Source organism: Pituophis catenifer, unplaced genomic scaffold, assembly GCF_029215685.1.
Source record: "Pituophis catenifer annectens isolate HBS135680 unplaced genomic scaffold, rPitCat1.0.hap2 SCAF_11, whole genome shotgun sequence".
Lineage (NCBI taxonomy): Eukaryota > Metazoa > Chordata > Lepidosauria > Squamata > Colubridae > Pituophis > Pituophis catenifer.
This window is the reverse complement of record NW_027256891.1, coordinates 12,227,620-12,299,708: the sequence shown is the minus strand read 5'-3', so window position 1 is coordinate 12,299,708 and position 72,089 is coordinate 12,227,620. Positions and strand designations below refer to the sequence as shown.

General features: G+C 42.8%; 1 protein-coding gene across 1 annotated transcript; it reads right to left on the bottom strand.

The window, feature by feature from the left end:
- Positions 1-40,719: 40,719 nt before the first annotated feature.
- On the bottom strand, positions 40,720-67,273 carry TBX22 (T-box transcription factor 22). The gene is given in 9 exon segments (XM_070951951.1): positions 40,720-41,333; positions 48,757-48,842; positions 52,817-52,881; positions 52,987-53,151; positions 57,174-57,348; positions 58,321-58,334; positions 58,336-58,423; positions 63,890-64,037; positions 67,123-67,273. Coding segments are annotated over 9 exon segments (1,506 nt in total).
- Positions 67,274-72,089: the final 4,816 nt, after the last annotated feature.

Sequence of the window (72,089 nt, the reverse complement as noted above, 5' to 3'; positions counted from 1 at the left end):
TATCATATCCAAAATATTTTGTTTTTGCTAATTACAAGCTTCTCCATTACAACTAATTCTAATGTTTAGATGGTTCATAACTTATATAGCTATTCCCCAGAAGCTTATAAATTTTTGAAATTCCTTCCTTTCTTTGCAAAGAGGGAACTGATTATTGTTCCAATAGATTTGTCAATGTTCAACTAGGGGAAATAATACGTGTTTTTCTCTTTTGTTCTTTTTAATTCACTTTTTTTCTTTAAAAAAATTATTATCTAGTTTTGTGTGGCTTCCATTCTTTGTTGTTGTTTCTGTTTTGGATTTTGGATTTTAATCTTCTGTATACTATTTTTTTTTTTTAAAAAGAACGGATAGAAAGAAAAATTGAAGTTCTAAAGCCAGGAGTTTGGTGTTTGCCTTTTATTTCATTGTCACAAAAACTGTGGCAGATATTGGTCAGGTGTGTTACACAGTGTGCTCGTATATTATGGGAAGACTGGCTGGCTGACACATGGAGACAAGGGGAGGGAAATGGGATGTTTGGGTACAGCTGCTAAATATATTTAACCGTGGGGCCAGTTAGTCACACTTTGGGAGTTTTAATTGAATTACCTTTGACAGTGAACAGCAAACTTAGTGGGTGATCTCTAAAACTGATGAATGGGTTCTCCTAAATCAATTAGCATATAGGACTCTGGAGGTGGGGTGGGTGGGGGGCTTGGATACATCCTGTGGTTTGGTAGGGGCTCGAACTGGAATGGACAGCAGCAAATGGAAGATAAGGAGGAGAAAAGGACGCATCTCTTTCCACCGCTGACCTCTGCCCTGCCAGCATGAAAGGAAAACAGGAACCCTAGAAGAGCTGAAACGCTAGAATGGAAGGTCACCTGAGATCCATCCCGGCCCCCGTTCATGCAGAGCTCCTTACAAAGGAGTTGATTAATGCTGGGGCTGTATATTAAAAGAAGTGACGGGAAAGTAGAAGCCCCGTGTCCAAGTATTAAACTATAACATCTGCTCCTTTTTGTGTAAAAGGCAGGTAAGCAAGACCCTCTTCGGGGTTAGGTGAAGCTCTGGTGCTTCGAGAAAGTTTTAAGCGCCCCGAGTAACAAGGGCAATGGATTGTATGTAGTTCATGGCACTACTAGTAAGTGAGAGCTTTTGAATGGTAAACCAATAGTGGCCAAGGCAAAACTGAATATTAAAATGAAAATAAGTCTCTCAAAGGGTCGTTTTCTTCGAAAAAAGAGCCTTCTCTTTCTTCCACTCCATTTTTAGTTTCTTTTGAAGTTTTTTTTCAATGCTTTGCTTTGAGATAAATTAATTAAAGTAGAAATAGACTCTTGATATTGTCCTTCCTTCCTCCCTCTTTTCTCCCTCCATCCCTTCTTTCTCCTTCCTCTCTCCCTCATTTTCCTCCTCCCTCCCTCTCTCTCTCTTTTTTCTCCTCCCCTCCTTACCTTCCTTCCTTCCTCTCTCTTTTTCTCCCCTCCCTCCCCTCCCCTCCCTCCTTTCCTTCCTTCCTCCCTCCCCTCCCTCCCTCCCCCTCCTCCCTCCCTCCCTCTATTTCCCTGTTAAAAATGGTCCACTGGAGGAGTTTCCACATAATAAAATTCTTGTGGAATTTCTTTCATGTCCCTTTTTCTCCTTCCCTTCCTCTCTTCCTCCTTACTTACTTTCCTTCCTTCCTCCCTCCCTTTTTTCTCCCTTCCTCTTGCCGTCCTTATTTTCCTCCCTCCCTCCCCCTTTTTCTCCTCCCTCCTTACGTTCCTCCAACTTTCCCTTCCTCCATTTCCCTGTTAAAAATGTTCCACTGGAGGAGTTTCCACGTAATAAAATTCATATGGAATTGCTTTTATGTCCCTTTTTCTCTTTCCTTTCCTCTCTCTCTCCTTACTTACTTTCCTTCTTTCCTCCCTCCCTCCCTCCTTTTTCCTCTGTTCCTGTTGCTCTCCTTATTTTCCTCTCTCCCTTCCTCCCTCCCTTCCTTCCTCCCTTTCTTCTCCTCCCTCCTTACCTTCCTTCAACCCTCCCTCCTTCCCTCTATTTCCCTGTTTAAAATGGTCCATGGAGGAATTTCCACATAATAAAATTCATGAGGAATTTCTTTCATGTCTCTGAATCCTTTTGAGAATGAAGCATGCATGATAATTGGCCTGCAGAAGTGGGGACATCAAGGGATCTTCCCGAGCTTTTGTATCATTCACTAAAGTGTAACTGAGCTCAAATCATTATTAATAGTATGTGAATCAGCCAAAGCCCAATTTTAATTTGCAAAGTGCAGCTTAGATGATTCAAATCATGTATTCAATTCAAAGATTTCCTGGACACAAGTGTGCATGTGCATACTTTTCTTCTGATGCTTTAGTGCTTTCAAGTCAGTTTTTGATTCCTGGCCACTGCCTGGACTAAAGCTTGCCATCTTTTTTCCATCTCCTGTCTCCTTCCTGTCTTACCACTGGTCATAAGTCACTTTTTTTCAGTGCCCCTATAATTTTGAGCAGTCACTAAATGAATGGTTGTAAGCCAAGGACTACCTGTGTTAACTTTTTCTTCCACGGTTACTGCTGCACTTTCTTGGTGGCAAGTCCATGTTGGCAACAGTCTTCTTCTGCTGCTTGGTAGCCAAGATGAGACATGAGGCTGACCATCGGAATGCCATTGTAGATATAAGGCTCCTTTGTCATACAAACTGATATATATATATGGATTAGTTCCTTTCCATTAATAAATGCATTAGTCTTCCCAGGCAAAAGCTAAGCATGCACTTAGAATACCAGGGTTGGAAGAGCCCTTGGAGATCTTCTAGTCCAAACCCCGCTGCTTGAACAGGGGATCTTCTACCAGGGTTGGGCAACTGGGGGCCCTTTATGATCTGTGAACTTCACTTTCCAGAATTCCTGAGTCAGCATCCTGACCCATTCCTGGGTCATCACCCAGCCTTGTCTTATACCATTCTGGACAAATGATGTGGAAGCTTCTTCATCACTGGAGGCTTTCAAGAAAAGACTGGACTGCCATCTGTCAGAAATGGTGTAGCGCCGTGATGGCGAACCTGTGGCATGTGTGCCATAGGTGGCACACAGAGCCATATCTGTGGGCACGGAAGTTTTGCTCTAGCTCAGCTCCAACATGCATGCGTATGCCGGCCAGCTGATTTTCGGGCCTTCCAGGCCCACCGGAAGTCAGCAAACAGGCTGTTTCTGGCCTCCGGAGGGCTGGGGAAGGCTGTTTTTGCCCTCCCCAGGCTCAAAGAAAGGCTCTGGAGCCAGGGGAGGGCGAAAAAAATGACCTACTGGGCCCACCATGCAATCGCGTGCCAAAAGTAGGGGGAATGTAGGGAGATCGCTTGTGCATGCGTGGGGGTGGGGGCGCATTGAATTATGGGTGTGGGCACACATGCGTGCGACCCCTCCGCACGCCCCCCGCTTTTGGCATGCAACTGCAAAAAGGTTAGCCATCACTGGTGTAGGGTCTTCTGCTTGGCGGGGGGGGGGGGGGGTTGGACCAGATGACTACAAGGTCCCTTCCAACTCTGTTTAATCTGTTAAAATGACTGTTCAATCTCTTCTTGAAGTCCTCTAGTGATGGAGCAAGCAACAAGATCCCATAAAAGTCTAAGCTTTGGAATCCTTTCTTTCTTTCTTTCTTTCTTTCTTTCTTTCTTTCTTTCTTTCTTTCTTTCTTTCTTTCTTTCTTTCTTCCTTCCTTCCTTCCTTCCTTCCTTCCTTCCTTCCTTCCTTCCTTCCTTCCCTTTCTTTCTTTCTTTCTTTCTTTCTTTCTTTCTTTCTTTCTTTCTTTCTTCTCTCTCTCTCTCTCTTTCTTAAAAGGCAGTCCTTCTAATTATTTAACATTCTGACGAATCTCTTTCAAGTCAAAAAATCTACCTGGCAGGACTGTTTAAATTTTCTGAGGGATTCTGAACCTCTGAAGGAAGCACAACTGTCTCAGTTATTTCCAGAATAAGGATCGATGGTTCTGCATGTGTGTGTGAGAACATATACAGGGTCTTCAACCACCTGAAGTCTGCAAAACAGATGATTGCTGCATGGGGATATACAGCTGCTCCAGAAGAGCTGATTGACAGGCTGAGGTCAGAATGTGGAATGCATTTATAGGACGCTGTCAAATCGTAGGGAGTTGCTGACAGCTTGTTCTACAGTTCACTTCCTTTGCACACAGTGGAGATTTATGCTGCTGTTTTTGAAGGTTTAATTAAACTTGGCTTTGCAAATGACTCATCCAAAATTGCAAGGCAAATTCTTCAGTCCATCTGGAATCCACCATTTCTTTTTTACATCGCTCCATTTTTTGGAGGGTGGAGGGGGACAAGCTTTTGTGGGACTTCAGCTTCTTGATACTTCTAATTTTCCTTTTGGATTGGCCGTAGGGATTGAATCAATGGCGGAGAGAGGAAGGATGAGGAAAGACACGTCTTTGGAGAAAATTAAGAAAATTAAAAAAATTAAATTAAAAGGCATTAAAAATATTTTTTAAAAAGGCATTAAAAAATAAAAATTAAAAGGCATTAGAGTTGTTAACCTAGTCCTGCGAAGCTTCTTCTCTGGTAATATTGTACTGAAAACTAGGGCATACAAAACCTTTGCTAGACCAATTCTCGAATACAGCTCATCTTCCTGGAATCCGCACTGTATATCGGACATTAATACAATTGAGCAAAATCTGAGATAGAGGGATTTTTGTAGCCAAAACAAAATACTTTCTTCTGGGGACCAAGGACATTCTTACACCTGGATGGAAGAAGGCGGAGTGATGCCACCCGGTGGTCGGCCTATATACAATCATTGGACCATGTGACTGATTGTTTTGAGAAAGTAGAAAAACTTCTCACTTTTATTTTCTATTCCTATTTTTATTTTATTTTATTTTTAAATATATATTTTATTTTTATTTTTTCTTTAAAAACAAGAAGAAACAAAATTTCCATTTCGAAACGCTTCCATATCAGTATATGTCCACAATTTATATTTTCCTCCCCTACATATTCATATATTTATATTTGTGGTTCCCTTATTCCTTACATATTGTATATACTACTCCTTACTTATTATACATACTATTATATCAATATATTATTTAACATACATTGTATATTTAAAACTGTTTTACTAATACATATTTATATTTGTGGCTCCCTTATTCCTTACATATTGTATATACTACTCCTTACTTATTATGCCTACTACTATATCAAAAACTTTCATTTCTAATGGGGGTGAAAACTGTGGGAGTTTCAGAGTCGGTTTTCACCAGATATGTGCCACAGTGGTGAAATTCAGCCGGTTCTATCTGGATTGCGCGATCCGGTAGTGCTGGTGGCGGGAGGCTCCGCCCACCCACCTGGACGTTATCACGTCCTGTTTTTGACCCTCTTCGCATGCGCATGGGTGGAGGAGGCGCGCATGCTCACATTTGTGAATCGGTAGCGAAGGTACCGTATTTTTTTGAGTATAAGATGCACCGGACTATAAGACGCATCTACCTTTTTTGGTGAGGAAAAGAAGAAACAGAAATCTGCCTCTGCCTCCCAGCAATTTTGCCTCCTTGCAGCAAACAGCAAACAGCCTGTTTCAGTTTCATTTTCGTTTTCAGCATAGCTTGATTAGCACAAGCGGATTAGCACAAGGGGAAAAAAAAATCTTGCAGCAAGCAGCAGAGGCCCGCGCAAAACAGCTGAGAGCAAGACAGCTGAGAGTCAGGAGGCCGATCCAATCAACTTGTGCTAATTCGGCTGTGCTGAAGCTAAAAGGAGCTGTTTTTTCTTGCTGTTTGCTGTAAGGAGGTAACTGCTGGGGAGGGGGCAGAGGCCAAAGGATGAGGGCCAGTGGGTGGGCGGGGCTACATTCAGTGTATAAGATGCACCTAAATTTTAACCCCCTTTTAGGGGGGAAAAAGGTGCGTCTTATACTCCGAAAAATACGATAAGTGGATACCACCCCTGATGTGCCAATATGATATTTCCAATAAAAGTAATCTTTGAGGAACTCGAGTGCCTCGGAGTCTTGCTTGCAATGAGTTTATTACTCGGAACCCTGACATGCAGCTGGAAAAAAAAGTCCATCTCTTTCTGTCCGTAGAATCAAGCACGGAGTCTTAAATGGGATCCACATTGAAGGGGAAGGCTTATCACAGCAAGAGATGTCTCTGTAAGGTCTGTTGACAATTGACTAGCAAATTAGTGGTCCCAAAGGTTAAGTAACGGGTTGACCAACATGTGTAAGCAATGGATAGGGCACGCCAGAAAACTGCCTTCCTGACATCTAATCTAGGGAGCAGAGGAGAGGAGGCAGAGAGGAAGGGCCTGTTAAAAAGAGAGTCAGGTTGCAGGCTCAGAGTGGAGTTTGAAGTTCTCCATGTGGTCGAGTCAAAATTGCAGATCAGGACAGACGACTTACAAAAACGCTCGCATCAGACCACAGATTTCCCCCCCCCTTTCCCTTTTCCCAAAATGCAGATAGTCCTCGATTTACGACCACAACGGAGCCCAGAAGTTATGTTGCTAAGCGAGAAATTTGTTAAGTGAGCTCTGCCCCCATTTGACAAACTTTCTTGCCATAGTATCTGTTGTTGAATTAGCAACATGGTTGTTAAGTGAATCTGGCTTCTTCCCCGATTGGCTTTGCTTGTCAGAAGGTCGCAAAAGGGGATCCCGTGATTTCCCCCCCTCCCCCTCCTGGGACGGCTGCAACCGTCATAAATACAAACCAGTTGCCAAGCATCCAACTGTAAATCACGTGAGCAATGGGGATGCTGCAACGGTTATAAGTCTTAAGCCCCTTTTTTTCAATGGTTTTCAAGAACTTCGAACGGTCACTAAATGAACTCTCATAAGTAGAGGACCACCTGTACATATGCAAGCTCACCCTTCTTGCTCTCTTTCATGAGCAATCTCTTCCGCCCTGCTACTCACCAGTAAAGTCATAACAAGTGAGCACAGAACCTTCACTTTCTAACCAGAGTAAAATAGCCACTTATTTTCATTTGTTTTTTCTCCATTCCCTCCCCTTCTGGGGGAAGGATATTGCAAAATCTCCATTCCCACCCCACTCTGGGGCCAGCCAGAGGTGGTATTTGTCGGTTCTCCGAACTACTCAAAATTTCTGCTACTGGTTCTCCAGAACCTGTTAGAACATGGTGGATTTCACCCCGGTAATATATTTCCCACTCCTAATTTCTGCCTCTACTACCAGTGGTGGGTTTCAAAATTTTTTACTACCAGTTCTGTGGGTGTGGCTTGGTGGATGTGGCATGGCTTGGTGGGCGTGGCTTGGTGGGCATGGCAGGGGAAGGATACTGTAAAATCACCATTCCTGCCCCACTCCAGGGAAAGGACACTGCAAAATCCCCATTTTCTCCCAATCAGCTGGGACTCAGGAGGCAGAGAATAGATGGGGGCGGGGCCAGTCAGAATATTTACTACCGGTTCTCCGAACTACTCAAAATTTCCGCTACTGGTTCTCCAGAAATGGTCATAACCTGCTGAAACCCACTTTTGTATTCAACCATTTGTAAAACCCAATATGCTCCCACAGAGAGGGGCTCCTCAGGGTGCCGTCGGCCAAACAATGTCGACTGGCGACACCCAGGGGGAGAGCCTTCTCTGTGGGGGCACCAGCCCTCTGGAATGAGCTGCCCATAGATGTGCGTATGATCTCCGACCTGCGTACCTTTCGCAGTCTTCGTACCTGAAGACTCTCTTGTTTCAACAAGCCGGGTTGGCTTAACATGAATATGAATTAAATTTTTAATTTTAATTTTATGTTAGTTTTTTAATTTGTGGGCCAAATTTTTGTATATTTGATTTTAATGGTTTTTAAATTTTGTAAATTTTATGTGTTTTAATATAGCTGTACACCGCCCTGAGTCCTTCGGGAGAAGGGCAGTATAGAAATCTAATAAAAGTAAAGTAAAGTAAAGTTTGACAATACTCTGTATCTTCTTTTTCTTTTATTTTTAGTGTCAATCTGTCCATTTCTGCACAATCTAATTTTTTTTAAAAAAATTACATCTTCCTCTGTAGGTGTTTCCTCATTTTTTCCAGTACTGTGCAAATACCATTCTTGCTGCTATCAAAACATGTAATATTAAATATATAATCCCTTTATCATACTTTTTCTGCTATTATGCCTAACGAAAATATTTCTGGTTTATAATCTATGGGGTTATTTTCTTTTTTTATAAAAAACAAAACAAAAAGTAAACATAATAATAAAATTCCGGGTGCTATCATAATGAGAAAAGCAGGCATCTTGCTTTGCATATCCTTTTGGGAAGAAATATATATATATATATATTATGCGTATTTGTCAGTTACTGGAGCAACAGGCAGACAAATGGCTCTTCTCCCTTCTTGTTGTGTTTCTTTCTTTCTTTCCTGCAGGTCACTGACCTCCAAATGGGCAGCACTAGAAAAAGCAGAGACACAATCACACACGTTCTCTAGTTAAATATGAAGTAGGCAGGTGGGAAGCCCGTTGGCAATGCACAAAAACAAGGCTCTGGCTTTAAATGTCAATAATACCAGCTTGAAGAACAACGAACACAATCGGTTTATTGAGCATCTCGGACGACCAGCGCACGAGGAGGCAATTTTTTTTTCTTGCTGTCTTTGTATGTTTGAGTCGATCCTTGTCTTTAAAAAGTGGTGATAATGATGATGGCAATGATGATGTTTTAGCGGAAGGCTGCCAGACACACAATGCTGACACGATATTAGATTTCACTTTAAAAAGCGAAAGCGTAGAATTCTATGGAGAAGGCTTGACGTTTTAATTTTTTAAAATTTCTTTTTTTGTGTGTGTGTACACCAATCGGTGTGTTAAGCTTGCCAGAGATATAATATCCTCTTTTCCCTCTGTCTTTTCCTGCCATAAACCAGCAGGAAAGTCAGTGATGTGCTGCTAAATTTCAGCCATAGGATAAAATTTGCGAAAATTTTAGATTGAGGGTTGCATGCAGGTCTGGATATTAGAATTAGAAGAGAATAGAGCTGGAAGGGACCTTGGAAGTCCTCTAGTCCAGCCCCAGTGGTGGGTTGCCCCCGGTTCGGACCGGTTTGCAAGAACTGGTAGTAAAACCGGCAGAAGGTCCCGCCCACCGCCCCGGATGTCATCATAGGCAATCTGTGCGATCCCGTTGCGAACTGGTAGTAAAGGTAAGTAGAACCCACCCCTGTCCAGCCCTCTGCTCAAACAAGAGAACCTATGCAATCTTAGAAAGTGACTGTCCAGTCTCTTCTTAAAACCAGCGATGGAGTACCCATGACTTCTGGTGGCAAGCTGTTCCACTGGTTAATTGTCCTCACCATTAGGAAGTTTCTGCTTAATTCCAGGTTGCTTCTCTCCTTGATCAGTTTCCAACCATTGTTTCTTGTCCTGCCCTCTGGTGCTTTGGAGAATAATGTGATCCCCTCTTCAAATACTGAAATACTGCGATCATGTCATCCCTAATTCTTCTTTTCTTTAGACTAGCCAGACCCAAAATCTGCAGCCGTTCTTCATATGGTTTAGTCTCCAGGCCTTTGATCATCTTAGTTGTTCTTCTCTGAACTTTTTCCAAAGTCTCGACATCTTTTTTGTAATATGGTGACCAAAATTGGTTGCAGTATTCCAGGTGTGGCCTTACTAGGGTTTTGTAACGTGGTACTAGTATTTCATGTGATCTTGATTCTATGCCTCTGTTTATGCAACCTACGATTAGCTTGCTTACCGTTTTCTCTTGGGGTTTTATCCTGGATTAGCCCCTTGTCCTTTAGTTCAATAAATTGACAATGTTTAGAAGTAGTATATAAGCCTTGGAATCTGGAACAGCCAATAAAACCCAAGATGGCCTGGCATTTGTATGCACACAGCTTTCTAATTCTCTCAATCTCTCTCCCTCCTTCCCTCTCATCTCTAATCTATCTCTATCTCCCTCGTTCTCTCTCTCTAATCTCTCTCTCTAATCTCTCTGTGTCTCTAGTCTCTAGTCTCTCTCTAATCTCTTTCTCTCTCATCTCTAATCATTCTCTCTAATTTCTCTCTCTCTCCTCTCTAATCATTATCTCTAATTTCTCTGTCTCTAATCTCTCTCTCTTTAACTCTCTCTTCTGTCTCTAATCTCCCCCTGTCTTTCTCTATCATCTATCTATCTATCTATCTATCTATCTATCTATCTATCTATCTATCTATCTATCTATCTTTGTTGTATACTAGTGTATCGGTCTTCTCTGTGCAAACAGTTTTTACTAGGAGAATCATTTGTGGTCAGAACTAGGGTACCAGATAAAGCTACACCAGTGGTGGGATTAAAATAATTTAACAACCAGTTCTCTGCCCTAATGACTGGCTGGGTGGGCGTGGCCAGGGAGTGTGACAGGCAGCACTCGGCCTCCTGCACCCCCCTGGGAGCAAAAATGGCTGCACCCCCCGCGGCCCATTTTGGGCCTAGTAGGCCTCCCTGCACTTACCTGGGAGCCAAAACAGGGCACGTGGGGACTCCTGGAAGGGGTGGGGGGCGGAGGGGAGGGGCCAGCCAGAAATTTAACAGTTTTTCCGAACTGGCCCGAACCGGCTGAATCCACCACTGAGCTACCATTAAACTAGTTCCAAGCAGCAGGTTATTATAGCTGTATCCACCCATTTATTTAGCTTGGTTAGTTAAATGCAGTTCCTACATTTTCTGTGTTGGTAAACACCTTGAGGTGTTTATAGGCAAGGCTGTTCACCACTTCTACTTTTCCCTTGCAAAAACACACACAAAAAACCCATCTGTCTTCCTTGGATTTCTTTCACTTGTATCTGATCCTTAGTATTTCTGGGCATTTTCTTGCAAATACCGTGTTTCCCCCCAAAATAAGACCCTGTCTTATATTTTTTTGAACCGTGAAATAAGCGCTTGGCCTTATTGCCATGCGCTCAAAAACCTGATTGGGCTTATTATCAGGGGAATGTCTTATTTTGGGGGAAACAGGGTAATCCATTTTCTTCTCAAATCAACCACAATGATGACCGATTCCCCCTGTCCCCACCCCCCAAGGAACATAAAACGTATACTGCCGTTTCTCTGCAAAAGAAACAGTGGAAATCCTTAATCAGCTCCTCTAAGAAAAAAAGAGGAAATGTATTTTACTGTGGATTACACTTCATAAAAAACGAACAGCCAGAAAAAGCGTCCTATTTTTTTTTTCCTGGCTTTTCTTTCTGCACATTCAAAAATACTTTTCATGCAGCTGTTTTCAAAGTTCTTTCTGCAACTACCACCCCTCATTTTGTAGAGGACCTTGAAGCAATTCTTTATGCCCTCAAAGTGTGGCTTTTAACTGTCCAGGTGGAATTCCCATTATTGTAGATGGGTCTTATTTTAACGTCAGATGGTACAATAATAGAAGCAGATGGCAGGACATTTAGAGTTGGTTGTTGTTTAGTCAACACCTTTTATATTGAATAAACATGAACCAGAGACGTCGCGAGATTGGTCATTTTGAGCCCTCCATATTTTTAAATGTCTCATACAAATGTTGGTGTGTGCCCAACCTTATATAAAAATATAAGGTTCTTTTTAAAAATTACTCTTAATGCAAATGCTACAGCCTTAACCATGGATGCCGAATACAAGAGATTTTAGTAGATTATACTAATTTAAGAAAAAACAAAATAAACTAACCCACCATGCCACAATGTCTAAATTAATAACTCATGCATGACTAAAAATAAAATCAGGAAAAGGAATAGATGAGTAAAAGAATAGGTTACTTTTCACTGACTATTTAGCAATGTATATTTGATGTTCTATGTCTGATGACAATGTTTCTAATACAAGCTCCATTACTTATAGTATACAGTACATTTGCTTTTAAATGTAACACACACGCACACACACACACACACACAAAACCAATATTCCTGTGTCTTGATTCTAACTGCTGATGTCAGAAATGAAATATCATAAATAAAGTGGATGGGTGGAAAGAGATTAGTGGAGAAGCCAAAGGGAAGGGGTGGGGAGGGGAGGGGAGAGGAGAGGAGAGGAGGGGAGGGGAGAGAGGAGAGGAGAGGGCAGGGGGAGGGGGAGGGGAGGGGAGGGGAGGGGAGAAAAGAAGTCTTCATTGGCCAAGTGTAATTGGACAAACAAGGAATTTGTCCCCGATGCACAAGCTCTCAGTGTACACACACATACAACAACAAAGTGATAGGTCCAGGGGTGAAATGCTACCAGTTTGGACTGGTTCGCCCGAACCGGTAGTAATAAAAGCTACTGGTTCAGGCGAACCGGTAGTAAAAAAAATGCTATCAATTCGGGCAAACCGGTATTTCCGACGATCAGCTGTGCCGCCGATTTATATTCGTGTTCTGTCCCCGTACCACGCACACACACACACAGAAGGCCCAGAGTTAATAAGCCACACGACAAAACTCTTTGATGATAAAGCTGGCAGCAACCCAGTGGCTAGCTGCCAATTCAGACTTTACTCACACAAAACAAAGATTAATCCAAATGCAGTCCGATAAAGCAGGCAAAGTCCAGTAATGCAGAAATCATGGATTAGTTCTAGTTTTTGCTCGTCACAAACTGAACTGGCCACCACACCCACATTTATACCCTGTGGGGTGTGGTCCAGTGACTCAGCTAATCTCTGGCACGCCTTCCCCTCTGCTGCGCACGCTTCTCCCTGCGCCTCTGTCGAGGGTCCAGCCAGCACTTATCTTCCTCGTCACTGTCCACCTGTGGCTGCGGGGACGTGCTTGGCTCTGAGCCTATCTTTTGGCCTTCGGTGTCCTCCGGAGGCATTGCCAGAGAGGAGGGTCCTGGAGAGGGAGGCCTTGCCAACTCCTCTTCCTCACTCTTAGACTCTGCATCTGTCGATAGCCCAGGCTCAGGCAATGGAGCCACAACAATTCGCTGGACAGCAGGAAATCCTGCTTTCTAGCGAATCTAAATCGTGCGGCACAGCTGTCCCCCCCCCCTCGCTGTTCTGCTTATCTTTGCAGACTCAGAAAAGGCTTCTTAATCCTCCTTTTTCAGTGCCTATGGCGCACATGCACGCATGAAGCACGTGTTTCGCGTACACCACGCACACAAAGCGAACCGGTAGCAAAGTGAACCGGTAGCAGACTTCAGAGCATTTTACTCCTATGATAGGTCATAGGTCATAAATCATAATCATAGATCATTCCTCATAAGGTACAAACAACAAGTGATCAATCATAAGTTACCAATAGAAGATAGTAGGATAGATGAGAAAAGAGAATATGAGGAGGATGATAATAGCAATACAGCCTACTACATGGGAAAAATTTTTAAGCCTAAAAATGCTGTGGGAATTAAGTGTTCAGCAGAGTGATGGCACAGGGCGGGGGCAGGGGAACTGAATCTTGAATCTAGTTGTTTTGGCATGCAATGCCCTATAGCAGGGTCCTGAGGGAAGCACATTCATGTCCAGGATATGAGGGATATTTTCTCAGCCCTCTTTCTGGCTCATGCAGTATACAGGTCCCCACTGGAAGGAAGGCTGGTTGCAATTATTTTTTCTGCAGTCCTAACTATCCATTGAGGTCTGACCCTGTCCTGTTTAGTTGCTGGGCCAAACCAGAGAGTTATTGAGGTACAAATGACAGTCTCGATAATTCCTCTGTAGAGCTGTATCAATAGATCAGTGGTGGGTTTCAAAATTTTTTACTACCAGTTCTGTGGGTGTGGCTTGGTGGGCGTGGCTTGGTGGGCATGGCAGGGGAAGAATACTGTAAAATCTCCATTGCCACCCCACTCCAGGGGAAGGTTATTGCAAAATCCCCATTTCCTCCCAATCAGCTGGGACTTGGGAGGCAGAGAATAGATGGGGGTGGGGCCAGTCAGCATTTTTACTACCGAACTACTCAAAATTTCCGCTACCAGTTCTCCAGAACTGGTCAGAACCTGCTGAAACCCACCTCTGCAATAGATCCTTGGGCAATATGAGTGTCAAGTTTCGTGGTCGAACTAGAGTACTAGAGTAAATGCAGATTGAAGTGCTGACACTGAGAATTACTCATTATTCTAGACAGGTGTAGTTAGTGGGCATTTACCTGCACAATCATCAAGCATCAATTGTGACCAAACAGCAACTATCTATTTCACTAAGAACAAGAACTATTTTGAAACAAAGAGTCAAATTTCCAGGAAGTCATTAAAAGGTGGCATCTCTTTGAATCAAGATCACATGAAGTTGTTAATGCTATTTTATAATCCCTTGGTAAGACCACACTTGGAATATTGCATCCAATTTTGGTCGCCACAATATAAAATAGATGTTGTGATTCTAGAAAGAGTGCATTGAAGAGGAAGAAAGATGATTAGGGGATTGGTAGATAAAACATATGAAGAACGGTTGCAGGAATTGGGTATATATCGTTTAAAGAAAAGAAGGACTAGTGGTGATATGATAGCAGTGTACCAATATGTGAGGGGCTGCTACAAAGAAAAGGGGATCAATCTATTCTCCAAAGCACGTGAGAGCAGGACAAGAAGTAATGGATGGAAACTAATCAAAGAAAGGAGCAACCTAGAATAATAATAATAATAATAATAATAATAATAATAATAATAATAATAATAATAATAATAACAACCGTGTTGCTAAGATCATACACTGGAAATTGTGCCAGAAGTTTGGATTTGAGTACAGCAAAAACCACTGGGAACATCAGGTTGAGAAAGTTTTAGAGAATGGGAAACTCAAGTTCTTGTGGGACTTTAGGATTCAGACTGACAGGCACTTGGTCCACAACACACCTGACATAACAATAGTTGAAAAGAAAAAAGTATGGTTCATTGACATTGCAATACCTGGTGATGCACGGATTGAAGATAAGCAGCAAGAAAAAATCACAAAGTACCGGGACTTACAAATTGAAGTTGAGCGACTGTGGAAAAAGAAATCGTGTGTTGTCCCGATTGTAATTGGAGCCCTTGGAGCAATACCCAAAGGGCTACCCCGCTATTTAGAAATTCTAAATTTGCCGGACTTGAACATTTTGACTCTACAAAAAACCACCTTACTCGGAACAGCTTACATCCTCCGACGATACCTTAACAGTTCCTAGGTCCTTGGTTAGGACTCGAGCTGCTGAGCTATTAACCAGCCTCAAAGGCTGTGAATCTCACTAAAGATTAAATAATAATAACAATAACAATAACAATAACAATAACAACAACAATAATAATAATAATAATAATAATAATAATAATAATAATAATAACAACTTTATTGTCATCATACATGTATACACAATATACCCATACAATGAAATTCACTTAACACCCAAAGACCAGGTCCAACACACATAACAATCCCCAATCACATTCCCTCCCACCACAATTCCCCACCCCTAAACCACCCAAACATCCACACAACAGACCAAGTAGTACTATCCAACAGCTCACTGATGGTGGCCCTTTAGTTCATTGTTGAGTGCAATTATAGCTCTGGGATAAAAACTATTCAGAAAACGTATGGTCCGAGTTTTAATTGTTCTGTATCTTCTGCCAGAAGGCAACAGTCCAAAAAGATTGTAAGCAGGATGGAGCAAGAGTCTCAGGGAATGTTACACAACTTCCTCAAACAGCGAGATGCGAAGATGTCGTCCAGGGCTGGTAGCTGGAATCCGATGATATTCTGGGCAGTTTTAATGATTCTCTGTAGAGCTTTTTTGTCTGCTACAGAGCTGCTCCCATACCATGCAAGAATGCTGTATGTCAGGACATTCTCAATGGTGCTGCGATAGTAGGACAGAAGTAGAACTAAGGAGAAGTTTCCTGACACTGACAACAATTAACCAGTGGAATGACTTGCCTCCAGAAGTTGTAGGTGCTCCAACACTGGAGGTTTTTAAGAACAGATTAGACAACTTTTGTCATAAATGGTATAAGGATTTCTGCTTGAGTGGAGATTGGACTAGAAGACCTTCAAAGTCCCTTCCAACTCTGTTATTCTACTGGATGTATAAACAGACATTAAATGGCAATCCAACAAGAGACAAGATATGCATTGCCTAAGGTGACTTGGCTTCTCTGTTCCTAATATCTAAATGTTCATCTAGTTTTTATCAATCAAACTTATAAAAATAACATAGCTCCTGTCCTCCATGCATTTATTTAAAAAAATTACTTTAGTTCAGCAACCCAAAGTTTAGGTCCATATTGTTACTGGAAAAAAAACTACAGGGCTATGTTTCTGAAGCTATGTCATCTCAGCTGGATTTGATTTGAAGGAGACTTTGCTACTAATGAAGAAGGTGGCAAAAATGGAGAAACCCACATCATGGAATGTTCTTGAGAACATCAGAGCACCAAAGTACAAGGTACAACCACCACAAATACCGGTAGTTTTAGGGCCATTCCAATATATATTTTGCATATGATTTGATATAAATGATATTGTACAGTATATATTACCTCTTTTACTCTCTCTAAGACCAGTTGCTATCCTGCAACACATTTAGGACAAGATGGAGAAAATCTTGACTTCCACAAATGAAACATGGCGAATGCTTAGTTCTTACTTTCAAATTGAATCTTTTACTACAGGGCTCAAAAGGCATGGGAGGGAAAATAATCAATTTTTAGAGAATGGAGCGCTCCCTCCTCCCTCTTCCTCCAGCTCTTCTGAGAAATATCAACCCAACTTCACCAGAAATGCTCTGGATTTTGGAGGAAAACTGCTGAAAAAACCTAAACCAAACACATCGCCAACGTTCCTCCATTTCTCCAGGCAGTGCTTCAAATCAACTGAGCAAACATGAGCTTCTGCCATTCTTCCTCGTTCCTTCTCTTTCTCTCTCTCCATCTCTCCTTTCTCCCCCCCCCCCGATTCTCCCCTGGAGGCTTTCAAACATCTTGAAGAGCAATCTGCGAGCACATGTCAGCAAGTCGTCTGTGTGCTATTGTGATTTTTCCTCACAAGGCTCTGTTGATTGGCATCTGTCTGTTGAGGAAGACGTATCTTGTTTCAAGGAAAATACATGTCAGGTGGACGTGCTGAGGGAAAAGAAGGGGCCCCCCAACCCTGGAAGAATTAACAACCTTAAATAATTTGATTTAGCTCCATTGATTGACTGGTGCAAACAAGCTAATGGAATGTTGAGTTGAGATGATTAACAAAGGTGGAGAGGGTTTTTCCTTCTCTCGATGCAGTAAAAAAAATATCAACGGCATGACCAATGAATTAATATGCTGCTTATAAACACACCCTTGGGATTTCCTCCCTCCCTTGTAGAATGGGGGTAGGATAGAAGGAGAACCAGCATTGGAAGGAAGTAGAGAAAAAGAGGAACCAAGAGGTCCTCTTCAAGGCCAGCTGGGAAGATAAAAATGGAAAAAACATCTCTTCTTCATATATATATATATATAAAAGCAAAATACCACTCACGCATCATCATGAAATCTCCAGAACCATAAAACCTACAAACTTGAAATTTGGCATGTATGTTCCTCTTGGCTTCTAGGTGCTTGCTAAGAAAGGATTTTTTGAAATGTCCATCAGATCATTAGTATTTCTTATATTATTATTAACATGCTCTGATGCTAAGGAGTAAGATGTTCTACTCCCCTTCCCCACCTGAAAAGAACTCTGTTCCAACTGCCACTTGGTATGGGTGTGGCCAGCATGTGACTCATCTGGCCTGCAGGCTGGGAATTTAGATATTCTACTCCCCCTCCCCACCTGAAAAATGCTCTGATGCTGTTAGACTGAGGGAAAGAAGGGGATAAGATAGGAGAGGCTTCTGTGGGGCAAGCCTGAGGGAGAGACGGGGAGAGGAGAGGCCGATCATAACTACTCATTAATTTTCAAGCTGTCGATTTATTTTGCCACAGAGAGAGAGGGGGGTGGGATGGAGAGAGAGAGAGAGGGAGGGAGGGGGAAGGAGTGGGTGGGAGGGAAGTAGAGAGAGGGGGGTTGGAGAGAGAGTGGGATGAAGAGAGGAACGGAGACGAAGGGAAAGGGAGGGAGGGAGGAAAGGAGAAAGAGAGGGATGGAAAGAGAGGGAGAGGGAGGGGGAAGGAGAGTGAGGTGGATGGAGAGAGAGGGATGAAGAGAGAGGGAGAGGGAGGGGTGGAGGAAAGGAGAGGGAGGGGGAGGGAAGAAGAAAGAGAGGGGATGGAGAGAGAGAGGGAGGACGAGAGGGAGGAAGAGGGACAGAGGGAAGGAGAGAGAGGGACGGAGAGAGAGAGGGAGAGGGAGAAGGAGAGACAGACAGAGAGAGAGAGACCCTGAAATACCTAACCAGAATCGCCCACCATCTTAACTACTGCACAACACACACACACACACACACACACATACACACACACACACACACACACGAGTTGTTCTTACCAACAAACAACAATTCCAGGAACTGGGAAATAATTTGAACTGGGTTATGGCAGGTCCTATTGGTTGGAGAAGACACCCTCTGTTTGGAGAAGAAAGCTTCTTTTATCTCTTGGTTATCTCTTTTAACATGCTGCCCGTCTTTTATGGCGTCAGCATTTCCATTTCATTTTGAATCCCTGTCACAGAGGAATCACAAAGACGGGGTCCTGATTGGCTGCAGCTGTGGCCTGTCCGTTTAATGTAACCTACAGAATTAGGCTGTCAAGCATCTGGAGTCAAGGAATATTGTTTTCCATTCTAATCTTGCCAAAACGTGGAATAGAACGTTCGATTCAGATGCAATTAAATCTGTTCTACCTACAGTATAAAGAAACGCTTCTAAGTTATATAAAAGGTGACTGTGACGGATGATCAAATACTTTTAGCTGTGGCATTTGGAAATTCTGGGGGCACAGAGCCAATGTATTTGGGGAACGATCAGTCTGGAAAGGAACCCATTAGGCCTGTCATACTTGATCAATACTGGTTGGCTGCCACTATACTGTTCGTTTCACTTGGTCCATGAAACTTTTCAGATTAGATTAACAGAGTTGGAAGGGACCTTGTAGGTCATCTAGTCCAATCCCCTGCCCAAGCAGGAGACCCTACACCATCCCCAACAAATGGCAGTCCAATCTCTTCTTGAAAGCCTCCAGTGATGAAGCTCCCACAACTTCTGAAGACAACTTCTGTTCCATTGGTTGATTGTTCCCACTGTCAGAAAATTTCTCCTTGTTTCCAGGTTGAAACTCTCCTTGTTCAGTTTCCTTCCATTATTCCTTGTCTGGCCTTCAGGTGCTTTGGAAAATAGCTTGACCCTCTTCCTCTCTGTGGCAGCCCCTCAAATATTGGAAGACTGCTATCATGTCTTCCCTGGTCCTTTTCTTCAATAGACTAGCCATGCCCAGTTCCTGCAACCGTTCATCATATGTTTTAGCCTCCAGTCCCCTAATCATCCTGGTTGCTCTTCTCTGAACTCTTTCTAGAGTCCCAACATCTTTTTTATAGTGTGGTGACCAAAACTGGATGCAGGATTCTAGGTGTGGTCTTACTAAGGCTTCATAGAGTGGTATTAGTACCTCACTTGATCTTGATTGTATCCCTCTTTGTACAACTTCCCAAATTGTATGTGTGTGTGTGTGAATATATATATACACATGCATACATACAGTGGTACCTCAGTATTCATTGTTAATTGGTTTTTGGAGGTGTGATGACTACCAAAAATTACGAATATCAAACAATTTTTTCCCATAACGAATAACGTAGTGAGTCACAAGGCAGCTGACACCAATAAATTCTAGCTTGTGCATTGAATACCAAACAAACAATGAGTACCGGGACAAAATTTTCACGTCAGAATGCATTGAATACTAAATTTGATAACTTGAGTACCAAGATTCCACTGTGTATGTAAATATGTATGTATGTACTGTATATTTCGGAGTATAAGATGCTCCAGACTATAAGACGCACCTACCTTTTTTGGTGAGGAAAACAAGAAAAAGAAATCTGCCTCTGCCTCCCAGCAATTTTGTCTCATTGCAGCAAACAGCCTGCTTTACTTTCATTTTCGTTTTCAGCATAGCTTGATTAGCACAAGAAAAAAAAAAATCTGCTCCAGCAATTTACCTCCTTGCAGCAAGCAGCAGAGGCCCGGGCAAAACAGCTGAGAGCAAAACAGCTGAGAGTCGGGAGGCCGATCCAATCAACTTGTGCTAATTCGGCTGTGCTGAAGCTGAAAGGAGCTGTTTCTTCTTGCTGCTTGCTGCAAGGAGGTAAACTGCTGGGAGGCAGAGGCCAAAGGGTGGGGGCCAGTGGGTGGGCGGGGCTACATTTGGTGTATAAGACGCACCTAAATTTTCACCCCCTTTTAGGGGGGGAAAGGTGCGTCTTATACTCTGAAAAATACGGTATGGTATATATGTAGACGGTAGACCATTAAATAGGTCTCTCTGCTCCTTGTTCTTTACACTGCATTGCAAATTTTTATTTTCTTTTGAGGTATGTCATTTTGTGTTAAACCAACAAAGGCCAGCTTATGATTCAATATATTATGTGAAATCTGAAACATTCAGTCACAATATTAAGTATATTGGGCGAGCATGGCCCCATCTCATTTTTACGTAAACCAGACCATTGCACTACACCAGTTAATGACTGATTGGGAGTAGGGACACAGTATGACACAGAACTTGCTATTTATTAAACTGAGCTTAAGACTGAGACACTGAGAGTTACAATTATTACAGGACTTTGAAATAAATGTCCGTATGGAAAGCTGATTTATATTGATATAGCTGATGTGCAAACTCCTTATCTAAACGTTTTGCATATATTTGTATACTACACAAAAGAGTCCGGTCGTGGTTGTCCTTGACTTTTTGAACTTTACGACACTGTAGAAAGTGATTTATGACTGTTTTTCACACTTATGACTATTGCAGCATCCCTATCATGATCAAAATTCAGACACCTGGCAACTGACTCATATTTATGACAGTTGCAGTGTGCCGGGTCATGTGATCTCCTTTTGCGACCTTCAGACAAGCAAAGTCAATGGAGAATCCCAGATTCACTTAACAACCGTGTTAACTGACTTAACTTTTGCAGGGATTCACATTATTATTATTATTATTATTATTATTATTATTATTATTATTATTATTATTATTAATTAAATTTCTATACCGCCCTTCTCCAAATAGGACTCAGGGCGGTGCACAGCCAAGGTAAAAACAGAGCATACAAAATTTAAAAACAGTATTAAAATAATTAAATATTTGGCCATAAATTAAAACAACCCAATTTAAAATCAATTTAAAATTTAACTCAAGCCAGCCCAGCTAGTTGAAATAAATAGGTTTTCAGGGCCCGACGAAAAGTCCGGAGGTCTGTTATTGTACGTAACTCTGGGGGGAGGTTGTTCCAGAGGGTGGGCGCCGTCACAGAGAAGGCTCTCCCCCTGGGGGTCGCCAGCCGACATTGTCTGGCGGACGGCACCCTGAGGAGGCCCACTCTGTGCGAGCGTACTGGCCGGTGGGAGGCTATTGGTGGCAGAAGGGGGTCTCGTAAGTACCCCGGCCCTAAGCCATGGAACTTAACAAATGCAGCAAGAAAGGTTGTAAAACAGAGCAACAACCATGGTCTCACTTAGCAACATACATTTTGGGCTCCATTACGGTTGTAAGTCAAGGACTACCTGTAAACATTTTTTTCTGAATTTGCACAATACATTAAATTATAAATTAACTGCATAGGCTGAGTCTTCATAGCTGTAAAAGCCAACCACAAAAACTTTAACCAAGGTTAAAATTTACCACGTTAACCTGTGAAAATGCAGTTGCCTTGTCTTGAACGGACCTGGTTACAGTAGTGGCCAAGATTATGGAAACCTTTTGGGAAAAGTGTATTTTTGAGGTTTGATGGCTAATAACACCACTTTTTTTGGAGTTTCAAGTTAATTCTATTCCACTACTGGAATGGCCTGGGAATAACCCAGACCTTAACTCAATTGAAAATCGATGGAGCCAACTAAAGAAACGTATGAGTCAGAAGCGACCCAGCAATAAAACCCAGTTAATAGAAGCCATCATTCAATCTTGGTTTCACATTACAACAGCTGCAGAACTCAAAGACTTGGTTCACTCTATGGGAAGACGTTATAAGGCCATAATTCATGCTAAAGGTTACCCAACGAAGTATTAACTGACATGGTGATAATTTTTGCATATCTCGTTTTTTCTAGGGTGATAATTTTTATATATCTCATTTTTTTCTATGTGTTTCACTTTTCTTCTTTCTACTGTAACTGCTATTCTAATAGCAAATCCTTCATAAAAGTTATTGCATTACATTCTTGATCAAATTATCTTTCCATTGATATATAATTTTATGGTACTACTGCAAAAAAAAAAAAAAAAGTGGTGTTATTAGCTAGTTTTAGAAAATACACTTTTCCCAAAAGGTTTCCACAATTTTGGCCACGACTGTTAAGTGTTCTGCAAATCAGAATCAAGAATTCAGTTCCACCAATTAAATGTTCTCATTAAAGGATGAAAAGGCCTTCTAAATTCAGCGGTGCATTACTCGAAGCTCCAGGGGGAATGAGTGACCCTCAAAGGCTTTGAGTGTGGCTCAAACATTATCAGAGTCCAATTTTCTTTCCCCCCCCAATTTAATTTTATTAGGCTCATTAGCGTATAAAATACAAATGAAAATAGTGGGATCATGGAAAAGGGGAAAGAGAGATGTGTAGGATGAAGGAGAAAAAAAAAAGAAAAAATCACGAAATTCCAACTTTTTTTAGTGCGGTAGAATAACCATAATAACATTACAACCTCAACTTTTTTTTTTTTTACTTTCCTTACTCAGTATATACTAGCAATTTCTGTAATAACAATACAAATCAGTAAATCCCAAAGTGAAAGTTTCACTAAATGGTTAATTCTGTGGATTTCTATAAGATTGTTGAAGGAGAATAGAATAGAATAGAATAGAATAGAATAGAATAGAATAGAATAGAATAGAATAGAATAGAATAGAATAGAATAGAGTAGGGTAGGGTAGGGTAGAGTAGTGTAGAGTAGGGTAGGGTAGAGTAGAGTAGGATAGGATAGGGTAGGATAGGATAGGGTCGAGTCAAATAGAATAGAATAGAATAGAATAGAATAGAATAGAATAGAATAGAGTAGAGTAGGGTAGGGTAGGGTAGGGTAGGGTAGGGTAGGGTAGGGTAGGGTAGGGTAGGGTAGGGTAGGATAGGGTAGGATAGGGTCGAGTCAAATAGAATAGAATAGAATAGAATAGAATAGAATAGAATAGAATAGAGTAGAGTAGAGTAGAGTAGAGTAGAGTAGAGTAGAGTAGAGTAGAGTAGAGTAGAATAGAATAGAATAGAATAGGAGTAGGGTAGGGTAGGGTAGGGTAGAGTAGGGTAGAGTAGGGTAAGATAGGGTAGGATAGGGTCGAGTCAAATAGAATAGAATAGAATAGAATAGAATAGAATAGAATAGAATAGAATAGAATAGAGTAGAGTAGGGTAGGGTAGGGTAGGGTAGGGTAGGGTAGGGTAGGGTAGGGTAGGGTAGGGTAGGGTCGAGTCAAATAGAATAGAATAGAATAGAATAGAATAGAATAGAATAGAATAGAATAGAATAGAATAGAATAGAATAGAATAGAGTAGAGTAGAATAGAATAGGAGTAGGGTAGGGTAGGGTAGGGTAGAGTAGGGTAGAGTAGGGTAAGATAGGGTAGGATAGGGTCGAGTCAAATAGAATAGAATAGAATAGAATAGAATAGAATAGAATAGAATAGAATAGAATAGAATAGAATAGAATAGAATAGGGTAGGGTAGGGTAGGGTAGGGTAGGGTAGGGTAGGGTAGGGTAGGGTAGGGTAGGGTAGGATAGGGTAGGATAGGGTCGAGTCAAATAATAGAATAGAATAGAATAGAATAGAATAGAATAGAATAGAATAGAATCTGGAAGGGACCTTGGAGGTCTTCTAGGAGAACCTATACCATTTCAGACAAGTGACTGTCTAGTCTCTTCTTAAAAACCTCCAGTGATGAAGCACCCACAACTTCTGGAGGCAAGCTGTTCCACTGGTTAATTGTCCTCACTGTTAGGAAGTTTCTCCTTAATTCCAAGTTGCTTCTCTCCTTGATGAGTTTCCAACCATTGATTCTTCTCCTGCCTACAGGGCCTTTGGAAAATAAGCTGACCCCCTCCTCTTTGTGGCAGCCCCTCAAATACTGGAATACTGCTGTCATGTCACTCCTAATTCTTCTTTTCTCTAGACTAGCCAGGCTCAAATCGTGCAACTGTTCCTCATATGTTTTAGTCTCCAGGCTTAAGTCTCTTACTTCTTCCGATGAAGGACTTAATAAACTTTATTTTACAGAGAAATCCTATGCTGGAATAAATAAAATAAATAAATACATCTCTTTAATACCCAAAGAAGGAGAGGACATCACTTCTGTGAAAAACTACAGACCAATTTCCCTTCTTAATAACGATTATAAACACTTTATATCCATTTTCACTGAAAGGCTTTAAAACATTTTACCAGACTGCATATAGGTTATCTTTGACTTACTAACTACAATTGAGCCCACAATCTCTGTTGTTAAGTGAGACAATGGTTAAGTGAGTTTTGCCCCATTTTATGACCCTTCTTGTCACAGTTGTTAAGTGAATCACTGCAATTTTTTTTTTTTTTGGAATTTGCAATCATTTATTCAACAAAAAATTAACAGATACCGTTACATTCTGTGGAAAAAGCAACTACAGTTTTGGTAGAAGCAACTCCAGTAGGCATTTCTTATAATAGATCTACTAGTCTCAGACACTGACTGGGTAGAATTTTATCAGCTGTGCAATGTTTTGAGGGGCTTCTTGCATGCATAGCTCATTTGAAATCATCCCATAGCATCTTTTTATCATTATTTTTATTAGAGCATTTTATTATAGTTGAAAAAAAAAATCAAAAATAAATGTATAATAATTTTTCTATCACAGTGTAACATCGCCAAAATATCCATATATGTATACGCCAATAATCAGAGAGTAAAAATAGAAAATATTTACAAATTCTTGTATACAAATTTACCTTTCCAATAATTATTAATTACCATAAATATACCATCATCTATAATTATAATCCAACATTATCCTTTGTCTCTCTCCCATTGTTTCTGGATCCAATCATACCACATGTTCCAACTACTATAAAAATCTGAATCTCTTTTACCCTTGATCAGTTTTGTAAGTCTGTCGGACTCTGCACATTCCATGATTTTATAAATTATTTTTGCATCCGTTGGTAGGTCCTCATTCTTCCATTCACTGAATCACTGCAATTTTTAAGTGAGTAGTGAGGTTGTTAAATGAATCTGGCTTCCCCATTGACTTCGCTTGTCAGAAGGCCGCAAGAGGGGATCACATGACCTGGGACACTGCAACCGTCATAAGTACAAGTCAGTTGCCAAGAGTCCCAAATTTGATCACATGACCACGTGGATGCTATAACGGTCGTAAGTGTGGGAAACCATCATAAGTCACTTTTTTCAGTGGCGTTGTAACTCTGAACGGTTACTAAACAAACTGTTGGAAGTTAAGGACTACCTGTACATGAAAACCATTGTGTGACTTTCTACTCAGAAAGACAACTAAAAGATAACGTGAAAATAATTTTGGATATAATTGAACATCTATTCTACAACAACGGAGCCACAAACCATTTTTTTCCATCTCAAGCACTACATTCAGAAGCGGTTTCCAGATAGAAGCAAAGTTTGATGTAATTTTCACGTGGCAAAAGGGGGAAATTATTCAACTCAAGACTGGAGATTAATGAAAAGCGATATTACTTATTTATATTTTATTTATTCATTAAATTGTTAGGCCACCCGTCTCCTCTGCAAGGAGTGACTCTGGGTAGCTTTTTATGGAAATTAATTCTAAGGCCAATGCTGACTGAGGAGGATGGGTTTTATAGTCCAACTCTACCGGACAAGATCAGATGGGGGGGATGGCAAATCAAACTCTGCAGTAGACGGAATATTTTATTCTGTTATTTTAAAAATTAAATCGCCTCCAAAACATGACCACACCTAGAATACTGCTTGTCCAGTTTGGTCAAAACACTGTAAAAAAGATGTTGAGACTCTAGAAAAAGTGCAGAGAAGAGCAACCAAGATGATTAGGGGACTGGAGACTGAAACATATGAAGAATGGTTACAGGAACTGGGCATGGCTACTCTAGAAGAGAAGGATCAGGGGAGACATGATAGCAGCCTTCCAATATTTGAGGGGCTGCCACAGAGAGGAGGGGGTCAAGCTATTTTCCAAAGCACCTGAAGGCCAGATAAGGAATAACGGATGGAAACTGATCAAGGAGAGATTCAACCTGGAAATAAGGAGAAATTTTCTGACAGTGAGAACAATCAACCCATGGAACAGAAGTTGCCTTCAGAAGTTGTTGGAGCTTCATCCCTGGAAGCTTTCAAGAAAAGACTGGACTGCCATCTGTCAGAAATGGTGTAGGGTCTCCTGCTTGGGCAGAGGGTTGGATTAGATGACCTACAAGGTCCCTTCCAACTCTATTAATCTGTTTAACAACAACACCCCAGTGTTGCACTAGTGCAACTAGCACTGAGTGAGTCCTTGAAGTTTTTTTTCCCCAGGAGTACAATAAAGATGTCTTTTGATTCATGCTAAAAGGATAAAAAAAAAGGATATATAGGCCTTGCCTATTGAGTACAATAAAACAAAGCTTTGCGTAATTGCTGCAGCTAAGAGTTTAAAGAAAGACAGAAAATGGAAGAGAATTCAAAGCAGCTAATGAAGCCCAGACTGACTCTCTCTCTTAGGAAAGTGTTTTAGAAAAATACATTCAGGTGCCTCTTGTTCAGGCAGACGCAGCAAAGTCAACCATGGGGACAGGTGTCTATTGCTGGCATATGGCTGTCCAATTAGAAACCATTAAGGTTGTTTGACCGGCTACAATTACTGGAAGTGAAGCTGGAAAGAAGGAGCTTTGCTCTCATAATGTGGAAGAGGGCCCTTACTTAAAATTATTATTATTATTTTTTGTCTCTTCACCTGCCAAACCCATCTGCACTTTCCGACTCTGTTCTAAAAAAAAAGTAGCAGGTGCCCCCAAAGGGTTTCCTGCGATTAGAGAATGAATCATGATGCTTCAAAGTCTTCTATTCACGGGGTCTGGGAGGGTGGGCAGGTGGGCGGAATATTTCCCAGTAATTTAATTTGGGAGATGAATCCCCGTAACCATGCGGGGCCAGAGTTTCCTCTCTGTTGTCTCCAGACTGACAGCTTAGGCTTTGTGGAAGAAGTTTATAAAGATCTCACTGCTTGGAATCCTAACAGAGATCTGGGACTTCCAAGATATGCTTCCAAAGAAGGGAGGGAGGGAGGGAGGGAGGAAGGAAGGAAAAGGGAGGGAGGGAAAAGGGAGAGAAAAAGGAGGGGATGGGAAGGAAGGGAGGAAGGGGGGAGGGAAAAAGGGAGAGAAAAAGGAGTGGGTGGGAAAGAAGGAAGGAAAGAAAGAAGAAAAGGACAGAGGGGGGAAAGGGAGAGAAAAGGGAGGTGGTAGAAAGGGAGGGAGGGAGGGTGGAAAAGGAAGGGAAGGAGGAAGGGAGGAAGGAAAAGGGAGAGAGGGAGGGAAAAGGGAGAGAAAAAGGAGGGGGTGGGAAGGAAGAGAGGAAGGAAGGGAGGGAGGAAAAAGGGAAGGAGGGAGAGAAAAAGGGAGAGAAAAAGGGAGAGAAAAGGGAGTGGGTGGGAAAGAAGGAAAGAAGGAAGAAAAGGATGGAGGGGGAAGGGAGAGAAAAGGGAGGGGGTAGGAATGAAGGGAGGGAGGGAGGGAGGAAAAGGGAGAGAAAAGGGAGGGGCTAGGAAGGGAGGGAGGGAGGAAGGAAGGAAGGAAAAGAGAGGGAGGGAGGGAGGGAGGAAGGAAGGAAAAGGGAGGGAGGGAAAAGGGAGAGAAAAGGGAGGGGATGGGAAGGAAGGGAGGAAGGGGGAGGGAAAAAAGGGAGAGAAAAGGGAGTGGGTGGGAAAGAAGGAAGGAAGGAAAGAAGAAAAGGACAGAGGGGGGAAAGGGAGAGAAAAGGGAGGGGGTAGGAAGGGAGGGAGGGAGGGAAGGAAGGAAGGAAAAAGGGAGAGAAAAGGGGAGGGGGAAGGAAGGAAAAGAAAGGAGGGAGAGCAGGAAGGAGGGAGGGAGGTAAGGAAGGAAGAAAAGAAGGAAGGGAAAAGAAAGAAGGATTAAAATTCTTGACTTCATAATTTTTATGTTTACAGTAAAAAATGGCAGGAATTAGCCTGAAGTGGTACAAACGTTCTACATCCTGCCGGAGTGGGAGAACGGAGGGAAAGTTCGTTTATTCCTTTGCACTGAACATGAAGAAATATTTTGGACTTTAGGTCTGTTTTCTGCACAAACGTTGACTGAAAGCAGATGGATCTGTCAAAGATCACTCATACAGGTGAATCAAATTGAACTGATTAGTTGCTAAGTGCTCACAGCTGTTGGGTTCAACAGACGAGGAAATTGTTGCGGAGATCACGGCTCACTTAAAGACGAGATTGGAATCAAAACACGGGGAAAAAAAAAACAAGAGAAACCGACTGGTAAAGCAATTCAGTCCAAGGGCCTTTGGAAAATTTACCGAAGGGACAGCAGAGGACATTTATGGCCGTTTTCTCAATGGCTATTTTTAGTCCCTCTACAAAGGACAGAAGGAAAGGTTTTCTTAGTATTTATATTTTATTAAAAGAAAAGAGGAGTGGCATGGATCCATTCGCACCTCTGCAAATCCTGAAATTCTTCCGAGGCCACTCATCACCATTTTGTGTTTCTGCATGTGTGTGCTTAGCGATGTTGTGCTAAATTGGCTATAGAAAGGAGCTATAGAAAAAAATGATTAAGGCAACATAATAGAGCCGTGATGGCGAACCTATGGCACGCGTGCCACGGGTGGCACACAGAGCCATATCTGTGGGCATGCAAGGGTTGCCCTAGCACAGCTCCAGTGCGCATGCGCGTGTCGGCCAGCTGATTTTTGGGCCTTCCGGGCCCACCGGAAGTCAGGAAACGGACCATTTCCAGCCTCTGGAGGGCCTCTGGGGGCGGGGGGGGGGAGACCGTTTTCGCCCTCCTGAGGCTCTTAGAAAACCTCTGGAGCCTGAGGAGAGCAAAAAACAGGCCTTCTGGTCCCACCGGAAGTCAGGAAATGGACCATTTCCGGCCTCTGGAGGGCCTCCGGGGGCGGGGGGGGGAGGCCATTTTCACCATTCTGAGGCTCTTAGAAAGCCTTTGGAGCCTGAGGAGAGCAAAAAACAGGCCTTCCGGTCCCACCGGAAGTCAGGAAACAGACCATTTCCGGCCTCTGGAGGGCCTCCGGGAGGTGGGGGGAGGCGTTTTCACCCTCCTGAGGCTCTTAGAAAGCCTTTGGAGGCTGAGGAGAGCAAAAAACAGGCCTTCTGGTCCCACCGGAAGTCAGGAAACGGACCATTTCCGGCCTCTGGAGGGCCTCCAGGGGCGGGGGGGGGGGGAGGCCATTTTTGCCATCCTGAGGCTCTTAGAAAGCCTCTGGAGCCTGAGGAGAGCAAAAAACAGGCCTTCTGGTCCCACTGGAAGTCAGGAAACGGGCTGTTTCTGGCCTCCGGAGGCCCTACAGAGGGTGGGGAAGGCCGTTTTCACCCTCCCCAGGCTCCTAGAAAGCCGCTCGAGTCTGGGGAGGGCAAAAAAATGGGCCTACCTGGCCCACCGTGCCATCATGTGCCAAAAGCAGGTAGAGCACGGGTGTGTGTGTTGCAGGCGCATGCGCGGGGGCAGGGCGCATTGAATTATGGGTGTGGGCACACACGCACGCGGCCCCACCGCACTCCCCCCGCTTTTGGCACACGACAGCAAAAAGGTTAGCCATCACTGTAATAGAGTTTAAGCCAGAATTATTTTTATTAGGCATTGTAACAGATGGCTATGAGAAAGGGACAATATACCTAATATTACACATCTTGACTGCAGCAAGAATTGTTCATGTGGAGCAGTGGAAGAGTGAAAACACTCCTTCGGAGGAGGAGACGATAAGGAAAATACTAGTCTGTGCGGAAATGGACAGACTAACGCTAAAAATAAAAGATAAAGGAGATACAGAATGCTATGCTACATGGAATAGATTTTATCAATGGTTAGAAACATGAGGTAGAACTTCAGTGGTGAAATTCAAATTTTTTTACTATTGGTTCTGTGGACCACCTATTGGTGGGTGTGGTGTGGCTTGGTGGGTGTGGCAGGGGAAGTTTACTGCAGAATCTCCATTCCCACCCCACTCCAGGGGAAGGATACTGCAAAATCCCCATTCCCTGCTTACTCCAGGGGAAGGATACTGCAGAATCTCCATTCCTACCCCACTCTGGGGCCAGCCAGAGGTGGTATTTACTGGTTCTCCGAACTACTCAAGATTTCCGCTATCAGTTCTCCAGAACCTGTCAGAACCTGTTGGATTTCATCCATGGGTAGAAGTTGGAATGCGAAAGAATCAGGTTAGGTGGACATGGAAAGAGATACTATGTATGTATTAGAATATAGGTATTAGAATGATAGATGAGTTAACATTCTAGAATATGATGGTCAGAAATAACTGTACAACACTAGCACTGTTTAAAATAGTATATATATTATTTGTTTTTACCTTTGTTTCATGGCAAGTGGAATGCCAGGACAATTACATGGCTCAGGGCCAGGTTATCTTCGAGACCGCCTTCTATCGCATAGCTCCCAGCGACCGGTAAGATCCCACAGAGGTGGTCTCCTCCGGGTCCCGTCAGCTAAACAATGCCGGCTGGCGGGCCCGCGGGGGAGGGCCTTCTCTGTGGCTGCCCCAGCTCTCTGGAACCAGTTACCTCCTGAGGTCCGGATCACCCCCCACCCTATTGGCCTTCCGAAAAGCGGTGAAGACCTGGCTTTTCCGGCAGGCCTGGGGCTGTTGATCTCGCTCTTGTGATCTGGTGAGATCCGGCCAGGAATGGTATGAATGGGTTTTAATGTCTTTAATGTTTTTAATTTTTAAGTGTTTTTATAGTGATTTTTTTGAGTGTATTGTGAGCCGCCCTGGGTCTTTGGAGAGGGGCGGCATATAAATTGAATAAATAAAATAAAATAAAAAATAAATAAATAAATAAATAAATAAATAAATAAATACACTGTATTCAATATATTTATATGTAAACAATAAAAATATATTTTTTTAAAAAAAACAGTCAGAGGACTGACTGACAGCCCCCCCCATAAAAGAAAGGAGCTGACAGAGTAAACTTTGAGAGATGTTCCCTAGGACTTTCAATGATACCATCAACAGAAGTCTGCATTCATTTCACATTGGGTAAAAAACCTGAACTAAATTCGGCTCAACTCTTGTTTGCGGCAAATGGGTCTTTCAAGAGTTTCAAATGGATTTTCCCAAAGGTGTTTTTTTTTTCAAGAGGCAACTAGACTTTAGCTCAGGGGTGTCAAACTCAAGGCCCGGGACTGGATCCAGCCCATGAGTTGCTTAGATCTGGCGCATGAGGCCGCCCTGGAAACAGCAAAGGACTAACCCACAGTGCCTCTGCCAGGGAAAACGGAGGTCAGGAGGGCTGCATGTGGTCCTCCTGAGCTCCGTTTTCACTGGCAGAGGGTTGCAGGAGGCCGTCGCAGCCGAAAACAGAGCTCGAGTGCCCGTTTTTGCTGGCAGAGCGCTCGGGCTTCCACTGGCGCCCCTGACATGAGTGACATCGAGCTGGCCATGCCTACCCTGGCCATGCCCCCCTGCCCGCCCCCCCAAGGTCAAACACAACCCTGATGTGGCCCTCAATGAAATCGAGTTTGACACCCCTGCTTTAGCTCTTAGCTGGACACTGGCTTTTCAAAATCTCCCCCCCCCCCCGTTTTGTGGGCCAAGAATTCAGATGGCTGCAATAGGAACGACTTCAAATAAACACAAATGGGCTTGTGCTATAAAATCACCCCTACTGTAAAACCAAGTACAATATTATTGCATTATTAGATTCTTAGATTGCTATCAGCCTAGAAACCAGGAGACTGGGAATTCTAGTCCTGCCTTAGGCATGAAAGCTAGCTGGGTGACTTTGGGCCAGTCATTCTTTCTCAGCCTACCCCACCTCACAGGATTGTTGTTTTGGGGAAAATAGAAGGAGGAAAGAGTATTAGGTGTGGTCACCACCTTGAGTTGATTATAAAAATAATTTTTAAAAATCTATTTTTTTTTTTTTAAAAAAAAAGCTAGTACCATAATATGCTCCATCGGCACCATCAATTGCAATATACAAGCCATAGACACAGCATGTGTATCTGTAAGAGTTTTTGTCTATACCTTTGTGATAACATCTGACGGCTGTAGCCAGGGGGACCTTTTGTCAGGTTCGCCTGATTCGCCAGTTGCGACCCTTTCTTGATCGGGATTCCCTGTGCACAGTCACTCATGCCCTCGTCACCTCTCGCCTGGACTACTGCAACGCTCTCTCCATGGGGCTCCCCTTGAAGAGCACCCGGAGGCTCCAACTGGTCCAGAATGCGGCCGCGCGGGTAATTACGGGAGCTGCATGGCGCTCCCACATAACACCGCTCCTGCGCGAGCTGCACTGGCTCCCAGTGGTCTTCCGGGTGCGCTTCAAGGTGTTGGTTACCACCTTTAAAGCGCTCCATGGCATAGGACCTAGTTATCTTTGAGACCGCCTGCTGCTACCGTCGGCCTCCCATCGACCTGAGCGCTCCCACAGAGAGGGCCTCCTCAGGGTGCCATCAGCCAAACAATGTAGGCTGGTGACCCCCAGGGGGAGGGCCTTCTCTGTGGGGGCACCTACCCTATGGAACCAGCTGCCCCCTGAGATAAGGAGAATCCAAGACCTTGGTGCCTTCCGCCGTGCCCTTAAAACTTTCTTTTTTCATCAAGCCGGGCTGGCTTAACATATTTTTAAATTTTAAATTGGTTTGTCATTTTAAACTGGGGCCAAATTAATATATATTCTTTTAATTGTTCTTAATGTTTGTATTGTATGTTTTTATCTGGCTGTACACCGCCCTGAGTCCCTTGGGAGAAGGTGCGGTATATAAATTTGAAATAAAATAAAAAAAATTAAAAAAAAACCAAAAGGAACAGATCAATATTGTATGCATGCACATCTGCTTCCAATGATATCTGTTTACGTATTAGTGTGCAGGACAAATTTGTAAACATGTACATTTGAAACCTGGGGAGAAAATAATACTGGCTTTCTCCTTTTATTGGAACAACATGGCATGGTGGCATATGAACCACACATGTAAATAGCCTTAATATTGGACAGGTTTCAAGGAACACATGTACCTTTTTGCCTGTTTCGTATTGCCATCCAATCCAGGTCTGTTTATATAATTCCAATGCAAATTATCATCTAATTGCAGGCCTAACTGGAAGAGAATCTACGGAGGAATACATATCAAAGTAAAACCACCACAATTACAAGCTTGCATTCAGTTTCTTTTAAATTTGTACCGTAAACACGACAGCATTTCTGGGGGCAGGCAGCTGGGAAACTGAACTTGGATACCAGCTCATGATTTAATTTGGACTCGTGGAGGATCAAAACGTAATGCATTTCAAAGAGGTCGTAAAATCACAGTACTTTAAATACTGTCAAATCCATTCACCCACTTCTGTAAATGTAAGCAGACATTCCAAGGCAGACAGGATTGGGAGGGAAAGAAAAGAAAAGAAAAGCCCTCTTAAGATTGACGTATTCTGGGCAAAAGTTAGAATATTTATTACATGGGGTTACCTTTCTAAGAAATTGCAATGGAGCATTCTGCAGATAAATGGGAGGTGATTCTGTTGTAGGTTGGAGAATTGAGTGAAGAGTCACCCTGTCTTATGATCACCCGGTGTGTATAACGATGCTATTAGGTATTCATTTTGAAACACTCGTGCAGGTACAGAAAACGGAGGGGGAGCCAGATACAGTCATTTGAAAATGTACAGGCTTCTAGTCCTCAAGTATTTGGGGGAAAAAATGGAGTGATTCAGGAAACAATTCCATTTGAGTTTCACTGGACATTCTTCAGACATGCTGGTTCCACTCTCTGCTCTGAGAACAGAGGTGTAGAAATGAAGTTTATATATATGTATGTATGTATGTATGTATGTATGTATGTATGTCTTTGGTTATTCGGGTTTTCTTCTGCGTAAAATTGGAAGTGTCTTGGCGACGTTTCGACAAAACGTCGCCAAGACACTTCCAATTTTACGTGGGAGAAAACCAAATAACCAAAGACCTACATACAAATATCTGCGAAAACCTCAGAAAACAAATATATATATATATTTAGCTGGCTTGAGCTAAATTTTAAATTGGTTTTAAATTGGGTTGTTTTAATTTACGGCCAGAATATGTAATTATTTTAATACTGTTTTTTAAATTTTGTATGCTTTGTTTTTACTTAGGCTGTGCACCGCCCTGAGTCCTATTTGGAGAAGGGCGGTATAGAAATTTAAACAAACAAACAAATAAATAAATAAATAAATAAATAAACAAACAAACAAACAAACATATATATATATATATATATATATATATATATATATATATATATATATGTATATATGTATATATGTATATATGTATATATGTATATATGTATATATGTATATATGTATATATGTATATATGTATATATGTATATATGTATATATGTATATATGTATATATGTATATATGTATATATATATAGGTCTTTGGTTATTCGGGTCTTCTCCCATGTAAAATTGGAATATATATATATATATATATATATATATATATATATATATATATATATATATATATATATATATGCATGCTCTGTTTTTCCCCTCATTTTGGGAGGCTCAAGAGAGGCTTTTTGGTAAACTGGAGGAAAATGGGGAGGGGGATTTTCCTGCTGTCATCCATTCCTCAAGCTCAGTACAGACTGAGGGAAGAATGACAGGCAGGAAAATCCCCCTCCCCATTTTCCTCCCGTTCTCCAAAAAGCCTCCATTCCGAGCGCTGAAGGTTTGAAATGTAGCCGACAGTGCGTCCATGGCACGTCCAGCTCACTGAGTCTGGCCTGCTGCACCTCAAAAAAAGTAAGACCGCCTTGAAAATAAGTGTTTTTTTCTGCCGAAGCACCTGGTCTACCCCAATATGGGAGGGAGCATACTGCTTCCCTTTCGCCTTTCAGCTCCAATCCAGGAGCCCTCAGGCAGTCGCTATCACGACAAACATAGTTTGTCCCTCCCATATTGGGGTAGACCAGGTGCTTCGACAGAAAAAAACACTGCCTGTCATCCATTCCTCAAGCTCAGTACAGACTGAGGGAAGAATGACAGGCAGGAAAATCCCCCTCCCCATTTTCCTCCCCCTGGCTCAGCTGATAAATGGAGGAGAACTGGCTACAACACCAAAGGTGTATAGAACACTGTTACTTTCCCAATGACATGGTACCTATTTATCTACTCGCATGCTTTTGAACTGCTAGGTGGGCAGGAGCTGAAGCAGGAATGGGAGCTCACCCCATTGTGTGGCGCTTGGGTCTCGAACCTGAGCTGTCAGTTTTCCAGCAGACAAGCTCTGCATCTTTAACCACTGACCCATGACGTCTACTCAGCCTATTCCTACTCAGCCACAAGCTTGCCTCTCTCTCCCCCCCCCACTTCACTAAGTTGTCATGGGACAAAACAGGAGGAGGAAGGATTATATATATATATATACACACCGTATGTATGTATATGTGTATATGAATGATTATATTAGAATATAATGATATGATTAGATTTACATCTTGCCTTTAATCAGAATCAGAATCATGTGTGTGTGTGTGTGTATACACAAACACACACACATATTTCTGTGTCTTTAGTCTGTGATCCCCAAAAGTGTCAGTGATAAAACGATGATCTGCATAAGTGTTGTAGACCAAGATAAATTCGCCGAAGATATCTTCTCAGTAGTTTCTCATCAGGATGATGGCATGGAACCTCCGGGCTGGGAAATGAAGTATAATTTGACAGCAGACAATCATGACAGGGGAAGACAATCTTATCATGCTTGGTTTGAGCTTCCTAGGCTGCTGGATTTCATTTGTGGACACCGGAAGAGAAACTCCAGCAGCCTTGGATCTCATCTCTTCTCAGGACCTGCAAAGATGTCACCTACACTGTTTTCCCCAAAATAAGACAACCCCTGATAATAAGCCCCAACTGGGCTTTTGAGCGCATGGCAATAAGGCCAAGCGCTTATTTCAGGGTTCAAAAAAATATAAGACAGGGTCTTATTTTCGGGGAAACACGGTATCTAGAAATGGACGGCATTAATTCCAATCATGTTGCTTTTCAATCAATGATCATTCAACTAGAGCAGTGGTTCTCAATCTTTTCTTCACCACGGACAACCTTTAAATACCTTTTGTGGCCACGGACCTCCAAGACTTAATTCCAGATTTAAATCATAACATTTCTTTAAGTCTTTGCGGACCCCATGATGTCATTGCAGCTCCCGAGGGGTTGCTAGTTACTAGAGGGAGTACAACTTGCATTCAACAGTACTACGAGGAAATTGAGTCAGAAAGTAAGTTTCTTCTCCTAGTTTGATGATGAAGTTGCCATAGCAACATGTACAATTTTCTTCCCATCATCTATTCCCGCCTTGGCTTCCCACGCTTCCGTTCAATCCCAAGAGAAGACATTAGAAAGGAGCTCCTTCCAAAGTGATTTTAAAATAGTGCTTTTGGTCAACACGGAGAGATACTCTAGCCCATGAGGAACTACTAAATAGCTTTTTACTCTCCAGGGGTAAATTTTAGGAAATCATCTACTGAACTTATCTGCCTATAAATTTTATGGAAAATTTCAGAAGGCCATTTGTATCGTGCTCCTAGTGATGCTCCAGGATTGAGGGTGACATAGGCAAGATGTCCAAGGTGGACTTTTCAAACACACCTGACCATTCCACTTTTCTCTGACTGCCTTTCCTCCTTTCCTTTCCTTTCCTTTCCTTTCCTTTCCTTTCCTTTCCTTTCCTTTCCTTTCCTTTCCTTTCCTTTCCTTTCCTTTCCTTTCCTTTCCTTTCCTTTCCTTTCCTTTCCCTTCCCTTCCCTCCCCTCCCCTCCCCTCTCCTCTCCTCTCCTCCCTTCTACACCCCCTTCCTTCTTTCCCTCCCTTCCTCCCTTCCCCTCCAACTTTCCTCTCCTTCATTTGCATTCTATTCAGCTGTATCTTTTTTCCCCCTGCACCTAGGCATGAACCTCTGTTCTATACTGGACTATGCTTTCTTCATTTTCTATGTCATCTTATTCTTTAATCTGATGGCAAGCAAAGCACTCATATTTTTTGGACTGCAAAATGCTCTGGACTATAAGACGCACCTATTTTTTGGGGAGGAAAACAAGGGGGAAAAATCTGCCTCTGCCTCCCAGCAATTTACTTCCTTGCAGCAAACAGCAAACAGTGTGGTCAGCTTCAGCACAGCCTGATTTAGCATGAGCAGCTGATTGGTGGTTGGATCTGCCTCCTGGAATACTGCCTATCAGCTGTTCCAGCTCTGGGGATCGCCACCACCCATCGCCGCCATCGCCACCGATCACCGCCACCACCTATCGCCGCCTCCATGCGCCCCATTTTCGGCCTCTGTGCGTCCTGTTTTCGGCCTGTTCCAGGCAGCGGGGTTCGCCACCACTGCCTATCGCTGCCTAACAGTGGCGGCGATCAGCAGCAATAGGTGGCGGCAGTGGCCATCTCCACTGCCTGGAACAGACTGAAAACAGGATGCACAGAAGCTGAAAATGGGACACACAGAGGCCAAAAATGGGGCGCGCAAAAGTGGCGATAGGCGGCAGTGGCGATGGGCAGCGATGATCCCCGCAGCATGGAACTGATGATCGCTGGTATTCCGGGAGGCCGATCCAACCACCAATCAGCTGCTCGTGCTAAATCAGGCTGTGCTGAAGCTGACCAGGCTGTTTGCTGCAAGGAGGCAAATTGCTGGGAGACAAGGGCCGAAGGGTGGGACCCGATGGGTGGGTGGGGCTTTGGCAACATTCGCTCTATAAGACGCACAGATATTTGCACCCGTTGTGAGTTTCTACTGGTTTGTCCCAATTTGGGCGAACCAGTAATGGCAGCGGTGGGAGGCTCCGCTCACTCACCCAGATGTCATCACGGATGCTCTGCACATGTGCAGAAGGTTTTGCGCATGCTCAGAAGAGCTGCATGCATGCACGCACAATTCTGAACTGAGAGCAAAGGTAAGTGGAACCCACTACTGATTTGCACCCACTTTTTAGAGGTGGGGGGGAATGCATCTTATAGTCCAAAAAGTATGGTACTTTTGACTTCTATTTTCAGTAGACTGAAACTCGGATCCGGGAACTTGCATAGCTTCTCACATTACCTTAGTCAGAAGGTATGTCTTTCATTGCACAACCTTCATCCATGACTCTGCAGCCTCCTGGGCTTCCTGCATTTCAATCAAGTTTTTTGAGAAGACATCCCCAGGCCTTGATATTCCCACCCACCACCTCCCAGGATCAGGAAGCAAGGACAGCTGCAAAGATTGCAACACTGCAAACATTCTTATTATATTACCCTTTTACTACTTTGCAATCCTCGGGTATATTCAAACATCTGTAAAATCTATTTTTTTTAAAAAAAAATCTGAGAATAATAAATGTTTAGAGGAGGTTTGAGGGAAAGGGCAGTGAAGAATAAGTTCAGGAAAGTGAAAGTTTTTAAGAAAACCTTTTCAACAACAGCAACAAAAAGCCCATAGGGGACCAAATTTAGATACATCTGGACCGGGGTGAAATGCTTCCGGTTCGGACCAAATCGCCTGATCCAGTAGCAATGGAGGCGGGTGATTCAGAGAACTGGTAGCAAAAATCCCTGCCCCCCCCATTGCCCAGCTGATCCGCACAATCATCAGAGGCTTTTTTTTATTTTTAAAAGTATTTTTTCTATAACCTCTTTGGCCGAAAAAATGCTTTTAAAAATAATTTTAAAAAAAGCCTCTGATGATCGCACGGCTCAGCTGGGATCATCAGAGGCTTTTAAAAGCATTTTTTCTACAACCTCTTCGGCTGAAGAGGTGATAGAAAAAATGTTTTTAAAAGGAAAAAAAGTCTCTGCCGATCAGGCAAGTCAACTGGGATCATCAGAGGCTTTAAAAAAAATACAGCTTCTGCCAAACAGGCAAGTCAGCTGAGATCATCAGAGGTTTTAAAAAAACAAAAGAAAGCCTCTGCCGATCAGGCAAGTCAGCTGGGATTGTCAGAGGCTTTAAAAAACAAAAGAAAGCCTCTGCCGATCAGGCAAGTCAGCTGAGATCATCAGAGGTTCTAAAAAAACAAAAGAAAGCCTCTGCCAATCAGGCAAGTCAGCTGGGATCGTCAGAGGCTTTAAAAAAATACAGCTTCTGCCAAACAGGCAAGTCAGCTGAGATCATCAGAGGTTTTAAAAAAACAAAAGAAAGCCTCTGCCAATCAGGCAAGTCAGCTGAGATCATCAGAGGTTCTAAAAAAACAAAAGAAAGCCTCTGCCGATCAGGCAAGTCAGCTGGGATCGTCAGAGGCTTTGAAAGCATTTTTTTTACAACCTCTTCAGCCAAAGAGGTTGTAGAAAAAAATGGTTTTAAAAGTACAAAAAAGAAAAAATGGCCACGCCCACCAAGCCACACCCACAGAAATGGTAGTAATAAATTTTAGATTTCACCACTGATCAGGACCATAGTTGACTACTTGTGTAGACATCAGAAAAGTTTTCTGACTTAGATTTTTTTTTCCAAATACACAATAGATTTCTTTAATTTATGTAGAAGAAGATCATGGATCATATATACACAAGGAAAGAACATTCAGAAATAGCCCTAACCATATGCAAATGACTCCTTGCAGTACATATAATAATATCAATAACAATAATTCAAAGCTGCAGAATACTTTGAAGTTGACAATAAGCAGTTAATATGGAAGGAGATAAGACAATGAAGTGCTTTTACTCAGGGAATCGTTGACGAAAAGAACGACTAGCATGAGCTCTTTAAAAGAGCCAAGAAACCAACTTCAGGATTAAGCGATATTCTCAAAACAATTCTCAGATGAAAGATAACAAAAATCTCATGAATATTTGGATCACCGTTACATTTCAATCATGACACGACATTTCAATTCTGCTGCAAAGTGCAAATATTCAAAGAACAGCTTTACTTTTAAGTCAGGCAACCAAATAAATTAGCTTTTATGACCGTCTCTTTCCTACACATATGAGAACATCTCTGACACTAATTGGTTCATAGTGCTTTTTATCTCTTTTATCAGATGTTCTCAAGAAAGTCAGTGAGGAAAGCTTGCTTAGAGTTTTGGTTAAGGTTTCTCAGAAGCGTTTTTTTCCTCCTCCCCAAAATAATTTCTTGCGAGTCTCGTTGTGTTGTGCTTCTTCCACCAACTTTTTATCGTTTGGTGAATTAAGGAGATGTCCATCTGAGCCAGTTCTGAATATTATCTACCTGTTGTGGGCCTTAAGTATGTTTCGCCCTCCATCATCCTGGCAAAGGAACTTGCAAACCTCCATCAAAGTTCATCTTCTTTATTCTCCAATTTATTACCCACCCACTGAGGTGGGCACAGAGTTTTCCCTGTCAATGAACAGGAATAAAATTCCAGGAAGCCACTTCGTCCATTTCCTTGTGTTTTGCAACGTTCCAAACATTGCAGTCCATTGGTGAAGGATGTGGTCCAGAAATCGTCTGTGGCCTGACTTTTGAAAGATTAGAAGTTTTTTTTTAGAGGCAGTGGTTAACTGTGGATGTCCAGGGAGAATGATTACACCTGTTGTCCTGGAGCAGAGGGGGCATGCCATCGCTCACTTTGAAGTGGCTCAGTGAATTCATTAACCTAGAAGGCACCGAAAAGTTATAACCGTAGAACCCATAAGGGGGATGCAAGGCACAGTTTAAAGTTTCTCGGGCAACGGGCGCTGACGGGAAAATGTTTCCAGACGCATGCAAGCCGTACAACATCTGGCCAGCAGAACTGGGCCCCTGGGACACCACTCCATCTAGATCTTCTGCTTTGCCACTTCTGACGTTGCCAATGCTCAGAGAAGACAAAGTGGGCACCTCCACCATGAAGTGGGGGAAAAAGTGAGGACCGGTGGCACTTCCCAACTTATGGTGGCTAGGGAACATCAGGGATGGCTGTCTTAAAAGATTGGTAGGGCAAATCTTGTAGCAGATGGGTAGACCAAGATGGTGCAGGTAAGAATCCGGGCAGGGCATGCCAAGATTGGTTGCAGAGAGGTGAAAAGTAGGAGGAGAACCCGCTGGAGAAAGGAGGGAGCTGAGAGGTGATGGGGTTCCCCCAGAGGGTGTTACAGGAGACGAACCGGAACTCCCACCTAGGATAAAGCGAATAAAATGACATTATGAAATGACAGCAAACCAAACAGAATTTTGTTCTGCACCTTTCATAATATTCAGAATCATTGAAATTGGAAACATTTATTGTGGGAAAACTTGAGATTTTTTTCAATTATGGTCCCCATGGAAGGTCCCCTTTCTTTGGATGGCAAAGTATTTCCAGGCATTGAAGCAGGGGTGACATGTAAAATTTGTTACTACCGGTTCTGTGGGCGTGGCTTGGTCGAGGGGGGGATAATGTGACTGGGTGGGCGTGGCCAACTTTTTTTTTTAACTTTTCAAAGTATTTTTTCTGCAAATGCAAAAAAAAATGCTTTGAAAAGCCTCTGCCCATCAGGCAACACAGCTGGGATCATCAGAGCCTTTTCAAAGCATTTTTTAAACCACCTCTTCCTCTGAAGAGGTTGCAGAAAAAAATGCTTTAAAAGTCTCTCTGACGATCCCAGCTGAGTTGCCTGATCATCAGAGAGGCTTTTCAAAGCATTTTTTAAAAAGCCTCTCTGATGATCCCAGCTGAGTTGTCTGATCGTCAGATATTTTTTTAAAAGCCTATCTGACAATCAGGCAACTCAGCTGGGATCGTCAGAGAGGCTTTTAAAAAAATGCTTTGAAAAGTTTCTCTGACATCAGGCAACTCAGCTGGGATCATCAGAGAGACTTTTAAAGCATTTTTTTCTGCAACATCTTCAGCGGAAAATGCTTTGAAAAGCTCTGACGATCCCAGCTGAGCCACGCGATCATCAGAAGCTTTTTTTTACTTTTAAAAGCATTTTTTGGTGGAAAAAGTTGTAAAAAAAATGCTTTTAAAAGTGAAAAAAAAAAGCCTCTGATATCGTGCGGCTCAGCTGGGCATGTGGGGGGTGGATGTGCAGGGATTTTTGCTACCGGTTCTCCAAACCACCCGCTGCCATCGCTACCAGATTGGGCAATCCGGTCCGAACGGGAGCATTTCACCCCTGCATTGAAGTAACTCTACTCATCCAAACTGGTCAACCAAAATGCTTATAAATATTTCCTATCCCATTCCAGAATAAGCAGGGTTGCTATCCCGATCTTCAAATGTATATTAGCTTCCAAAAATTCGTAAATTTTCCTTTTGAAACAATTGAATAGAATTGAGACAGGGAAAGGATATATTATAGACCTATTTTACTGTGTGTAGATAGTCCTCATGACTGTAATGGAATCTGGAATTTCCATCACAAGTCATGACTGTTGTAAGTCAAGTCACCCATGCAGCCGATCCAATTCTGCACCCTTTTTTTTTACAGTAGTCATTGAGCCAATGCCTCGGTTGTAAAGTGAATGCAGCCATCATGAATGAGGGCATTTTTTTTTGGTTGGAAATGGTGATTTCTGACAAAAATCATCATAAATTGTGTCAAGTGACCATGGAGCACTGCAACTGCTCAGAGTCTTCTGCTGAGATGGGTGGCTATAGAAATCAGATAGATGGATGGATGGATGGATGGATAGATAGATAGATAGATAGAAAGGATGATAGATAATTAGATAAATAGATGATAGATAGATAGATAGATAGATAGATAGATAGATAGATAATTAGATTAGATAGATATCTAGAGAGATAGATAATTAGATAGATATCTAGAAAGATAGATAATTAGATTAGATAGATATAGATAAATAGAAAGATGATAGATAATTAGATTAGATAGATAGATATAGATAAATAGAAAGATGATAGATAGATATAGATAGATAGATAATTAGATTAGATAGATAGATATCTAGATAGATAGATAATTAGATAGATATCTAGATAGATAGATAATTAGATTAGATAGATAGATATAGATAAATAGAAAGATTAGATAGATAATTAGATAGATAAATAGACAGATAGATAGAAAGATGATAGATAGATAGATGATAGATAGATAATTAGATAGATAGATAGATGATTTAGATAGATAATTAGATTAGATTAGATAGATAGATAGATAGATAGATAGATAGATAGATGAGATAGATAAATGATAGATAGATAGATAGATAGATAGATAGATAGATAGATAGATAGATAGACAACCTGATAACAATCAGAAGCAATGCCTTCCTGCTGCCAAAAATAATAATAATTTTTTTTAAAAACCCTGAGCAAATATTACACACACCGAATAGATTTTCCCATTTTTCCTTTAGACAAACTCTCCTCAAGGGGCATTTTAAGAAAAAGAAATGTATGTAAATTGTTTGCTGGCAATGTTAAATTCTATTTTTCTATTACCATGTGAAACAGCAAACTCAAATCCTACATTTGTATTATTTTTGACGGTGAATGTTTCAACAGGTTGTACAGTTGTGGATTGCCGTAGAACAAACAAGAGTCTTGTAGTATCTTTTGTGTCACATGTGTTTCGGGCTTTCTCAATTCACTTCACCAGATGTGTGGGATAACAACCTCAGAGAGAACTTTCGGTGGCCCCACAATATTCTTGCGGAAATAAGAAGGAAGCCGGAGAGAGAAACAGGAAAGGAAACAAAGCTGTGTTGAGGCTTAGGTGCCAAAATAAAACTGGCTTATTTTCAAGATTTTACAGGTCTGTCCTTTCCTTTCCTTTCCTTTCCTTTCCTTTCCTTTCCTTTCCTTTCCTTTCCTTTCCTTTCCTTTCCTTTCCTTTCCTTTCCTTTCCTTTCCTTTCCCTTCCCTTCTTATACTTTCCTTCTTCCTTTCCTTTCCTTTCCCTTCCTACAGTTTCTTCCTTTCCTTTCCTTTCCCTTCCTTTTCCTTTCCTTCTTTCCTTTCCTTTCCTTTCCTTTCCTTTCCTTTCCTACACTTTCCTTTCCTTTCCTTTCCCTTCTTATACTTTCCTTCTTCCTTTCCTTTCCTTTCCTTTCCTTTCCTTTCCTTTCCTTTCCTTTCCTTTCCTTTCCTTTCCTTTCCTTTCCTTTCCTTTCCCTTCCTATACTTTCCTTCTTCCTTTCCTTTCCTTTCCTTTCCTTTTCCTTTCCTTCTTTCCTTTCCTTTCCTTTCCTACACTTTCCTTTCCTTTCCCTTCTTATACTTTCCTTCTTCCTTTCCTTTCCTTTCCCTTCCTACACTTTCCTTCTTCCTTTCCTTTCCTTCTTCCTTTCCTTTCCTTTCCCTTTCTACAGTTTCTTCCTTTCCTTTCCTTTCCTTTCCTTTCCTTTCCTTTCCTTTCCTTTCTTTTCCTTTCCTTTCCTTTCCTTTCCTTTCCTTTCCTTTCCTACACTTTCCTTTCCTTTCCTTTCCCTTCATACACTTTCCTTCTTCCTTTCCTTTCCTTCTTCCTTTCCTTTCCCTTCATACACTTTCCTTCTTCCTTTCCTTTCCTTTCCTTTCCTTTCCTTTCCTTTCCTTTCCTTTCCTTTCCTTTCCATTTATTTATTTATTTATTTATTTATTTATTTATTTATTTATTTATTTATTTATTTATTGGTTCGATTTATATGCCGCCCTTCTCCGGAGACTCAGGGAGGCTTACAATGCGTTAAGCAATAGCCTTCATACTTTTGTATATACCTGCTTAGTAGGGCTTTCGGCCCCCCCAAGCAGTGTTCTTTTTTATACAAAGTCAGCTTATTGCCCCCACAATCCGGGTCCTCATTTTACCTACCTCGGAAGGATGGAAGGCTGAGTCAACCTTGAGCCTGGTGAGATTCGAACTTGCAGTAATTGCAGGCAGCTGGTCCTACTTAACAGCACTTTAGTCTGCTGCACCACCAAGGCTCTTCCTTCCTTCCTTCCTTCCTTCCTTCCTTCCTTCCTTCCTTCCTTCCTTCCTTCCTTCCTTCCTTCCTTCTTTCTTTCTTTCTTTCTTTCCCTCTCTCTCTCATTATAAAAGCCTAACTCTGCTTTCTTTGTGGAAAGATATAGGCATTATTACAAATGTAATAATACAGTGCAAATGAATTTGGACTGAATCTTTGCTAGGAGATTTCTGCTCATCTTTTCATGTCTGAATCTGCCCCATAGAGAATATAGTTCTTGAAAGGAAAGGCAGTTGTACACATCTGGTCTCCACAGCCCAAGTGCATTTGGAAGAAGCACCATGCTTGACTCACAAGGTTGGCATCAGCAATGCCACGCACATAAATCTTTGCCTACTTCTGGCAAAAGAGGACATCTGCTGAACATCTGGTCCACCAACAGAGAACCAAGCTACGTAGTAGAACAGTGGTTCTCAACCTTCCTAATGCCGTGACCCTTTAATACAGTTCCTCATGTTGTGGTGACCCCCAACCAGGGGTGGGTTCTAAATTTCTTTTACTACCGGTTCTGTGGGCGTGGCTTATTTTGTGGGCGTGGCTTGGAGATCATGTGACCGAGTGGGCGTGGCTAGCTGGTCATGTGACCGGGTGGCCATGGCTATGTGTATAGGGACTACTCAGAGGGCTGAAAAAAAGTCATTTCTGACAGGTCCTCGCACTTTTGACTGGTCCTCACACTTATGACCATCCTCACATTTATGCCTGTGCAGCATTCTTAACAACCATGTTACTCATTTCACAACTGCTTCTCTTCAACATGGTATAAGATAGGGCAAAAACGTAAAATGTGAGGACAGTCGTAAGTTCGAGGACTGGTCAAAAGTGCGAGGACCAGTCAAAAATAACTTTTTCAGCCCTCTGAGTAGTCCATATGCATAAAAGGATACAGCAATAGAGAGGGATGAAGGAAGGGAAGGGAAATTAGAATAGGAGTGAAGGTAAGAGAGGGAGGAAGAGAGAAGGAGAAAGAGGAAGTAGGGAGAAGAAGAAGAGGGGGGAAGAGAAAGTAAGTAAGAAAGAAAAGACAAAGGTGGTAGGTTTGAGGAGAAAGATTGCTGTACAATAAAAAAGATGAAAGGGAAGAAAGCCAACCCCAAACAAATATAAAGATATTAAGATAAAGAATGAATTGTTAAACTTTAGAATAAAAGAGAACAAATAGGAATAAATAGCAATAATTAGAAACACACATACAAACATACAACATATTTTCTTTGAACAGAGTATTTGGCCGGTCCACAAATTTAAACAGTTGTAGGAGGTTAGCAGCCACCCCTTTCCTAGAAGAATGAATAATAATATGTGTGCCTGGACAAGTATTTCTTCTACTAAGTAGAAGAAATACTTGTCCAGGCACACGTATTATTATTCCAACAATCATCCAGGGCCTGTGGTCCAAATGAAAAACATTCTTCATCTAGATGGGAATGGTGGACCGAATGGACACAAAGGCTGATCTTCTGACAAATTTGGAACCATATGGTGGCTCTTTCTTGAATTGTTTCCTGGCTGAAGTTCATGCCATCTACCCTTCTGATAGGCATCCTTCATCCCATGCCCAACCATTTTGAGAATGGCTCATTATGCACGCACCCCCTGTGCTGTCATCCTATTTTTGATACTATATTATATTATTTAATTGGCATCCAAATCATGTCGTTTCCTCCAAGAACACAAGATAGCCTATATTGTCTTACTGGCACATCACTGCACTGAAGTCACTTAAGCTAAAAAAGAAAAAAGGAAACTGGCTCAAATGGATGTATTTATTTATTTATCGGATGTATCTATTTACTTATTGGATTTATTTCTTTGTTTGTTGGATTTATTGGGTTTATTTGATCGTTTCTTTACTGGGTTTATACGGCTGCCCACTCACTCTCAGTGACTCTGGTTGGCTGACAAACGATCTTCCTTGCAAAGGACTTGAAAGTGGATCTATCCAGGTTCGATCTGAATCACACTAGACTGTATGGGATTGCTAACTACAATCCCATAGATTTCTACATTTTTATCGCAGTCATCCAGGGAAGGGGAGGGGAGGGGAGGAGAAGGAAGAAAAAAGAAAGAGAAGAAAGGGGGAAGGGAAGGGAAGGGGGGAAGGGAAGGGAAGAAAAAAGGAAGAGAAGAAAGGGGGAAGGGAAGGGGAGGAAATAAAAAGAAAGAGAAGAAAGGGGGAAGGAGAGGGGGAGGAAAGAAAAAGAAAGAGAAGAAAGGGGAAAGGGAGGGGAGTCAAGTGAAGTGAAGGGGTTAGGGTTAGGGTTAGGGGAGAGGAGAGGAGAGGAGAGGAGAGGAGAGGAGAGGAGAGGAGAGGAGAGGAGGGAAGGGAAGGGAAGGGAAGGGAAGAAAAAAGGAAGAGAAGAAAGGGGGAAGGGAAGGGGAGGAAAGAAAAAGAAAGAGAAGAAAGGGGGAAGGGGAGGGGAGGGAAGTCAAGTGAAGCGAAGGGGTTAGGGTTAGGGTTAGGGTTAGGGTTAGGGTTAGGGTTAGGGGAGAGGAGAGGAGAGGAGAGGAGAGGAGAGGAGAGGAGAGGAGAGGAGGGAAGGGAAGGGAAGGGAAGGGAAGAAAAAAGGAAGAGAAGAAAGGGGGAAGGGAAGGGGAGGAAATAAAAAGAAAGAGAAGAAAGGGGGAAGGAGAGGGGGGAGGAAAGAGAAAGAGAAGAAAGGGGAAGGGGAGGGAAGGGGAGGGGAGGGAAGTCAAGTGAAGTGAAGGGGTTAGGGTTAGGGTTAGGGTTAGGGTTAGGGGAGAGGAGAGGAGAGGAGGGAAGGGAAGGGAAGGGAAGGGAAGGGAAGGGAAGGGAAGAAAAAAGGAAGAGAAGAAAGGGGGAAGGGAAGGGGAGGAAATAAAAAGAAAGAGAAGAAAGGGGGAAGGAGAGGGGGGAGGAAAGAAAAAGAAAGAGAAGAAAGGGGGAAGGAGAGGGGGGAGGAAAGAAAAAGAAAGAGAAGAAAGGGGAAGGGGAGGGAAGTGAAGTGAAGGGGTTAGGGTTAGGGTTAGGGGAGAGGAGAGGAGAGGAGGGAAGGGAAGAGAAGGGAAGGGAACGGAAGGGGAGAGAAGTTGTGAAGTGAAGGAATTAGGGTTAGGGAAGGGGAAGGCGAGGGAGAGGAGAGGAGAGGGGAGAGGAGGGGAGGGGAGGAGAGTGGAGGGGACGAGAGAGGAGGGAAGTCAAGTGAAGTGAAGGGGAGGGAGGGGCAGGAAGGGAAGTGAAGGGAAGGGAAGAGGAGGGGAGAGGGGATAGTTTAAAGTAAAATTAATGTTCTACATATAGTTGCCTCTCTCAGAATATAAGCCTTGATATTTATCCAGCCTGCTAGCTTTGAGCAATTACATTCATCAATTAAAAAGCCCAAGTCTTAAAAAGGGAACAAATATTCCCCTTTGATTAATCAGTCCAGCTCAGAATAAGGCAGCCAAAGACGGTATCATTCACAAAGGGGAAAACTGCTCCAGGGTCCCAAGTTTTACTCGTTCCCTTTTTTGCCACGATGATGAAAAAGAAACTCAGTTTCACGACCCACTTGGCAGCCAAACGCCCCAAACATTTTAAAAAGAAGTTCTTTAAACTAAAACAGCCTAAAGTTTTAAAGACGCACATAGAAATGTAGGAGAAAAAAAAAGAAAAGAAAAGATTGTTGAAGATGCAATACTTACTTGGGCGTTCTGTCCCGAAATGCTTAAAATCTAAGGTCAGAGAAGGTCTCCATGGATAGGATTCCAGAAGTCCATCCAAAACTCCTCTGCAACACGATAGAATTAAAATTAGATTTGCAATTCCTATGGAACAAGGCCATTGGAGAGGAACTTGGAGCAGAGGTCTAGAGTTTCATTCATTCAAATATCTCAGGGTATTTCGCTGTGCCTTAAGACCCTGCTGTTCTGCCAGGCCAGGCTATCAATGTAATGATTTTAAATTGGATGTTTTAAATTTTGGGGGGTTTTAATATTGAGCCGAAATTATTTAATAATTTTAAATAATTTTAATTGTTGTTTGTCTTTGTGCTTTTAATAGGCTGTACACTGCCCTGAGTCCTTCAGGAGAAGGGCAGTATAGAAATAAAATTATTATTATTATTATTATTATTATTATTATTATTATTATTATTATTATTATTATTATTATTATTATTATTTATTGGTTAATCTTTAGTGAGATTCACAGCCTTTGAGGCTGGTTAATAGCTCAGCAGCTCGAGTCCTAACCAAGGACCTAGGAACTGTTAAGGTATCGTCGGAGGATGTAAGCTGTTCCGAGTAAGGTGTTTTTTTGTAGAATCAAAATGTTCAAGACCGGCAAATTTAGAATTTCTAAATAGTGGGGTAGCCCTTTGGGTATTGCTCCGAGGGCTCCAATTACAATTGGGACAACACACGATTTCTTTTTCCACAGTCGCTCAACTTCAATTTGTAAGTCCCGGTACTTTGTGATTTTTTCTTGCTGCTTATCTTCAATCCGTGCATCACCAGGTATTGCAATGTCAATGAACCATACTTTTTTCTTTTCAACTATTGTTACTGTATGTCAGGTGTGTTGTGGACCAAGTGCCTGTCAGTCTGAATCCTGAAGTCCCACAAGATCTTGAGTTTCTCATTCTCTAAAATTTTCTCAACCTGATATTCCCAGTGGTTATTATTATTATTATTATTATTATTATTAGTAGTAGTAGTAGTATAAGCACACGGGTAGATTTAACCACATTTTTGGGGGGTCAAAATGAAATAATAAGGTACAAATGCAGGGGTGAAATCCAACAGGTCCTGACAGGTTCTGGAGAACCGGTAGTGGAAATTTTGAGTAGTTCCGAGAACCGGCAAATACCACCTCTGGATGGCCCCAGAGTGGGGTGGGAATGTGGATTTTGCAATATTCTTCCCCCTGGAGTGGGGTGGGAATGGAGATTTTGCAGTATCCTTCTCCTGGAGTGGGGTGGGAATGGAGATTTTGCAATATCCTTCCCCCAGGAGTAGGGAGGGAATGGGGATTTTGCAATATCCTTCCCCTGGAGTGGGGTGGGAATGGAGATTTTGCAGAATCCTACCCCTGCCACGCCCACCAAGCCACGCCCACCAAGCCACACCACGCCCACCAAGCCACGACCACAGAACTAATAGTAAAAAATATTGGATTTCACCACTGTACAAATTCCTATATAGCTTCAAACCATAATATCTGTGCCTTCTTCTCTGCATCTCTGCCAGTCAAGTAAATTTAGTAAAGGGGTGTCAAACTGGATTTCTTTGAGGGCCGGATCAGCATTGTAGTTCTCTGCAGGCTGGAGGGGTGAGTGGGGGGACACGGGACGGATGCCTCCTGCAGCATCCTGCCGTCCAAAATGGGGCACGGGGACCTCATGCAGTCCCCTTTGCCCCATTTTCAGCCCTAATGGTCTTCTGCAGCACTTTACCGGCCAATACAGGGCACAGGGGGGCTCTGCGACCCCCCCAACTTGTTTTCATCCTCCATTGCCTCCTGCAGCACTCTGCTGCAGAGATGGGTTTTAGCAGGTTCTGACCGGTTCTGGAGAACCGGTAGTGGAAATTTTGAGTAGTTTGAGTAGTAAAAATTCTGACATGCCCCGCCCCCATCTATTCTCTGCCTCCCGAGTCCCAGCTGATTGAGAGGAAATGGAGATTTTACCATATCCTTCCCCTGGAGTGGGGTGGGAATGCAGTATCCTTCCCCTGCCACGCCCACCAAGCCACGCCCACCAAGCCACACCCACAGAACTGGTAGTAAAAATTTTTGAAACCCACCACTGATGTGGATGTGGGGAAGGGGACAGGCTGGAGAAAGAGAAAGAGAAAGGAGAAAGGTCTGCTGGCCGAAAATGGGCCTCATGGGGGCCTCCGCACTCCCCCACTCCCCGTGGGGGCAAGGCCAAGTAAAAGGTAAGAATAATGCAGGCGGGGCGGGAGGGCCCAGCTCCCGAACAAAGAGAACCGGTTCGGTGACATCATATTGTCACCGCTACCGGCTTGGCCGAACCGGGCCAAACCGGGCGGAACCCACCACTGTGCCGTACCCTTCCCTCTCTGTTGAGAGAGGGCTGTTCAATTTTAATGCAGATGGCCTCTTTGACTCCTCTTTTATGGGTTCACCTGCGTCTTCCATTGTGGCCAATCTCTACGTGGAAGAGATAGAAACCAAAGTCCTAAACTCCTTCACAAGAATTCCACCCAGGGATTAAAAGGGAAATTTGGGAGGGATCTTCTCTTCCAAAGAGAGAGAAAGATTTTTATGCCCAGGGAAGTCTATTACAATACACTTTGGGACAGGAATGCTTGCATTCATTCCTGCTTATGCATCGCACGACAATATCAAATCCAAATAAGCTTTATCATGATCACAGATCAACCTAATTTGACATCTTTTTTTAGCAGTAGCCATAGCAATAGCACTTAGACTTATATACCACTTCACAAGGCTTTTACAGCCCTCTCTAAGCGGTTTACAGAGTCAGCGTCATGTCCCCAAACAATCTGGGTCCTCATTTTACCGACCTCGAAAGAATGGAAGGCTGAGTCAACCTTGAGCCGGTTGAGGATCGAACTGCTGGCAGTCGGCAGAGTTAGCCTGCAATTCTGCACCACCACAACTTTCTAATCTAATAACTGTTGGGTTTTTTTCCTTCATATTCAGTATTATAGTTCAGATCCAATTTCCAAAATGTATTTACTCAACTAAAAAATAGCAACTGTCTTCAAAGTCAGGACATAGCTGCCTCGTTTCCTAGAAACAATCTGGCAGGTAGTCCCAGGAAAGCATTCTGTAGACAAGTACTATCTTGACAGTCCTTCAAACTGCACTGATGATGTTACCTAGTTTGGTAGTGAAACATCTGCGAGAAAATCACCAAGCTCAGAGAGCACCAAGGATCCCTCATTTCAACCCTGAGCTACAAATATTCTCTTTCAATAGTGCCTTCGAAGTACAGTAGGGGCCAAAATTGTGGAAACCTTTTGGGGAAAGTGTATTTTTGAGGTTTGATGGCTAATAACACCACTTTTTCTTTTGGAGTTTCAAGATAATCCTATTCCATTGCTGGAATGGCCTGGGAATGGCCCAGACCTTCACCCACTTGAAAATCTATGAAGCCGACTAAAGAAATGTGTTAGTCAGAAGCAACCCAGCAATAAAACCCAGTTAATAGAAGCCATCATTCAATCTTGGTTTCACATTAGAACAGCTGCAGAACTAAAAGACTTGGTTCACTCCATGGGAAGATGTTGTAAGGTCATAATTCATGCTAAAGGTTATCCAACTAAGTATTAACTGACATGGTGATAATTTTTGTAGATCTCATTTTTTCTATGGTGATTATTTTTGTAGATCTCGTTTTTCTACGCGTTTCACTTTTCTTCTTTAGACTGTAACTGCTATTCTAATAGCAAATCCTTCCTAAAAGTTATTGCATTACATTCTTGATTAAATTATCTTTCCATTGATATATAATTTTATGGTACTATTCCCCCCCAAAAAGTGATGTTATTAGTTAGTTTTAGAAAATACACTTTTCCCAAAAGGTTTCCACAATTTTGGCCACTACTGTATCCTGGGGAAACTGAAAAGCTACAGGCAATTGTCATTAATGATGTATGTTTCTTTCATAATGTAGGCAATTAATGAACAAAAGCATGTACTTTTTTCCATTTAAAAGTCTTTAAACAATCCGTAGCTCCGTCAGTTAAATAACTGCAGTTTGTTTGTTTTTACCTGTTTCTTCCGGGGTCTCTAAATCCTTTGGCAAATGGATTGCGGTCAATCTTCAGTTTTGTTATCTGTGGATGTTTTTCAGACAAGCAACAAAGGAAGAACTGTGAATATCATACTTCTCACCAATCTGCTCACAAAAACCTGCTTGTATCCCTGGAAGGTTAATTTACCTGCTGGTTTTGATAAGCGGTGACCGTCGTAAATTCGGTTTCTTTAAACGAGAAGGTCTGAACACCAGCTGCAGGCAAAGACGGGGTCTGGGAAAGATCAAATCTGGAATCCTGGATGATAATGTGGACTCTGGGCTTGTATTTGTGCATTGATTGCAAAATTATCTGTAGTCCACAGAGAAAGAGAGAGAAAGAAGAGGAAAAAACAATCAGAAAAAGTGAACGTTATCATTTTTAAACTTGGATATATTTTTATTTATTTATTGTTTATTTATTGGTTAGATTTATATGCCGCCCTTGTCCGGAGACTCAGGGCGGCTTACAATGTGTTAAGCAATGGCCTTCATACTTTTGTATATACCTGCTTAGTAGGGCTTTTGGCCCCCCTTAAGCGGTGTTCTTTTTTATACAAAGTCATCTTATTGCCCCCACAATCCGGATCCTCATTTTACCTACCTCGGAAGGATAGATGGCTGAGTCAACCTTGAGCCTGGTGAGATTTGAACTCGCAGTAATTGCAGGCAGCTGGCAGCTAAGTGCTACTTTAACAGCACTTTAGTTTGCTGCACCACCAAGGCTCATAGAACTTTTTTTTTAAGTTCTACCTTAATAATAATGCTTTCTATTTAAAGCATAGCAACAATAAGGCTGAAGCAGGCAAGAAATGATGAAGGGATGATTTCCCTTTCCCTGGTGTAACTTTGAGCAATTTTTCTCTCCTACTCCCCCTCCCCCCTCATCTTTTTGTTTTACTTTAGTTTTCCTTTTTCTTATACTTTTTGTTGTTCTTTGAAATGGGATAAACTTGATTTTATAGGGATCTGATGGTTAGATAAGAAAGACAGAAGTTAGAAAGGAAGAGAAATTAAAAGAGGGAGTCCTAATGAGGAGAATTGTTAAAGAAGAGGATGTTAAGTATGTGATTATATTACTATGTTATTGTACTACTACTATTATTGTGGTGAATGTTATAACAAAAGTTAATATTATGACTGATGAAACATTACTGTACCCAGGCCAACACTGTTTGATGAAAACAGGACTGAATATAAACAAAATTAATAAAACATTTTTAAAAAAGGAATAATCCTCATTAGATTTGCCTTAAGAACAACAAAGATGATTAGGGGACTGGAGGCTAAAACATATGAAGAACAGTTGCAGGAACTGGGTATGTCTAGTTTGATGAAAAGAAGGACTAGGGGAGACCTGATAGCATTCTTCCAATATCTCAGGGGCTGCCACAAAGAAGAGGGAGTCAAGCTATTCTCCAAAGCATCTGAGGGCAGGACAAGAAGCAACGGGTGGAAACTCATCAAGGAGAGAAGCAATTTAGAACTAAGGAGAAATTTCCTGACAGAACAATTAATCAATGGAACAATTTGCCTCCAGAAGTTGTGAATGCTCCAACATTGGAAGTTTTTAAGAAGATGCTGGATAAGCATTTGTCTGAAGTGGTGTAGAGTTTCCTGCCTAAGGGGGTTGGAGTAGAAGACCTCCAAGGTCCCTTCCAACTCTGTTATTTTATTCTATTCTATTCTAAATATGTGGAATCTCAACAGAAACAGATCTTGGAAGCGGACTTGATTCCTGGCAGCTACATAGAAAAGTCAACGTGGTTTTCTTGACAGCATTTTTAGGTGTGACTGCTTCCTTCTTGGGATTGAGATAACTGGCCCAAAATCACCCAGCTGGCTTGATGCCTAAGACAGACTAGAACTTACCGTCTCCTGGTTACTAACCAGCTGCCTTCAACCATTGCACCAAACTGGCTCCCTATTAGAGTCACAGACTAGCAGAAACATCACATATAACAACATTTGCAGCCAATCCAATAAGGACTGGTCATCCAGTCTTAAAGACAGTTTGTGTAGTGATTAAGGCATTAGACTAGAAACCAGGAGGCAGTGAGTTCTAGCCCTGCCTTAAGCAAGAAGCCAGCTGGGTGACCTTGGGCCAGTCTGTTAAGCAACTTAGAACTAAGGAGAAATTTCCTGACAGTGAGAACAATTCATCAGTGGAACAACTTGCCTCCAGAAGTTGTGAATGCTCCAACACTGGAAGTTTTTAAGAAGATGTTGGATAACCATTTGTCTGAAGTGGTGTAGGGTTTCCTGCCTAAGCAGGGGTTGGACTAGAAGACCTCCAAGGTTCCCTTCCAACTCTATTATTCCATAATTTAATATGCGTTCAATCACTTGAACAATGTGAAATTTGGATGATGAAAGACCCAGTTCTCCTCCTTGCGGTTGGCACTAATGAGGTCTAGTCTAGGACTAAAACCAGAGAGAGATTGTAGCTCAAATGTCCATGCACTTGAAGAGCGTTTTGTGTTGCTTTCTTTTTCACAAGAAAACAAAATGGTTGTTGGCAGCTCTAAAAAGATCACTACCCTTTTTTCCATGAAACAAAAAATCCCTTCCAAATGTTTATTTGGAAAACCGAAGGGTGATATTTAATCAGGGGTGGGTTCTAAATTTTTTTACTACTGGTTCTGTGGGTGTGGCTTATTTTGTGGGCTTGGCCTGATGGTCATGTGACAATTCTTTAGGATTTAGCAGAGATACTGGTCTACCAGGCTTTTAACTGCTTGCAGAGCTGTACCGGTCTACCCATTTGTTTTTCGAGCACACTGGTCTACCACCACACTGCCTTTTAATACTGATCAGCTGTACGGTGTCCCCTTTGAAGCCCCGCGGCAAGAGTTTAAACAGGTTTTTTCCTTCTGGCCGATCAGCTGGGATTCAGGAGGCACCTGAGTCCCAGGTGCCTCCTGAGTCCCCCATAGGATGGGGGCGGGGCCAAATAAAAGGTAAGAATAATGTGGGGGGGCGGGAGGGCCCAGATCCCGAACAAAGAGAACCAGTTCGGTGACGTCATATCGTCACCCGCTACCCGGCTTGGCGGAACCGGGCGGAACCGGGAGGAACCCATCACTGCATATAATACTACACTCTACTTGACCTTATAGTGCAGCTAATAAATAACTAATATGCCAAATTTAAGCTTATTTATTTATTAGATTTGTTTCCCGCTTATCTTGTCTCACCTGTGGGACATCAAAGGTTTTCCTGTTTTAGGGAGAGACAAAAATATTGCTATCCAAGCCAAGATACATTTTACACACAGCTAAGTTGTTTGGGCATCGGTAGCAAAAATCTGATTCTCACAATTTATCTGACATAAAAATCAAAATTGTTTTTCTCTATTTTCCTCACACTCAAAATCTATTTCCAAGGCAAAGATCAAATCCGGACTGCAAAACCCAGTATGCCACTAGATGGCAGCAAAAATGCTGGCCCTTTGCTGCCACCTTGTGGTCATCTGAGTTTTGTGGCTAATTCCTTCCTTCCTTCCTTCCTTCCTTCCTTCCTTCCTTCCTTCCCACTCTTTCTCCCTCCCTCCATTCTCTCCCTCCCTCCCTCCCCTCTCACCCATCTTTCTTCCTCCTTTCCTTCCTCCCTCCATCTCTCCCTCTCCCTGCCTCTTTTCCTCTCCTCTCCTCTCCTCTCCTCTCCTCTCCTCTCCTCTCCTCTCCTCTCCTCTCCTCTCTCCCTCTCCCTGCCTCTTTTCCTCTCCTCTCCTCTCCTCTCCTCTCCTCTCCTCTCCTCTCCTCTCCTCTCCTCTCCTCTCCTCCCCTCTCCTCTCCCCTCCTCTCTTCCCCTCCCCTGCCCTGCCCTGCCCTCCCCCTCCCCTTCCCTTCCCTTCCCTTCCTTCCTCACTCCCTCCCTCCTTTCTTCCCTTCCTTCCTTCCTCCCTCCCCCTCCCTCCCCTCTCTCCCTCCCTTCCTACTCTTTCACCCATCTTCCTTCCTTCTTTCCTCCCTCCCTGCCTCCTTTCCTTTCCTTTCCTTTCCTTTCCTTTCCTTTCCTTTCCTTTCCTTTCCTTTCCTTTCCTTTCCTTTCCTTTCCCTTCCCTTCCCTTCCCTTCCTATACTTTCCTTTCCTTTCCTTTCCTTTCCTTTCCTTTCCTTTCCTTTCCTTTCCTTTCCTTTCCTTTCCTTTCCTTTCCCTTCCTTTCCTTTCCTCCCCTCCCCTCCCCTCCCCCCTCCCCTCCCCTCCCCTCCCTTCCCTCTTCTACTAAGTCTCCCAAGGCAGCCATCTTGCTCTAGCTAACAATGGAGCTGGCCCTCCTTTCTTCCCTCATCCTCCGTTCCTGTAAAGTAGTAACCTGAAATCCACACCTACATGCCCTTTGTCGTCCATCTCATTGTTGGTGAGCTTCACCCGATCAAAGCTGATGATCTGCCTCATCCACGTCTCTCCCGAGCAGGGGGAATCCGGGTGGATATATAGCCGAGGTGTAATGCACGAATGGTCTGTGTTCCCGGCCACCATCCACTGGGAGCTGTGATAGACATACCTGCCAAACGGAACAAGGGTTAGAAGAAGAAACCCAACCGGTTGGCACCGCTGTTTTTGTTGAGTAAGACAAAATCAGCTGATTTTACCCAACCGGCATTAAGCCATGAATCACAGCTTAAAAATCGCAACAATAGGATTCATGTGATAGACGAAGCCAAAAATTACATCAGTCGCGTTACAGCTTAACATATGGGAAACTAAAATACTAGGTCTTGAGCCAGGGCCCCCAATTAGCTTGGGAAATGAATTCACCATATTCTACTCTCCACTGTGTAACAGCAATCAGTATTATTTACGCATTGGAAGTCAGGCTAATCATTCACAGTCCACTTAATCAACTAATCTTTTCTTCTTGCTTTCTGTAGTCCTTATTCCCAGGATTTCAAGGATCCAAGTGTTGCTTGCAAAAACCTCTGCTGCGTGCATCAGTTTTAAAGGTTTGTTCCTGTTTCTCTTCTTTTCACTCTTAGCTCCGCTAAGCTCATGCCTCTATCTCAGTCCCAAATTCAGAGGGAAGACAGAGCTCTCAATGTTGGGTGGACAAAGCTAAGATAGAGGCAGGAACTAAGGAAGGAACTAAAGAAGGAAGGAAGGAATTAAGGAAGAAACTAAGGAAGGAAGGAAGAAAACTAAGGAAGGAAGGAAGGAACTAAGGAACTAAAGAAGGAACTAAAGAAGGAAGGAAGGAAGGAAGGAAGGAAGGAAGGAAGGAAGGAAGGAAGGAACTAAGGAAGGAACTAAGGGAGGAAGGAAGGTAACTAAGGAACTAAGGAAGGAACAAAGGAAGGAACTAAGGAAAGAAGGCTTAGAATCTAAATGTCTATGGAGATTCTCAGTCTTCCAGATCATGGTTGTCCCAACATCCACTTGCCTCTTTGTTAAAAAAAAAGCACCTTTGGCTTAGAATCTAAGTTTCAAAAAAAAACACTGGTATATGTGCTTGGGGGGGGGGGAATAAAAACTTTTTTACCTGTATCTTTTCGAGGTCCACTGGGACCACGTCTATAGCAATGTAATATTGTTTCACTGGATCCAAACCTTTTACTTTAACTCTGACCGAAGGAAACATTCTCCTGCGTAAAACAAAATTTGTGTTACCTTACTGTAACTTTTCACTTTGCCACCTCGTCACTCTCTCCAACATTCAGACATTTTAGCCACACAAGCTGGAGATTTTTTGTTCCCCCAACCCCAAAGCATTGATACCACACCTAGAATATTCGTTAATACTACCCGTTTGGAGGGAAAAATACAAGGAAAAAGAAAAAAACAAATCAACGTAAATTGCTTGGCTGTTGAAATAGGCATTTTTGTTAGCAGCAGTTCTTAAAAGTTCTTAAATTTTGAAGTTCCTAAAAATCTCTGCAGTTGGTCAATGGGAGTAATTGTAAGATGCAATCTGCTGAGGTTTTTTACTTGGAAGAATTGTTGGTTGAACAAAAATGACTTTTGTTTGCATACTTATAAATAAATTGGTTGCATTCGGTACCCTTCCTGCCTGCTTTCCTACTACTGCTACCTCTGCAGTTCCATCAGGAAGAGTGTCAGGAAGTGTGAGGCTGCCTTTGAAGGAAAGGAACTTCAATTGTTCCTAGTTCGAATCCCTAGTACAGGTCTCTGGCGTGAGCAGGAGGTTGGACTAGATGACCTCCAAGGTCCCCTTACAACTCTGTTACTGTTAAAAATAGTAATTGTCTAAGTAAATGAAACAAGTATTGCAAGTAGCAAGGTACAAAATATCAATAGAAGAGAATATTTGTAGCCTAGTGTTGATTTGTGGGGTTCTTGGTGCTCTCTGAGCTCGGTCGTTTTCATGCATATGTTTCATTACCCAACAACCAGGTAACATCAGAGGAGGAGGAGGAGGAGAAGGACTGGGTCATTCTTGGTGCTCTCTGAGCTTGGTTGTTTTCTTGCATATGTTTCATTACGCAACAACCAGGTAACATCAGAGGAGGAGAAGGAGGAGGAGGAGGAGGAGGAGGAGGTGGAGGAGGAGGAGGAGGAAAGGAGAAAGAGAAGGAGAAGGAGAAGGAGAGAAGGAGAAGGAGAAGGAGAGGAGAAGGAGAGAAGGAGAAGGAGAAGGAGAAGGAGAGGAGGAGGAGAGAAGGAGAAGGAGAAGGAGAAGGAGAGGGTCATTCTTGGTGCTCTCTGAGCTTGGTTGTTTTCTTGCATATGTTTCATTATGCAACAACCAGGTAACATCGGAGGAGGAGGAGGAGGAGGAGGAGGAGGAGGAGAGAAGGAGAAGGGGAAGAGGAAGAGGAAGAGGAAGAGGAAAAGGAAGAGGAAGAAGAAGAGGAGGAAGAAGAAGACACACAGTACAATTAAGTACAATTTTCAAAAAAGAATACAAATACAGTACAATGAAGAGAAACAACTAGGTAATATTGGAGGAGGAGGAGAAGGAGAAAGAAGGAGAGGACTGGGTCATTCTTGGTGCTCTCTGAGCTTGGTTGTTTTCTTGCATATGTTTCATTACACAACAACCTGGTAATGGAGGAAGAGGAGGAGAAGGAGGAGGAGGAAGAGGAGGTGGTGGAGGGAGTCATTCCTGGTGCTCTCTGAGCTCGGTCATTTTCATGCATATGTTTCATTACCCAACAACCAGGTAACATCAGAGGAGGAGGAGGAGGAGAAGGACTGGGTCATTCTTGGTGCTGTCTGAGCTTGGTTGTTTTCTTGCATATGTTTCATTACGCAACAACCAGGTAACATCAGAGGAGGAGGAGGAAGAGGAGAGAAGGAGAAGGAGAGAAGGAGAAGGAGATGAGGAGGAGAGAAGGAGAAGGAGATGAGGAGGAGAGAAGGAGAAGGAGAAGGAGAGGAGGAGGAGAGAAGGAAAAGAAGGAGAAGGAGAAGGAGAAGGAGAAGGAGAAGGAGAAGGAGAGGGTCATTCTTGGTGCTCTCTGAGCTTGGTTGTTTTCTTGCATATGTTTCATTATGCAACAACCAGGTAACATCGGAGGAGGAGGAGGAGGAGGAGGAGGAGGAGGAGGAGGAGGAGGAGGAGGAGAGAAGGAGAAGGAGAAGGGGAAGAGGAAGAGGAAGAGGAAGAGGAAAAGGAAGAGGAAGAAGAAGAGGAGGAAGAAGAAGACGCACAGTACAATTAAGTACAATTTTCAAAAAAGAATACAAATACAGTACAATGAAGAGAAACAACTAGGTAATATTGGAGGAGGAGGAGAAGGAGAAAGAAGGAGAGGACTGGGTCGTTCTTGGTGCTCTCTGAGCTTGGTTGTTTTCTTGCATATGTTTCATTACACAACAACCTGGTAATGGAGGAAGAGGAGGAGGAGGTGGTGGAGGGAGTCATTCTTGGTGCTCTCTGAGCTTGGCCGTTTGCTTGCAGACAATTTATTACCTAACTAAGTAACATCATCAGTGTTTGGGTAATGAAATCCCTTCAAGAAAACAATCAAGCTCAGAGAACGTCCAAGACCTTATACTACAGAATACCTTTAGAATAAGGCTTGCAGATAAACAGCAGAAGAAAAGAAAACTAGAGCTAAGAGTAAGCTCCTTCAGAATGTTTCCCAGTGATAAGATTTAATGTTGTTTTCCAAATGTTTGCCCATTAAGAGAATGTAGCCCATGTGCAAGAATGCCACTTTAGGTCTCCAACTTTGTTTTCTTCCGCTAACAACAACAATGTGTTCTAGGTTCAGCATTGTTAATATTGTGTTAAAATTTGTTAAAATTTGTGCTTTTCAGGGCATTTAAATTAAAGTCATCTGTTGCCCTGTTGTGTGAACTAGGATGCATTTTCAACTCGCTTTAGAAGGGCAGATTAATCCTAGAAATAGACGTGCCGCTCTTTTGTGAGTTTTAATGCTGAAACGACATCTGACTTATCGAGATCACTACCATTACTGTCTTAAGTAGTTTGCTTAAGCTGTAAAGAGCACTTGGTTGTCGAAAAGAGAAAGTATGGAGCCAAGACAAAAACCAACACAAAGCATTGTGATATAACTCTAGCAAACTTTGAAATGCTGAAGCCCAGTTTCAGAGTTACACAGAATTCATGGTGCTTTACCGAAGAGACATTGCTTTAAAATTATATCATACCAGAAGGCATGGTTTAGTTCCGTTTCTATGCAAGTGATTTATAGCACGATAGGTCATCACTATGGTGACACATTGCTAAGGATGGCAAACTTTGCATCTCCCAAAGCAAATACATTGGGAAGAAGAGGTATCACAAAGTCCCAAAGTTCAGTTCAGACTTCTCACGAAACCATGAGTGAAGTAACTATGGTCTACTGAGTAAAACACTATTTTATTTATTGAGGGCTTTGCATAATATACAAAGCCATCGATCATTGCTCAGACAAACCAGACTAGCTGCATTCACACAGTAAGGAAGCATCTGTTTCCAAGCAAATTTGACTCCTGGTGACATTATGACTGTAGCCATCTCGTTTTAGTGATAGGAATGATCTGGTTTGGGATTGCTTTTTTTTTTCTGGGATGTTGTTATTTTATTATGATTGTTGTCATATCGAGTCTGTAGCTCTGAGATTCTCCAAATGTTTCTTATCTAAGTGCTAATCTGTTTCCTGATTGCTTATTTGTTCCCTGTGACTATCATTAAGTGTTGTACCTTATGATTCTTGATGAACGTATCTTTTCTTTTATGTACACTGAGAGCGTATGCACCAAGACAAATTCCTTGTGTGTCCAGTCACGCTTGGCCAATATAAAATTCTATTCTATAATAAATTGTTTAAAATCTTACCCTCAAAACAATGCTATAGAGCACTGCACATCAAAACAACTAGACACAAGAACAGTTTTTTCCTGAACGCCATCACTCTGCTAAACAAATAATTCCCTCAACACTGTCAAACTATTTACTAAGTCTGCACTACTATTAATCTTCTCATCGTTCCCACCACTCATCTCCTTCCACTTATGCCTGTATGACTGTAATTTTGTTGCTTGCATCCTTACGATTCATATTGATATTGTTTCCTGATTGCTTATTTGTACCCTATGACTATCATTAAGTGTTGTACCTTATCATTCTTGATGAATGTATCTTTTCTTTTATGTACACTGAGAACATATGCACCAAAGACAAATTCCCTGTGTCCAATCACACTTGGCCAATAAAAAATTCTATTCTATTCTATTCTATTCTATTCTATTCTATTCTATTCTATTCTATTCTATTCTATTCTATTCTATTCTATTCTATTCCATTCCATTCCATTCCATTCCATTCCATTCTAAGCAAGAATAACCCTTCTTAGCTTGACCCTTGATGAAGGAAACCAGGAGTTTCCATTTGCTGAGATGAACATTTCGTATTTTGACTTACACAAGTTTGAACCTGATCCGCATCAAAATATTAATTTCAATGAAGCTTAATAGTTTCTGCTCCCCCAACAGTCACCAAAGATCATGATAATTTATTTAATTAGCTTTAATTTTGGGGGTTAGCAGAGCTCATCGAATCACAAACTAAACACTGGGGCTGAGTTTGCAAAATGCAAACTAAACTAAAACATGGTTTGTTCAATGTTTAGTTTTACAACCAGGCCATGGTTGGTTTCACGCAACATGGTGTGTCACCTGACATGCTGTGCCAAACAAATCCACCACATTCATGGATTAAGATAGTAATCTGAAACCTTCTATGCATTTTTAGGAAGGAAGGAAGGAAGGAAGGAAGGAAGGAAGGAAGGGAGGGAGGGAGGGAGGAGAGGCAGAGAGGGAGGGAGGAAGGAAAGAGGGAGGAAGGAAGGAGGGAAGAAAAGGCAGAGAGAGGAATGAAGGAATGAAGGAACGAAGGAACGAAGAAACGAAGGAACGAAGGAGGGAGGGAGAGTCAGAGAGAGGAAGGAAAGAGGAAGGAAGGAAGGAGGGAGGGAGGGAGAGGCAGAGAGAGGAAAGAAGGAAGGAAGGAAGGAAGGAGGGAAAGTCAGAGAGAGGAAGGAAGGAAGGAAAGAGGAAGGAAGGAGGGAGGGAGAGGCAGAGAGAGGAATGAAGGAATGAAGGAACGAAGGAATGAAGGAACGAAGGAAGGAGGGAGGAAGGGAGAGTCAGAGAGAGGAAGGAAGGAAGGAAGGAAGGAAGGAAGGAAGGAAGGAAGGAAGGAAGGAAGGAAATAATAGAATTGGAAGAGAACTTGGCGGTCTTCTGGTCCAATGCCCTGCTCAAGCAGGAAATCATATACCATTTCAGACAAAACATTGTCCAATCTCTTCTTTAAAATCTCCAGTGGTGAAGCACCCACTTCTGGAGGCAAGTCCTTCCACTTAACTAATTGTTTGTTACTTCTTGTTCTGCCTTCAGGTGCTTTGGAGAATAGGTTGACCCCCTCTTCTAAGGAGTGCTGGTCCAAAGAAGTACAGTGTGTGTAAACACAGAATAAAATCATATTCTCATCCTCAACCACAAACATGTTGCAATTTAGCAGAAATAAATATCTTCCTAGGACAGGGCTCAACGATTTAAAGTCAGGATGGGTGCAGCAGAGGAAGGAAGACGAAAGACGTGGGCACACCTGACCATCTAAAAGCCCTAGATCTTACCTGCCAGCTTTGGTGATGATCATCTCGGTGCCAATTTCATGAAATCTCTTCCACAGCTCTGAGCCTTGTAAGTCGACTTGAATGTCCCCTGTTTCTTTTTGGGCTTCCTCGCAAAGAGATAGGGTGATTTCTCCTTTGGTTTTCTTTTCTGGAAAAGAGAAATGCGAAGAAGAAATAAAATATGAGAAGCAAAGACCATTGAGGTCTCTGATTAGTGACTGTCTTCACAGGAGCTGCTGCTGAGCGAGGGCTTCCTTGAATGACAAATTATCCAGTCCTACAGGAGTGAGCACCAGTCCAGCTTTCTTGGTTGACTAGCCTGACTAGGTGGCTCAGGGGCTAAGACACTGAGCTTGTCGATCAGAAAGGTCGGCAGTTTCTGCGGTTCGAATCCCTAGTACAGGTCTCCTGCGTGAGCAGGGGGTTGGGCTAGATGACCTCCAAGGTCCCTTCCAACTCTGTTACTGTTAGACTCAATGCAGCCATTATCTCTTTAAGTGGGTCCAGAAGATTATGTGAACCCAGCTCAGGAGTTCAGTGAGACCTTTCTTCCAGGCAGAGAAAGATGGTAATGTCGGTCCTTCTTGAGTTGCTCCAGGCCTTCCTTCCTTCCTTCCTTCCTTCCTTCCTTCCTTCCTTCCTTCCTTCCTTCCTTCCTTACTTAGCAAGAAAGGTCTTTCAAAGATAGTCTTCCGTTCATTTTAGGTTGTCCCCATGGAACACCCACATTAGAAGCATGGATGGGAATGTCAATAATTCTACTATTGTGCTACCTGAAAGAAATAATTCCCTTCCATATTATGTTTTCAGCCCCGGCTTCCATTTCTCTCCCAAATGAAAAGTAATATGGAATTAGTGGAATTGCAGAATTTGTTCAGCAATTGACTCGCTTTTGAAATCTGAAATTGATATTTGTTATTGAAAACTAAAGGTCTGCTAGATCAGCTAGTAGTGGCCATAATTACTAAACTGATACATTTTGTAAGTGGCCATATTGTTATTTTCTGTTCCACGCAAGGAGGTGATTCTCCTGTGGCCTCCCTTGACCTTCAGTCTCACCTTTGAGATTTATCTCAATCCATATTCCTCTCCCTTACACTAGTTTCCTCTCCTTTGGGTGCATTTAACTTAGCAAACAAACATGCTTTATTTTGTTTTTAATTCTGAGAAATTAGAATTAAGTTCTAACAAATAATGAAGGGGAGTCACACAGAATCTGTTCAATTTCAATTTTTCTAAATTTCCAAATCTTTATTGTCAGTGCACAACACATGTGCAATGAGATTGGTTGAGCTCCCTTAGTGCACCCCCCCCCCAAAACACAATACAGTGAAGAAAGAAAATCCCTAACTCAATAAATCATATTAACAAAACACCCAGTCCTATTGCACCGGGGTGAACATGTTACACATTGCGCCGGCTCTGCAGTCCATCATACTATGTAGTTATGAAGTTATTTCTCATTCAGGAGTCTGACAGCCCACAGATAAAAACTGTTCTTCAGCCTGTTTGTACTGCTGGCTATACTTCTATTTCTCCTTCCCGATGGTAGGAGGGTAAAGAAGCGATGACCAGAGTCGTCCCTGTTCACCTCTCCACTCTTTTTTTTAAGCCCGAGAAAAGATTGGCTGTGTTCAAGAAGCCAGGGCTTGATTAACCAGAGTTTAATAAATAAGCCACAATATCTGCCTTTGTCCAACCACTTAGCCAAAGTCAGGAAATTCACATTCTAGCTTAGTGCAACGTTTGTAGGTTGCCCAAAGAAATTTTTTCGGGTTTAATGCTTTTGCCTTTCTTATTTGCAAGCCACTTGGAGTCATGAAGGAATGGAAATCAAATTAAATTCATAAGGGAGAGGATTTTGCCTGCTTTGGAAAGGAAGGATCAGACTCCTCCAGTCTGCTGAACTTTCCTTTGCTGAAATCTGGGTGACTTACTTCCGAGGAAACCCATTCGGGACATAATTCCCAGGGATGGAAACTCCAAAATATCCAGGGGATAGGTTCATGGGACTTTTTTTTTTTTAATTTGATTTATATGCCACCCTTCTCCGGAGACTCAGGGCGGTTTACAGTGCGTTAAGCAATAGCCTTCATACTTTTGTATATTTATACAAATATTTATATTGCCCCCACAAATTGGGTCCTCAATTTACCTACCTTAGAAAGGATGGAAGGCTGAGTCAACCTTGAGCCTGGCGAGATTCTATCTTACTTTAATTGCAGACAGCTGGTGTTAAATTATAGTGCTCTGTCTGTTGAGCTATCCAGGCTCCTAACTTAACCCATTCAGCTTTATAAGCAGCCACATAGCTCGGCTATGCTCCATTAGTGCTAATCTCATGAACTAACTTGTTGTGGGACTGCATTCTGATCGGGCGAATTCCTGATCCTATGTATTGCTCAGGGGTAGCTGAATTGGGGGAAACCCAATCCTAAAACTTTGCTCCTTCCAATTCTGGGGAATAAATGAGAGAAATTCGGGGGGGGGGGGAGAGGGGGGAGAAGCTTGCACCGCTCAGAGAGTGGTGATGGTGGAAAGGCTTCTGTGAGTTTAGAGGTCCCGATCCCTCACCAGTGCTGATCACCTAAGTCAGGAGTCAGCAACCCGTAGCTCTGGAGCCGCATGTGGCTCTTTCACCCCTCTGCTGCTGCTCCATCATTCAAAATATGCATCACAACTGCCAATGTGCAACACCCACCTGCACACAATTTATTGAGCTTTTCAATCCCCGGTAGGCCAACCATGGATAAATCCAAGAAAAGAAAAGTTTCAGAAGAAAACAGAACATTTAATTCGAGCCTGGATAGCTCAACAGACTAAAAGCCTATTATTAACATTCAGCTGTCTGCAATTATTGCATGTTCGAATCTCACCAGGCTCAAGGTTGACTCAGCCTTCCATCCTTTCTAAGGTAGGTAAATTGAGGACCCAGTTTGTGGGGGCAATAAGCTGACTTTGTATAAAATATACAAAAGTATGAAGGCTATTGCTTAACGCATTGTAAGCCGCCCTGAGTCTCCGGAGAAGGGCGGCATATAAATCTAATTAAAAAAAACAAAACAAAACTACATATGCTAGTTTTGTGGCCGCTCAGGAAATAGTCAGGCACTGGAAGGTGATTTCTTTTCTGTGGGAAACGGCTCCAAATGGCTCTTTGAGTGTTTAAGGTTGCAGACCCCTGTCCTAAGTGGATTCAATTGGAAAGAAAGCCGGGAAGAAATGGGGCTTACCGGGCGCTTGGCTTCTCCTGAAAGGCAGTTTTTCCGTCCTGGTCTCTGAGGAGAGCTCCTCTTCCAGATCCTTTAGTTTGCGCTTGGTAGAATTGGCATTGCCCATTAAAACGTCCACGGAGAAAGCGTGCGCCCGGGAACTCAAAGCCATGTTCCCTTTGTACCAATCGCCGGACCCCCCCTTTTTTTCCCGACCTAGAAGCGCCCAAAAAGGCGCGCGCAGAGGGGAGGATGTGTCAATCAAAGGGGAATCTCCCTGTCCTCCGATCCACCCGTCAGCTACTGGTCCTAATCCGGGCAGCTGGACAGCTCAGCGCAGAAGTGTCCCGAGCATCGCCGGCAGGATTTTTCTTTACAAAAGTTCTTTTTCCTCCATTCCATGCAAAGCCTCCGAAAGGAGAAGGAGAAATTTTTGTTTTGTTTGTCTTCTTCTTCTTCTTCTTCTTCTTCTTCTTCTTCTTCTTCTTCTTCTTCTTCTTCTTCTTCTTCTTCTTCTTCTTCTTCTTCTTCTTCTTCTTCTCTTCTTCTTCCTCCTCCTCCTCCTCCTCCTCCTCCTCTTCCTCTTCCTCCTCCTCCTCTGAAAAAAAATAAAAATAAAATAAAACAAACCCCAAGAGCAGCGGGGGAAGTGGGGGAAAGGGGGAAAATAAAGCTGTCCTCTCTGCCCCAATGTCGGAGGAGACGCGCGGGTGCGAGGCTGAGTTAAGGAAGCGGAGTCCCGACTTCGTCCCTTCGCCGAACCGGGAGGGCTCCGTTAGAAGCGCCTGGTTGTTTTCGTGGGAGCCCTTAAGAGAAGGAACGGAGAGCGCGAGAAAGAGGAGAAGTAAAGAAAGGGACTCGGATAGAAAACAAACGAGGGGGATGCAAGAGGGAGAGGTAACTGGGGAGGGGGGGGAAGGGATGGCGGAGAGGGTTGAGGAGGAAACGGCCGGCCCCTCCTTTACGGGGGGGGGGGTTTGGGATAAATAGCAAGGGCTCAGCGCTGCCTTTCCTTGGCCAACGGGGGAAGGAAAGACGCCTTCAAGGACAGGCTGAGGTCCTTTCGCCCGACCAAAGTGGGAACCGGGAGGGGGGAGAGAGAGAGAAGATGGGGAGGGGGGACGAAGCGCGCTTTCTCACCCCCTTGGCTTCTCGCAGTTCAGGGAAGGCGACTGGCCCCCTTCGAGAAACGGGAAAGTGGGGAGGGGAGGTTCCACTGAGTAAATGTCACAATAAGTCAAGTCATCGATTGTTACCAAGACCAAAACTCTCGCTGGGGCGCGGGGTGGGAGTGGGGTCAGTGGGGGGTTCTCCGTACAATTTACTTTCTCTCCTAATTGTCTTTCTTGGCGTGGAAGGGGGCAACTATGGTTGAGTTTCTACCGGGGCGCACGGTTATATCCGGGGAGGTTTTAATGGGCCATGCCAATTCTTAACCAACCCATCGTGCTTGGGGGTCCCTGGGAAGCCCCTACTCTCTTTTCCACGGACCAAGTAGTTATTCCTAAAGACTATAGAGCCCTTTGATTTATTTGGGGGATGATCTCCGGTTAACACCCCCGCGGGCAAGGCTTTTTAAGACAGGTTAAATGGTGCTAAAACTTGCTCCCCGGCGGGATAAAGAGTCAAATCCTATAAAGGATGGGCAACAGGTCAACCTTCGCCCACTTTCTCGCTATCATGGACTCCACTTTCCATCAAGTACGCCCCCCCCCACCTCCACCGCCCGATCAAATCTATCGCCTGGGCGTGATGGGAGGTGTAGTCCAGGATGCTAGAGTGGAAGCGGAGTAAAGGGGGTGGGGGAGGAATCGACCCCACCCTGAGGGTTGCGCTTTGCCTTTTACGAGGGCCCAATCCGCTGCTTCGAAACGGACATTGCTTTCGATAGGAACGAGAGAACGGTCAACACAACCAGGCGCGCAATCGGTACATGGTTTGATGAATAGAATAGAATAGAATAGAATAGAATAGAATAGAATAGAATAGAATAGAATAGAATAGAATAGAATAGAATAGAATAGAATAACTTTATTGTCACTTTGAATGAATGAATGAAATAAAGAAAGAAAGAAAGAAAGAAAGAAAGAAAGAAAGAAAGAAAGAAAGAAAGAAAGAAAGAAAGAAAGAAAGAAAGAAAAGAAATTCCATCTCTGGCTGGACCTCGCTTAAGATCTCTATTTTTCGGACGAGAGACCCTACCCATCGGTTGAGTTAAGGAGGGGAAGCGAGAAAAGCCGAGGCCGAAGAGGAACCTGGTTTTAAACCCAGGGATTTCCCTTCAACGAGACATTTTCGTACAGACGTTCAAATGAAGGGAAAGTGACCGGACCCCGGTCTTCTGGGAACAGCGCTCCGGTTAGCTTTTCAAACGGCGTAGCTCCCATCTGAGGTTTAAACTCCGGGCAGGGTGGCTGATTTCTCCGATTTATAGAGAGAATTGGGAGAAGCTGAGATCTGCCCAGGATCGAAACAAAACCCAGGAAGAAAATGCTGGTCGAAAAACCGTAGAAATAATGAAAGCCGAGAATGTCTCAATCGAATGGATGTTCCCTGGTTCCGTTGCAAACTAAGGAGGTTTGCAACCGGCAGCGGATTTTCATCGTTGTTTGTTCATTTCGTTGCCTGTCTCTCTCTCTCACACACACACGCGCAAAAGGCAGGCAGACGCGCACACGGTGGTTGACGCGAGATGCTCAAATCCAACCTGAAACCTTTAACCGCTCGACTCGAAAGCTCCAACAGCCTCAGGACATCATATTGACTTCCATCGGATTTCACTCCCCCTAATAATCATAAACGTTTTAGGATTACAAGCCACAACTAGTTTTTAAAACAAAAATTGTAAACATCTACACGGCACCCTTCATAATCGTGCGTGCGTAATTATGCCACACAGCCGAACAGGGTTAAAATTCATTTACAAAAAAAAAAAAAAAAAAGAACCATGACGAATTCCAAGCTAGCAAAATGGAGCAAAATATACAATAACTCTAACTAGGATACTGAAAACATGCTTGTCAAGCGCCTGCAGACGCTAAAGCGATTCAAGAGCTTTCACGGTTCTTGCGTGGCGAGCTCTCTGGGTCTCTAATATTTTTGCGCTATCCGTGTTTACAGCCAAGTATAGGCAAAGGGTTTTCCAAATACACGTGAGTTTTTTGTTTGTTTGTTTGTTTGTTTTTAAACCGCCGAGTCCCTAATGATGGAAGAAATCCCTGGACAGCTCCGCATTTTTCACTTAGCAAAACATTTAACGTGAACGCAACTATAAGGAGATCAAGAGATCCCTAAAACCTCGGAGAAGAATTTTTTCCTTGAATCACGGTGCAAATCCACGCAGGTCTCTAAAAACACCGATTTTTAGTTCCGCGGGCTTCTGCGTTCAGCGTAAATAATATAAATATAAATATAAATTATATATATATATATATAGAGAGAGAGAGAGAGAGAGATAGATAGATAGATAGATAGAGAGATAGAGAGAGAGAGAGAGAGAGAGAGAGAGAGAGAGAGGGGGGGGGGGGAGGGAGGGAGAGAGAGAGGGAGAGAGATCAAAACTAAAGGTCGTTAAAGTTCAAGGAGCTTTTAATGTATACAGGATTGCAACCGAGATCTGGAGCGGCAATATTTTAGACGTAATTTCAGAACACCGTGGTTCACTTTTGGATTTTAATTATAATTATAAAAAGCTACTCCAGGTTGGCTTCTGAACTTCGAGCACAACCTTTCACTCAGTAGATTCCCCACCACTGCAAGCCACTGGATTTCTTTTGAGGTCAGCCTGAAAAGCGTTGCACAATTATTATGGTTGGTCGCACAGTCAGCCAGATGTTTCGACTGGATCTGATATTTCTATCCACATTTATCCCAAGGACCTGAGATAGGCAGATGTGTGGATGCTGGATGGTGTTAAACATACCTTCCGCGGGATGTACTGTAAGCTGTTCTCAGTAAAGCTGCCTTTTTGTAATTGACTGATGGTGGGTTTGTCAATGCCGATGGTGTTCACGTGGTGCTCCAGTTGTTTTGGGATTGCCCAAGTCACCAACTGTTATTGGGACTATCTTTGCTTTCCTTTGCTACCCGGCGTCCTACTTCTATTTAGGTCTTTTTAGCTGGTGATTTTTCTCCCATTTTTTCTCTTCTCTTCTGCTGCCTCCAGGTACTGCAATGTCCTTATCCAGACTTCTTGTCTTTCTCCTCAAGAATTGTTAAGTCTTAATGTGGCAGGTGGCTGTCTGTTTGAATTCTAAAGTCCCAGGGCAGTTTAGTTTCTTCGTTTTCTATTACTTTCTCTATTTGATGGTCCCACCGGTTCTTGCTCGCAGGCAAGTGGTATTTCTTGCAGATCTTCCAATGCACCATTGTTGCTACTTTCTCATGCCGTTGTTTGTAGTCAGAATGTGCAACAGGTAACTAGATGGTCCCCTGTTTCTTCAGCTTCTTTGCAGGATGATCATTATTACAGCAATGCTGTTGCTAGCTTTCAATCTACAACCAAGTGGAAATTGCTATATCTTTAGTTAGTTTTCCTGAATTAATGTTGTACAATAGTTCACTCATTCTTCAGGGCAGGGCAAGATAAGGCATCTAATTACCACCACCCCTCCTTTTATATAAAAAAGTTGAGGCACCAACTCAGATCATAACTACATCAATTCAATGGTTTCTCTTGCTTGCTTGCTTGCTTGCTTGGCTTCCTTCCTTCCTTCCTTCCTTCCTTCCTTCCTTCCTTCCTTCCTTCCTTCCTTCCTTCCTTCCTTCCCCTTCCCTTCCCTTCCCTTCCCTTCCCTTCCCTTCCCTTCCTTCCTTTCAATTTTTCCTTGCTTGCTTCCCTTCCCTTTTCTCCTTCCCTCCCTCCTTTCAATTTTTCTTTCTTTCCTTCCTTTCTTCCTTCCCTTTCCCCTTCCCTTCCCTTCCCTCCCTCCTTTCAATTTCTTTCTTTCCTTCCCTTCTTTTTTCTCCTTCCCTCCCTCCTTTCAATT